Genomic DNA, 52,455 nt, shown 5'->3' with positions numbered 1-52,455 from the left:
TCATAGAATCATAGAATCATAGAGTTGGAAGAGACCACAAGGGCCATCGAGTCCAACCCCCTGCCAAGCAGGAAACACCATCAGAGCACTCCTGACATATGGTTGTCAAGCCTCTGCTTAAAGACCTCCAAAGTAGGAGACTCCACCACACTCCTTGGCAGCAAATTCCACTGTCGAACAGCTCTTACTGTCAGGAAGTTCTTCCTAATGTTTAGGTGGAATCTTCTTTCTTGTAGTTTGGATCCATTGCTCCGTGTCCGCTTCTCCGGAGCAGCAGAAAACAACCTTTCTCCCTCCTCCATGTGACATCCTTTTATATATTTGAACATGGCTATCATATCACCCCTTAACCTCCTCTTCTCCAGGCTAAACATGCCCAGCTCCCTTAGCCGTTCCTCATAAGGCATCGTTTCCAGGCCTTTGACCATTTTAGTTGCCCTCCTCTGGACACGTTCCAGTTTGTCAGTGTCCTTCTTGAACTGTGGTGCCCAGAACTGGACACAGTACTCCAGGTGAGGTCTGACCAGAGCAGAATACAGTGGCACTATTACTTCCCTTGATCTAGATGCTATACTCCTATTGATGCAGCCCAGAATTGCATTGGCTTTTTTAGCTGCCGCGTCACACTGTTGGCTCATGTCAAGTTTGTGGTCAACCAAGACTCCTAGATCCTTTTCACATGTACTGCTCTCAAGCCAGGTGTCACCCATCTTGTATTTGTGCCTGTATGACATCAGGATTAGGGTGGCTGGCTGTGGCTTGCCCAAAATAACCTCGTGGGCCAAATGGGGAAGTCTGGCATGCCAAGACTGGCCCATAGGCAAGAGGTTCCCCACACCTGATCTAGAGATAAAAAAATTAACCTCAGGAGCTGAAGCTCTCTTGCCTTGCCTCAGGGGACAGTAAAAAGGTAAAGGTAAAGGACCCCTGACAGTTAAGTCCAGTTGTGAACAACTGTAAATGGTTAAAGGCAGTATTTAACACAAAGCGTAAATGAATTTTAACATAATATAAAATAAACACCACAAATGGGGGGAACGATGACCCTATGGGAAGTGTGAATATCCTGAAAGAAAATGCAGAAAGAAAGAAGCAGAAACAGCTACTGAAGTACTGTTGTCAGTTGGCAACTTTGTTGAGTTTGAAAACAAAATTTATTGACCATGTGATGCAACATAATATTCATCCTCTTTGTAAAAAGAGGGATTTCTGTGACATTTGTCTTCCTCACAAATTGTATATGTTCAATTTGGAACAAGGAACAAATTATTAGGGTGTTGCCACAGCTAAGTGCAAATTCCCATGGGCATTACAGCATCACACATGGGCTTGATGCTGACCTACAACTGGTGAATTCATAGTTAACCTCATATGCACACTTGCTTTTGGTCTTGCTTTGCATTTATTTGAGGAAGTCTATCAATGAATTGTCTCAGTTAGATTGTTCATGTAACACTGGCCACAGGTCATTTGCCAGAAAATATTTCTTTCCACAGTCTCCAATGATCATTACAAGAAGTTGGACATTTATTGAAGCATTAGATGTTTATTGGCAAGGATAGGGAAAAAACAATTCATACTTTTAGCAAAAACACTTGTTCGTAAGGTTGCAAAATTGTTACATTGGTCAGAGTTTTTAAAACATAGTAAAAAGTAATCATTTAAATTGGCAGCGGTATACTTACTGATTATTTTGAATTAGGAGGATCAAGTCAGCTAATGAACAAATGGTTTAATGTTAATTGGAGTTCAAATAATATTAGCTAATACACAAAATGTCATATGAAGAAATCTTACATTCCATACAGTACATTCCATACAGTATGGAATTACCCTAAAGAGTTGCTATCTTTTACCCCCAAAGGCTTAAGTTACAGAAGGATAAATTATGTGGGTTCCTCTTATGTGCTGCTGCCCTTTTTGAAACCTTGCAGTGTTTTACACCAGTGATGTAAGTTGTATAGTGTATAATTATGTTTTGGATCTTTATTGTTAAATGCATACCCACCCCCATATAGAAAAAACTGTACCTTAAAGAAGCAGCCTTCTCTTTCCTGCTGATTTCTATTGTGTCAAATGAGCAGGATGAACATCTGCTTAGTGTTCTTTTGTTGCCAGATGAATCTCATGCTTGGTGAGGATAAAATTACCAGATGCCATTTTTCATAGAGGTGTCTCATTGTAATGGAAATAATATAGATTAATTTCACAGTTGGGTGTGCATTCCTCTGTCAGTGGATGACGATGTTCAAACTCCTTTCCTCATATCTGATATACCAGCACGAGATTCAAATGTCACTGTCACTGACCCTTGTATGCCACACTTTTCCAATATCCTATTGTGGTAAATAACAGATTACCCGACGGCTCCAGCCCTTTGCTGGGATTGCAAAGTCCAGGACATTTAAGCATATGAATACATTTCAAAAGCAAACACGTCGCACTTAATCCGTTCTCCTAGCGTTTTGATACATGAAAATGACGTTTCCACTGCTGTGCGGAGTGGGGCAACTAGCTGTGTGTGTCGAGTGCTTCATTCATGCTTAACGTCATTTCACCTCAGAGCGGAAAAACAAAATTATGTGGAAGCCTGACATCAGCCATGCGATCATTTGCTGGTTTGTCTTCTTCATCTAACAGTATTATACTAGGGAAACGGCCTTCCATATGTGTCACCCTATGTGAATATTGGATCCGCTCACTTTCGCCCAGGCAGGTGACGTTACCTCAAAGCACAAACCCCTCCCCCCCCCTCTGCCGCCCAGTCACCGAGGAAGGCGCTTGTCGCTCCTTACCTTATATAGTGGCCTTTAACACCCGCCTCCGAAAGACTGGTTGGCCGACCCTCGAAGAATGTCGGCGTGGATTGGCCGCGGCGGCTGCCTGTCATTGCGCTCGGGGCCTGGTGCGGCCTGTGAGGGACCGAGGGAGGCCATTGCGGCTGGAGCGTCTCCGAGAGCTCGGTCAGGAATCGAAGCGGCAGAGTGGCTCCCCCGAGGGCTTCCGAGGAGGTGAGGCGGGCGCCGGAGCGGGCATGCTTGGGGCCGGGCGAGCTGTGGGTGCGGCCGAGGGATACCAGCGGGGCTGGCGCCGGGAGGAGGCGCCGGGGGTTGTGGGTGGGTGCGGGGAGCGTGGCGGCGGCGACCCCCGCAGACGGCTGCGTGATGACTTCAGCCCCCCTCCCCCACCCGGAGCTGCGGCTGGAAAGTTTCCCCGCCACCTTGGCAGCCCCCCTTCCTCCTCCTCCTGCCCCTGGCGAGGGGGCGGCGGAGGCTCCCGCTTTAGGCCCCGGCCGGGTTCAGCCCCCCCCCTGTTCCCACCCCGCCAGCGCCCCCCGTTCCCACGGCTCGTTTTCGTCTCCTGAGCAGCCGCCCGGGGAAAAGCGGTCTGGTGCCGCCCGGGGAGGGCGTCTCTCAGGGGTGGCGAAACACGCAGGAGGTCCTTCCCGCCCCGCTCCCGTGGCATCTCCTCGCCTGACAGCATTGGGCTGACCCGGCTTGGCTGGTACCTGCGCCTTCCTCGCCTCCCTCCTGCTGCTCACCCCCTTCTGCTGCCGCAGTGATTCTCGTCCTTTGCGGTTTGTGAGCAGGAGATGCCAGGGATGGACCAGCTTCTTCGTGCTCTGACGCAGGGGTCGGACTGGAGGGTCCCGGTGGTGGTGGTGGTTTGTTATGAGCTGCCACCCTCTCCAAACACTGGCCTGGGAGCAAATCCCATTGATTACTTTTACTAAGCAGGCCCGCATAGGATTGCGTTGATGGAAAACCAAGCCCCCCAAGAGCACATTGGTCCTGCCCTTGCTAAGCTTTCAGATGGGCGTTTTGCAACAGTCCTGGTACACATTTTCAATGCCAGAACAGAGCTATCTAATCTGTGCTATGGAAGGTGGAGGTTAACAACCCAGCTCTGCACGTTTACTTGGAAGCAGAAGCCATTGATTTCTGTAGGATGTACTTTCAAGGAAATGTGTTTTGGATTTCTGCCCAAGCTTTCTTTGAATATCCCCTGTCCCATCTCGAAGGCGCAGTAAACTGTTCTATTCTTAAATTATTGCCAAAGGAGAGAGGGGGATCAACAATTCAAGCAGCAGTTATTGTTTAATGTAATTGAATAGCACATATAGGTTGCCACTAGTGCTCCTCTTGATGTCATACTTCTCTGGATAAGAATGACTGTGCTTTAAAATTAGTATGGTGTACTGTCCGCTTGTCAAATTGTTGAGTTTGAGTTGTGTTGGATTGTGTAATTATACCCCTCACATAGAGAAATTACCTTTTAAGAGAAGTCTGCTTGTTAGATCACTTTTCCATTTCATGTGCCAACACATAACTGAAATTATTAAGAATACGAGGCACTACACTTCTGTAAAACAAGAAAATCCTTAATAAATAAATAAAAAAATAAAAAGAATGCTAGCTAAAAGTTGCCTTCTAACTTACATGATACTTGTTGGTAGCTTATTTTGTTAAGAGCATTTTTTTGGTCACATATAGGGAACATGTTTTTCTTCTGCTTCTTTTTTTACTATTGCCCTTTATACATCCCTTCTTACATTTGAAAGTGCATTATTACCGACCTTGTATTCATGTTCTTGTGAGAAGGGTCTCTGTTTAGTCTTTTTTTAATAGAAAGGGAAGGTGATTCTGGGGTATTTTTTACTTGTTCAGAATCAGGGATATTCAAATCCAATACATTTTCTGTTAGATATATATTGGAGATAGTTTTAATGTGAAATATTGTTTTGGTACTGTGATATGTTAAACATATACTGAGTTCCTCTGAAAGTAGGTAGGATGTAAGTTTTAAAAATAAATGTCCATAGTACAGTCTAAGCAGCTGATATACACGGTAGAACTGCTCCTCTAACCTAAGAACATAAGATCAAACTAGAGGCCTGTCTCGTTCAGCATTTTATTCTCCCAGAAGTCAACCAGATGCCTATGAGAAGCTTACAAGAAGGATATGAGCACATTAGCACTCTCTTACTTGTGACCCCAAACAAAAGATATTCAGAGGCATACTGCCTCTGATACTGGAGGTAATGTCATGATCATATCTAGGAGCCGTTGCTCACCTCCCTGAATTTGTCTAAATACTTCTTAAAGCCATCCAAATTGATGGCCATCACTACATCTTGTGATAACATTTCTCACAGTTTAACTATGTGCTATCCTGTTTGTACATCACACTAAGCAAAATCATTGCTTAGCCCAAATGTGTGAGTGTGCAGACTTTTAAAGAGGAGGTTGAAGCTGCTGTATTCCTCACTGGTCATTCAACTGCTGTGCTAAGCTAAGCCTTGGTCATCCTCCAGACTCATGGTTTATTTCTCCCAATCAAATCTTGAGCTGTTAATCGCAGGACAAACATTGGTTACTGCTCATGGTTAGTGTGCAGAGAACTAAAGCATGAGCCTAGGTTCACATGACACACTAAGCCAAGCCATACTTTAACTCAACATAGCAGCAGATTGACTAGAGAGGGGCAAAGTGGCTGTAATGTCTTGAGAGTCCACACACTCGTGCAATCATGCTAAGCCATAGATTAGCATAGTGTGGCATTTGTACCAGATCAATTAATTGCTTTTCTCTTTTGACTTTCCCAACATTTAGCTTCATTTGATGAAATTTTTCTAAGAACTATGAGATGTGCAACTCTGTCTTATGCAAATTCACTCAGAAGTCCCACTGAGTTCACTGAGAATTACACTGAAGTGTGCATAGGATTGAAGCCATTTTGTTTGTTAATGTTTAGTTTAGAGCCACTTCGTAAGTTATGTTTATACACAAGCACAGTGGTACCTCTGGTTACGAACTTAATTTGTTCTGGAGGTCCGTTCTTAACCTGGAACCATTCTTAACCCGAGGTACCACTTTAGCTAATGGAACCTCCCACTGCCGCCGCGTGATTTCTGTTCTCATCCTGAGGTAAAGTTCTTAACCCGAGGTACTACTTCCCGGTTAGCAGAGTCTGTAACCCGAAGTGTTTGTAAGCCAAGGTTTTTGTAACCCGAGATACCACTGTACTGAACATGGATAATAATATTTTGTGTTGTTGCTTTCCAGTATATTAATCACGGCAAAATTACAAATGATAATTTATAAATGGGTTGCATGTTATTCCTATAGACAGAAGTCGATTTCATCTAAGCGAAACATAATTAATAAGGTAGCCCTTACTTTAGAGTGCCTGTAAAACCACAGCCTATGGAACTGCTAATATATCTGTGGCAAATAACCACACTCTTTTTCTGTACATGCAGTTATGAAGACAAAATGTACATCATGTTTCAGGGAGTAGTAGAATTAAACTGATGAATTCTAAACTGGAGCATATATACAGTAAATCAGATTTATTCAGGCATTTAAATATTTTTTGGAAAGTGTTGCTATCCAATTTCCTAGCCACACTGACAATGTGCATTAAATAAATCTGAATTGGGTAATATTGGAAGCCCCTATGTGCAGATTTTCATCATGTGCAAAACATTTTACAGTGACTAAAGTTAATTTTTTAAACTATCTAAAATCTAATTCACTTCAGAAAATTTCAGTTGCATTATGAGTTTTTATTTCCCCCGCAATATAAGCCCTTTTAGTGTTATTGCAGGGATGCATCAAGGTGCCCAATACCCTAGTATTTCCTCAGCCATCAAATGAAAGACTCTTTGTACCTACAGCTATATGTGTGAAAGCTGTGTTGATATAGATAGTTGTTCTGTTTGCAAAGATGGTAGCAGGTGAAGCTACTTGATGCACCCCCATTCCTGTAATGCGCAATGCAGGAGCAATAATGCCTGAATAGGGCAATGGTAAGATATATATTTGTTGCATTTAATTATTCTAGATGACAGAAAAGGCTTTCAAATATGTACAGGAAGTTACAACAGAGTAAATGGCGGGAGAGGGGAGAATGAGGAAGGAAAACAAAAGAAAAAATAAGAGTATTGTGCCACCTTTAAGACTAATATTTGTATGATACAAACTTTTGTTCACTAGAACCTACATCAGCATACAGAAAATGCCTATATAAGACCAGAAAAGCAGCTAGCCAGAAATCGTGTTTTACTAAGAGGCTAATAGAAAAAGAAAAAGGCTTCTATCAGGTGGATTGGCAGAGGAGAAGGAGGACTCTCAACACTTCCTTTGCCAGGTCTCTGTGCTGGGCAAGGTGAAAGGACTTGCATTCCTTGGTAGCCAGAAGAAAACAAGGTGAGCTGGAGAAGGAGGAAGGATGGAGTGACCCTTCTCTCTTTTGCTTACCTCCCTGTATGAAATTCCCTGCCCATGCCTGCATGAAAATTCTGCTTGCCTGTGGTAGCCAGACAAGACAGAATGATAAGTTTCACTTTTTAAAGATCTGTTTTTTCACTCTTATAATCTCCCCATATGCTATCAGATTCTTTCTCAGTACTTCTACAGCTGCCTATGTCAGTTTTAGACACTAGGGCCAAATTCAACTAACGTGATGTCCTACTGGCACACTAACCGCAAATTTGTTCTGTAGGGTCAGGAACAGCCCCCCCCCTTGAACTGTGGGTGGGTGGAGGAGAGGGGGGTTGTTGTTCTGGCAAGCAGAAATGCTTGTGCTGACGGAAGGATCGGAAGAGGAAGGCATTGAATTCCTCCCGCAGAAATTACTTTGACATGCATGAGACATTTTGGGCCCACCTATTAACAGATGGAGGAAAGGAAAAGATAAGGTGGCAAGCATGGTCTTGGGCAGTATTCTGTCTCAGTCAGCTGGTGGATGAATGATTCTCCATGTCAAAATGTTACCATCACATAGAAAACTAGATTTGGTGAGAAGTGTTCAACTCTAGTCTTCTCCTTGATATGCTAGTTTTCTTTGTGCAGAATGAAGAGCTTTTAGTCATTTATGTCTGCTTCTGCAGCTTGGAATGATCAGAGATGAGTGTCCTTGCCACCTCTGACTGATGTGACAAACTCTTCCTCCTGAGCTTGGAGCTGGGGGGGGCAACTCTCCCTACAGTTGCAGCATGCTTTGGAGACATAATGTGAATATTATCTCTCCTGTATCCAGCTCCAAGTTTGAGGGGACTGTTGAGCCTCATTTGTATTGTTCTGTGTTTTGGGGCTCTCCAAACACCTTGGAAGCACAACATGGTGAGTTCCAGCCCCCTCCTGAACTTGGATCTGGGGGCTGGGGTTTGTTCCTTGTCATGGGCTGTATTTTGTAGGTGTTCTGGGCACCTCAGAAGTTCAGTGCTACATCAGAGCAAGACTTGTTAACCACTGCAAATGGAACAGCCCAGAAAACTTAATATCAGACACACTGCTTATGATAACTATGCCACCATTTTGTAAATATTCCGTGTTTAATAAAGTACAATGCATCTGTTGGCCTTTTGGCCAAATCTTCATCAGAGAAGGGTTGAACAACAGTTGCGGAGACTGAATGACCACCCCAGCAAAGGGGAAGTACTTTGTAATGTGCATAAATGTGATTCCTCTTTCTCTTTCCTTCACCAGTTTGTTTAACTTGGTGGTCTTCTACAGTGGAATCTATGCTTAAAACAGTGGTGTTCCATCCTGCTTGCAGATACCTAGCCCTTGAAGATAATAAAGAAGTCTGGATAAATCCCTAGACTCAGAAGTAAGCCCCAATGGGATTTATTAATGGGCAAAATAGGATTTCAGCTTTAAGTATACAGTTAATATGAAGACTGGTGCAGCTTTGTAAAAGCTTGAGATTATCCCCAGGTTACTACCAAAGCATAGCCTTTGGTAACTGCCAGTGTGTGCTGTAACTTCCAGTCAAGTAGGCAGTAAATGATGTGTGGGTAAGATGCTGGCACTGGGTTGAAAGTGTTATGAGTGTTTATTGCTGCTGGTTGTACTGGTGTGTGTGTGTGCAGGGTACACCACTAAGATCTGACTGTTTAAATTATAATGCCCAGTTTTTGCACTGGCTCTGTATTTAGTGAGCTTTTTTGTCTGTCTTTTCTATTCTATATTGCATGTATTCTGCAATGAAATTCTAACAAGAACCTTTGGTAGCAGTTGTCATTTTATATTCCACTGTGCCTTATTAGTTGTACTTTTTATTGACACTCTTTTTTTGCATTAGCAGTTTGTGTGACTCTTTTGGTGATCCAGAGCAGATAAGGAATGTTAGATATGTGCCTGGCTGACTGTATTGCGGAAAGAAGGGATCAACAGAATCCCAGGCAGGGTAATATTGACTCCCTGGAATACACTGGGGGAGGGATGATGTTAGGGAAAGTAGGCAGCAGGCACTTGACCACACACACGTACCTGTCAATAGAACCTAGGTAGTCATGCCAACCCTCCTAGCTTGAAGTGCTATTGCTGAATGCCAGGTAGGTGTATAATAAAACATCTTAAGGTGCTAACCAGGTATGCATTACATAGAGCTGGGTGAGCCTGACTGTCCTAGCCTGACCGTCCCAGTAATCCAGTGTCCTTGGGTACCAGGGTCAAGGGAATGCACCTAGTGTTGGGTCATGGATACAGAACAGGGATCCTCACCCCACTGCCCAACAGCTTCCTTGGCAGAGCTAGCTGAAACCATCTTAGTGGTGATGCTGGGCACCCAGCTCTGTATGTCCATACCATCAGAACCACATGTAGCTGGATCAGTGCTGAACTGGTGCCTAGAAGTGATAATAGGCTGGATGAGGATCAACAAGCTGAAGCTGAATTTTGGCAAGACAGAGGTACTGCTAGTGAGTTGTTCTCTGGTCTGGGAAATGTTTTGGGTTTTGTTTTTTTTTAAGAAGAAAGAAAAAGGCGATCATTGGACTACTTTGAAAATACAAATTTCCTTCCCCCTGAAAAAGGTGGATTTTCAAAGGATATAAAATCCACACATCACCACGATGAGACTGACCCTTTTTTTATATGCATTAAACCTGCAGAGGAAATAGATTGATATGTCTGTCCCTACAAATGGCTACCTCTTTGGTGTTTCTGTTCACTTAGACTTATGCTTGATTTGATTAACATGATCTAAGTCAGAGGTTTGTGTTGTTGCTGTGGTGTTTATTGTGCCTATTTATTAAACCTTCATTTTTACATTTGCAGTTTTTTTTAATTATGATAATTATTTTGGCTGATGGATTGTTTTTATTTATTTCTGTATAAACTGCTTTGTGAGTTTGTATGGTGAAAAATGGTCTACAAATGTTGGAAACAAGTAACGTAAATAAAATGGGGACTTCAAAGTTTTTATACTTCCTGAGACCTCAGTGTAACAATATGTTGACAGCTAATTTAAGCAAATTCTGTTATATCTATTGTACAGTGCTTTACAAGTCCGTGTATAAAAATCAGTGATTTTTATGGGAGTTTTATTAATCCCAGATTTAAGGACACTCCCTCAGTTCCGAGGAAAGGTTCTGTTACACAAAGTGAACACTCTTCCCCAATTCCTGGAATATAGCGAGTAGCCAGGAGAGCCAGCTGTCCTCAATATTGTGATGCTTCTCCACAGTGTGGTGTTAGTGGCAGCTGTTCTCTTTCTTTTCCCTCAACTTGGAGCTAGAATTTAAGACTAGGTGTGGCAGGTAGCCTCCATATCATTACTGCAGAGACTGAGCACGGACTAGTACTCTTTCTTTCCTACCAGAGAGGGAATAGTCAGTCATTATGTGGGACGCCGGTGGCGCTGCGGGTTAAACCACAGAGCCTAGGACTTGCCGATCAGAAGGTCAGTGGTTCAAATCCGCGCAACGGGGTGAGCTCCCGTTGTTCGGTCCCAGCTCCTGCCAACCTAGCAGTTCAAAAGCACGTCAAAGTGCAAGTAGATAAATACGGTATGTACCGCTCCAGCGGGAAGGTAAACGGCGTTTCCGTGTGCTGCTCTAGTTCGCCAGAAGTGGCTTAGTCATGCTGGCCACATGACCCAGAAGCTCCCTCGACCAACAAAGCGAGATGAGAGCCACAACCCCAGAATCGACCACACCACAACTGGACCTAATGGTCAGGGGTCTCTTTACCTTTACCTTTATGTGGGTGAGGTTTTTAATGAATGGGGTTGGATTAATTGATCCTCTTTTTGTTTCTCTTGAATTATTTGTTGTTGTTGTTGTTGTTCTCCATCCTCATCCCACCTGACTCTGGAGAAGGACCAAAAAAAAAGAAAAAAAAGAAATCAGCATCCAGGTCTAGTATATTTGCCTGGCTTGGCAAATAGCACAGCTAGGCTATGTAAACACCACAGTTTAAAGTGGATTAGATGCTCCCCATGTGTGCAAGTTCTTTGCATCTTCACATGGTATTGTCCTTATCCAAGTGGGAACCTCCACTTCCCCACTTTAATAAAAAAAAACATTTATTCAGAAGTTACAATACAGTACAGTTACAGTACAGTAATTTCAAGCCTGCATTCATGCTACAATTGCTACCTAGTGTATGTAGTGATTTTAAAGCAACTTTGCAATGGTTTGAAGGGGAAAATATCTATAGCATGCTGAAGCCTGGGCCACACAGGTATTCTGCAAGATTGATTAACTGATTTAATGTAATTCATAAAATTTATGCACAACTTGAGTGTTTAAAAAAAACCCTCAAAGCAGTTTATGAAGAGAATAAAGCAATATAATTATCAATAAAAGCAATAAAAAACAACTTTAAAACTTTCAAAAAATAAAATCGGTAATAAACTAAAAACAGATTAAAGCATATATGTCTGAGTAGGCTTATATATACAAAAATGTTTTGGTTCTTAGGGTACTTAATGGTTTTTTTTAAAAGACATATGGGCTGCAATTTCAAAAGCAGTGTGAGCCTTGTCACCCCACCTTTTTGAAGCTGATGCCCTGCCTCCAATATATTCAGCTGCTTCTAGTAAGCATCTATCGTCTGAAGGAGAGCTGAAATACACTTGTTTGGCTTTGAGCACCTTTTTCTTTGAACTTGGTGTGCTTTGTGTGGCTCACAGACCATATGTTGCCCACCTGAAGATTGGAGGTTATGTTTTACTTTTTACACCTAGACATGAAAGGACTTGCTTTTACTGAATGTGCCCAGTTCTGAGCAGAGAAACATCTATGTTGGCTAGGGTATATATATGTGTGTATTATGCACACAGATGTAAACACTCAGAAACTGACTTATTGGTATCTATGCCTGGCAATGGAAACTAAGTGTATATCACTGTCAAAAATACATTTTTCCAGTTCTGTAGTGGAATGTAATAAAACGATTTTGAACATTTCAACAGAGAGGTTTTACTTGTTTAAATTGTATTTTGAATAAATAGTGAAATGTAATCTAACCTCTTTAGTGAGGCTGTTTTTTTTAATTAAACTTGTAAATATTTTCCATTTTGGTTCCTTTCTATAGTATAAGCCAACTAGATTAAATGTAATATTTAATAAACACTAATCAAATTTACCAAAAAAATTGGTCATATGTATTAATGATTTATAAGAGAGGCTGATTTGACATCAGATTAAAGTTTTGAAGTTTCAATCTCCTATTCCTTTCTTACTTTCTTTTTCAGGCAAACCACAGTTTACCTGCAGATCCAACTATGCTAACTGTGGTTTGTCTTTCCTTCCACACCAGAACTTTAAACCCACCAATTCTGCATTGGAGGGCAAGCACAATCCATAACCTGCCAATTTGGATGTTGCAGCAAACTATAGCTGGCTTTGACCTGATAACCATACCATGGTTTGCTATGTGTGAACCAGCTGCAAACGCATAATCAATTGGAAATGTGAGTTACCGATACTTCGTTGCATGTTCTTTTTTTCTCCGTACCCTATAACGTTTCTTGAATAGTGCGTTGAATCCAGTTCATATTAATGATACTTCACATAATATCAACATATTGGTGGAGGAAGGGGAAGAAGTGATGATGATGATGATGATGGGACCAGAAAGGCTAAAGAAGGAAAGTTTAACACAAATATTTCCATGAAATTCAGATATGACAGGAGTATTTTGAGGTGGTATACAGTTGGGCAGGTTTCTTGAAGTCATCTAGGCCAGTGTTTCCCAACCTTGGGCCTCCAGCTGTTTTTGGACTACAACTCCTATCATCCCTAGCTAGCAAGACCAGTGGTCAGGGATGATGGGAATTGTAGTTCAAAAACAGCTGGAGGCCCAAGGTTGGGAAACACTGATCTAGGCCTTATTGCCAACTTAAAACATTGTTTTGACATAGTATAGTCTGGTGGTGTTCACCAGCTTCTGCAATTAATTTTATTTTCCAGTCCTTCTGTATTATGCATGTTGTGGATATATAATTAACTTGAAACACTGTCAAGTTTCTTGAGATGTTTGTTCACATAAATGCAGTCTCTCGTGTAATTCACATTAACATTAGATATAGCTTGTCATCTTATTTTTAAAAGCCGTTTAAAGCTCCTGCTGCCTGGATTTGTTTTGAAATTTTGCTGCACATTCCCCTAGCAGGCAGTGAAATTTCTGTAGTTGGCAGAGTGGTCCAAACAAAACAGTCTGTTTGGCTGAGGATAACTTCTTTTTTGTTTTCTTCTAGTGCTGTAACCTAATTCTCTCCTCCCCACACAGATACTTATTAGTATTTTACAATATTTGTCATATTCCAGCAAGCACAATCTAGGAGTTCAAACATTTTCTGCTCACCAAACGTCCCACCAAGGACTACAAAACAACTGCTGTGGAAGCAAAAATCTCTCTACCTCCTGCATCTGAACCAGGGTGTGGGAAGGAAGATGTGTGTTCACACATCTCTTACAACATGAAAGCACTGGCAAACAGATCAGTCCTGCCTGAACTGACTGTGCTGATCATCTTCTTAGTCTTCTGCACAAAAATGTATCTGGATTTGGGACCGTTGGTAATAATAATGTAGGAGTGCAAACAAACATCATACATGACATTGTTTGACTTAACATATTTACTGAAAAGTAAGTCCCATTAAATTAAATGGGCCTTATACTCCCAGATACGTGCGTTCAAAACTGAAGAATTGTGGGTTAAGAATTTCATTCAAAAAATGTACAATTTGATAGCAGAGGTGGCTGACATTGGTTTGCGGCTCTTTTGAGGGCTATATGCCAACCTGAGCCAATTTAACTCATGCACACAAGCTTGCACATGCATGCAAACTCACGCAGGACACACAAACTCAGAAGGAGGAGGAATAGACTTAGTTCAGGGAGTTGGACTTGATGACCCTTGGGATTCCTTCAAACTTTACAATTCTCTGAAATAAGTACAGTGGTACCTCAGGTTACATACACTTCAGGTTACAGACTCCGCTAACCCAGAAATAGTACCTCGGGTTAAGAACTTTGCTTTAGGATGAGAACAGAAATCGTGTTCCGGCGGCATGGCGGCAGCAGAAGGCCCCATTAGCTAAAGTGGTGCTTCAGGTTAAGAACAGTTTCACGTTAAGAACGGACCTCCAGAACGAATTAAGTACTTAACCCAAGGTACCACTGTACTGAACATAAGTGAAGTGGGGACAGGCAACACACACATAAACAAAGAAAGAGAGGACAGACAGTGACATAAACTTAGCAGTGTATTTGCTGTCTTGGACAGCTTTGGTGTATGAGGGTCATCGGTTGCTCCAGTTCTTCCTTGGGGGGGGGGGGCAAAATGTTAAGGATTAATGTTAATGGGTTAATTCTCTATGAATCAGCAGAGATAACTCATTCCCCATCATGCACCTGCAGGCATCTTGTGACTCTTATCTGTGCTAGTGGGCAGATTTGGCAAGTGACTTTGTGTATAAAAGGGCTCAAGGTTACAGCATACTGTGTGGGTCATGGTAGGAGAATTGCTGAAGGCTATCTGTTGGAACTATGGATTCAAGTGAACACTTTTTGAAAAGATCGTCTGAGGAAGAAGTTGGAAAATTGGTGGACTTCAGAAGTTAGAGAACTCTTATCACAGGCATCCCCAAACTCCGCCCTCCAGCTGTTTTGGGACTACAACTCCCATTATCCCTGACCACTGGTTCTGTTAGCTAGGGATGATGGGAGTTGTAGTCCCAAAACAGCTGGAGGGCTGAGTTTGGGGATGCCTGTCTAATCAGCTGCAGGACTTTGAAAGCAACTGACCTTAGGACTTGGCTGTGGACTTTTAACACAACAAGTACTTTGAAGCAAAGAACCCTCTCTGGGCTGAGAGAGAGAATGCTACTTGTAATGTTTGTAAATAGTGTGTGTTCGTATAGTGGTGTATGTCAGTATTAGCCTAGTAAAAACAACTCTCCTAAATGGCTGTTTTCTGCAGTGAGCTTAAACAGCTTAACTGGAGCTTTTTCGGCGCCAATACACAACACCCTGTTGTCTCCTCCTACTTAATAATTGCCATGGGAAGGAGTAAGAAAGCCTCCTATGTTTGAAAAGGCACCCTTCTCTATCTGGTGTGGCACCACTGCTAGAAGATTTTAGATAAGAAATGGAACAGAATGCTTCTTCCTCTGTTCCAAGGCACTTGAAGACATTCTGCCCATGGAACTGACTGGAAAAGAATGATGCTGTGCCAAAAGGAGAAGAGGTAGACTTCTGGGCTCCATGGGGCAGCCACTTGCCTATTGTTGCCTGTTACTTGGGACAGGGCAGGAAACCCACACAGAATACGACATGTGTGCACAGGAAATGCTATCTCCGCTAAGATAGCATTGCACTGATCAGTCATTCTGCTAAAACCACTTTTGGTTCATCCATTATGCTAGTCAAGTCTCTTAAGTTAGTCATCTAAATGCACGTCGTGTGCTTTGTTCTCTTAGTGATTGTCTAAAGAGAAATGCTGTTGGCAGCTTTGGGTACATATTTATAAAAAGTTTCACTTTTTTTGGTTCTCTTTCTACAGATCTTGAAAACTGCCAAATCCTGGGAGGAAAACTACATGACACTACATCATGAGCGAGAGTAAATGTGACAGTCAGTTTTACAGTGTTCAAGTCTCAGACTCGACATTCACTGTACTAAAACGTTACCAACAATTGAAACCTATTGGCTCTGGGGCTCAAGGCATTGTATGGTGAGTAGCTACTTATTGGACAAAACTAGTATAAGCATCAAACTAATTTCACCAAAAGTTTGATCAAGAACTCAAAACAAAGTATTATTATTATTATTAGCCACGCATCTGACTGGTTTGTTCCAGCCACTCTGGGTGGCTTCCAGCAAATGAAAATACAAAACACAGTAAAACATTAAACATTAAAATCTTCCTTATATAGGCGTGCCTTCAGATGTCTTCTGAAAGTGAGGTAGTTTTTTATTTGTTTGACATCTCATGGCACATACCTTAATTCCACACATACATAGAAACAACAGAATCCAAACATTATTTTGAAGTACAGTGCTATTCCGTGATGAAGTTGAAAATGAACAGAACCTTTAAAAAGTCCTGTGTCAGAATAAGAGCTCAAATAAAACAACAAGTTGATTAAATAAATTATGTAGTCTTAACACCTGTTCTAGAGAAGAATTGTCTCTTAGTTTTTCACTGAGATATAAATGCATCTGACTTTTAAGAAATTTCTAACTATACTTTGACTAATGGAACAGGATGAAATGCTTCACGCATGGAGGTGTTAAAATAGGTCTAGTAATGAGATCTGATTTATTTTTGGTTGAATAAAGTAGAACTCGAGAGGGTTTTCATTTGTGCACTTTGCCCTTCACCTAAAACAAGAAGCAGTTTCCTTGGGGTAACTGAGCTTGTCTGTCATATACCCTGACACCCATGGCTCTGATTTTAAAAAGATGCAATTAAGATGTTTCTGTTTTAACTTTTCAGTGCTGCATTTGATACAGTTCTTGGAATAAATGTTGCTGTAAAGAAATTGAGTCGCCCTTTTCAGAACCAAACACATGCAAAACGAGCTTACAGGGAACTTGTGCTTCTAAAATGTGTCAATCACAAAAATGTGAGTAATGTTAATTTATATTAGAAACAAGTAAATGTAAAATAATAATTGGATGAATGTCAGATGAATCAACTGGAACTAAAGCCATTATTCTGTGATTCAAATAATTAAATAATTGAGAGAGAGATCAATTTTTGCTCTGTCCTGTACCTCCTGTAATGAAACACTTAGTTGTTTTAGGACTATTTCCTAATTGCAATATTGAACACTAGTTATTCATAGTTTGTCATTTTTCTTTGAAAAGCTAACTAAATTTGGGTTTTTTCATGCAGGTCTCTTTGTGGTCTTTTTGTTGTCTGTGGTTGGCTTTAGGTAACAGTTCCTCGAATAGGAATGATCTATGGCTTACACCACAGATTGGCAACCAATATTTCTAGAAATGTATTAAAAAACTGTCCAGTATGTTTCTCTTTATGACCATTAAAATGACCCTCGTCCCTTCCAATTCTACGTTTCTATTATTATTAGCAGGCTTATAATGTATATTTAGTAGCATGTATACTTCTGAGTAACCATTATGTTTTTCTTCAAAAAGCAGTAAAAAAACCCCTTATCAATAGGGTATTGATCTCTTTCCACTGAATATTTGAACAGGCAATGTGGAAATGTATTTTCTAGGCCTTCTAGCAAAATAATATATCACTGAGATCCAACTGTGCTACTCCCATAATCTAAGAATTGTCATACTTCAAAACTCTGGTTATTAATTTATCCATGGATTTATTATAAATAAAGCTATTCAATCCATTAAAAAAATATACTTGATTTATCTCATTTATGTTGAAATATTGACTGTCCCTTATGGAACTTGACAAAAAAAAATAGCATTAAGCAAACTGAGGATAGTGAGTTAGTTCTAAAATATTTGTGAATCACTATGTTAATCTCATTTTTCTTGCTACAAAGCTTCAGGTAAAAAGTTATTAAATAATCTGACCTGTATGCTGACATTGCCATGTACTGTTTGATTTTTTTTGCAAATCATTGTGATGGTGATTATAATTCTTTTATTTTGGTTTTACAGATAATTAGTCTATTAAATGTATTCACACCACAGAAGTCACTAGAAGAATTTCAAGATGTGTGAGTTTACTTTATTGTGTTTTCTTGATAAATATCCATTTAAGACCTGGAAGCAGTTGGCCTATAAATGATTTTTAAAATATTTTGTGCTTTTTGGAGAAAAATGCTGAAGCCTTCTTGTAAGCATTGAGACTTATGAACAAAACATGACACTCCCCCCAAGTGTTCATTTCATCATTAGGAGATGGGTTATTGTTTTGTTTTTGTTTTATTATGTGTTCTCATTTTGTATTTTTATGTTGTGAACTGCCCTGTGATCTTTGGATAAAGGAAGGTATCCAAATAAAATAAATAAAATAAAAAATAAATAAATTTTACTGGCCACATAACTGACATTGGGGAGAGGGAGTTGCTTTGTTTATTTTCCTTTGCCGGAAGAGCAGTCAAACCAGTATCCTGACTGAGATGTGAACTAATGTCAGTTGAAGTTTTGCCAGTTAACTTCAGTGGGAGATTTGTACCCAAAGTAATAAAATAATAGATTATTTGAGTCTGGATTGCTAAAAAATATTTCTGCTAAGAAAACAAAATTGTATAATTGCGTCGACTTACTGGGACCGTGCAAACTTGTGGGCTCCTAGACCACCCATGTCTTTTTTATGCTCTCACCCATGTTGAGCTAAGTTAAGGTCTGGCTTAGTTTGTTGTCTGTACCTGAGCTTGTGGTTCGATCTCTCATTGCTAACCACAAGCTGTAGTCAACATTGCTCCTGTAAAAAATACTTTTTTAAATGTTTCAGGTATTTAGTTATGGAACTAATGGATGCTAACTTGTGCCAAGTAATTCATATGGAGTTGGATCATGAAAGAATGTCCTACCTTTTGTACCAGATGCTGTGTGGTATCAAACATCTCCATTCAGCTGGTATCATCCATAGAGTACGTAGTGCTATTACAATTGTATCAATAACTGACTTTCATTAATTAACCTCATTAAGAATATTCAGCTATATTTGAAAGGTTTTTTTTATAATGACATGACAATTAGGACTTGCCATGTTCGATCAGTCCCTTTTATATTCTCATACAAGAGGGAAACAAACGATATCCTGTGGTCGTGAATTCTGAAGCTTAACCGGATTTGTCGTTCAGTGCCCAGAACTGTTGGGTTTCCACTCCTCCCTTTCTACTCTAGCTCATTGCCCTTGCTGAAAAGCCTAGGTTGTCATCCTATGCCCACCTAGCTAGGAGTAAGGCTCATTAAACACAGAGAAACCCAGCTCTGAGTAGCCATGTAAATAGTTGTACTATAACTATATGGTGAATTCTTAATGAGTGGCTGGACATCAGCTTCTGCACAGCAGGAGCCTACACCCATTAGCAAAGCTTCCACACTTGCCTTTTGGGGGCAAGGAGGGATTCTTTAATATTTACTCATATATATTGTGTAGTATTGCTTGCATTAAAACAACTTCTAGGGACTGCTAATCTCAGATGACCCCACCACAGGAAAGATGCATCCTGGTTCCTAGTGAAAAAGGAAGGACAAACTATGGACATTCCAAAGACTAGAAAACAAGACAAAAGCAGGAGAGGGGAAAGCAACAGCTCCTTATGGTTGACTGAAACACTGACTGACGGGAGTAACTAGGCTGGCTCATTTCACAGAAATCACTTAGATGGTACCTGCTTATTTTGCTTCGTAACTTTCTAGGAGTGTGAAAGGCTTACTTTTTATTTTATTCTGAGGAAACTCAAAAGTTTGGGCCCACTGCTTGTGGATGCCAGGTTGGCCACCCCTGTCATATGTTTCTCTCTCTGTGTGTAATTGGCAGAAATTGGTGACCTCTCCTGTCCTATAAAACAGCAGCCAACTGTTGGGTGGGGCAAGAGCTAAGGATAGAGCTCCCACAAACTTAGTTATTCCCTCCTTCCAATAGTAGATGAATTTCACTCTGGAGTCTTTTCCAGCCCCAATGTGTTAACTGGGGGGAGGGGAAAGGTACCAAGACCCCCCATCCCAGAAACTCTTAATCATGCAGATTCTCCCCCACCCCAAACACAGCACCACCCTATATATTTTTAAACATTTAATTGAATGTATTTTCTCTTAGGATTTAAAACCCAGCAATATAGTAGTAAAATCAGATTGTACTCTCAAAATCCTTGACTTTGGACTTGCAAGGACGGCATGTACTAATTTCATGATGACCCCATATGTAGTAACACGATATTACAGAGCACCAGAGGTTATTCTTGGCATGGGATACAAAGAGAATGGTAAGTTGCAGAACAGAATTACGTCTTGTTGGGTACTTGACCAGTTGTTAGATTTTTCTGTTTCTTGAATATATTCTTATCATTTGAGAACTGTGTAGGCTTTCCACCATCAAGCATCATGGGGTAATTGCCTGAGGCAGGGCTGCCAAGTTTTCACAGCCTAAAGAACTAGTTTTACCTTCTTATCTTTTAAAATCTCCCTATGCAAAGAGAGATGCAGTTAGTGAGGTAGTGAGGCACCACTCAGCCACCACCAGCATTAAGCATCTTCTGAGGGAGAGGGTCTCTGAAGCAGGAGGCGCTGCTAGCTAGTCAGCCTCCTTCATCCAACACCACCTCTCAGTATACAGTATGTTGATAAGGCTGTGGAGATTACCTCATCTCCTAACTCACTGGCTACAGTAGCAGAGTTAACTAAACTGATTCTCCAGGTTGCCAATACAGCAATAAAAGGCAATGGTGCATGGTGCTGAGTTCTTCTCTTGGCAGAGCAGAAATGTGTAATGTGTAAGCTCCCTTTTAATGTTGCCTCCCACTATAAAAATTAAACTCCAAAGGCTTATGGAGGTTATACTAAAAAATACGCAGTCAGGAAGGAGACTATGCATATGTAAGGACCTCAATCTAGGAAACACTAGTTCTGTTTAACATTCTTTCAAACCAGGGACTAGCTGGCTATTATTTCAGTTTAAAGAATATGTATAAAATAGTGAATTTTTTGTTTGGGTTATTCTGAATAGCTGCCATGAATGTTTAGTGTGTACTGAAAATGTGTTTGTAGATTTGTAACTTTTGTCCCTATTACACCTAACATTTAATAGTGGATATCTGGTCTGTTGGGTGCATAATGGCAGAAATGGTCCTCCATAAGGTCCTGTTTCCAGGAAGAGATTGTATCCTTTATAAGACTTTCATGGACCACAAATGTGAACAGTTGAAAATAAGACTGAAGCGATTTTTGAGGAATTGCTAGACCTGCCATAATATGGTGGCGTTATATTTTTTAATGCAAAATGTTTCTTCGTCAAAAGTTAAAATTTGCATTTAGATTAAATGTTCTTGTCCATGTTGTTCAACAACACGTTAGCAGTTTCATTTTTTTTTGCATTGTTGTGTTTTTAATGTAAAAATGTTTTTGTTTTCCACTTTAGTTCACGACACTTCATAATTTTGTCATTTCACTTTTACTTTCAGTTGATATCTGGTCAGTTGGTTGCATCATGGGAGAATTGGTGAAAGGTTGTGTGATATTCCAAGGCACTGATCGTATCCTTCCCTAATAATTTTGAATCTTAATCCACATATACCAAAGAGTTATTTCACTCACTTATGGATGAAAAATATGCTAATCCCCTGCCCTCATCTTTTTACTGAATGGATCTGCCACGCATGTTCAGAATTTGTGATATTAACCAAGCACTTAAACTTTTATTCTCTTCTTTTAACTTTGGTGTTTTAACATTAATCATTCTTGTTTGGAATTTCATTTTTTGCAGTTTTAACGGTGCTGCAAATTTCCCTGATGTTATTGGCACTGTTTAAACTGAAAATTCCACAAAATTATTGCTCAAAATTTATTGTTTTCTCTTTTTTTTGCATTTCTCTGCACAATGGAAATAGCCTCACAACAGTGGTTTTGTCTTGTCAGTTCTTATCTTATCCTGTTCTCTTCAAAAGGATAGTGAAGGCATGCAGGTTAGAAAAATATAATTCCGAATGCTTAATTTCATGAGATTTTAACGGTTGATCATGTGTTAACCTAATAACACAATTAAATAGAAGAAGCTTGAATTTTCATTTTCTCAATTTTCTCCCATATATTATTTTATTCTCTAAAGCCTTATGACCAACCTAACACAATTCTTCATGTATGCTGTGTCTCTTTTAAGTTGCATGTTAACACTAGTTTTCATATTTGCTGTCTTCATATATCTGTGTTTCATGCTTAACAAATTTCTGTGCAGAAAATGCATCTTACTTGTTGGAGCTCCACCAATCTAGTATCTGTTTCTCTTATCATTACTTTGTATTATTGGTTAAAAGTGTTGACTCGAAAGTCAATCTCAGGTGCAATCTCAGTCTCTTCAGAAAACACATAATTTAATATATTTCAACAGATACTGGTGCTTTTCATGACTGAGCAGAGACTTGAGAAGGGTCTTAGTGTTGACATCCTAATGCTTTCTTTCCCTCTTTATACCCATATTGTTTTCCATCTTTGTGATTTACATGGAAGCCATGTAAATGGCTATTGTCCCTATTGAAATAAGCATTTGGTTGTTAGTTTATAATTTGGGTTTGCAGTCGGGTGACCTAGAAGAAAGTGGGGGAGAACCTTACTACTTGAATCTTGCTTAAAAATAACCAGCCAGTTGTTTTGTCACAGTTGTTAGCAAGTGAATGTACTCTCTCTCTCTCTCTCTCTCTCTCTCTCTCTCTCTCACACACACACAAAAAATGTATTGTCAAACACTTTTCTTCCAGAAGTACGTACAGTATGTGCAAGTTTCCCCTTAGTGCTTTGGGATATTAAAAAGACTACGGTGTTCTCTGTTTGCAATATACAGTATAGATCTTAGGCACACCAAGCTATCTGTAGTACCTTATGCACATCCTTTTTAATAATTATTAGGACCATGCAGCTCCAATTTGGGATTCTGAAGGAGTGTGAGGGATGAGAATGGTTTCTTCCATTTTAAATTTCATTTGCTGCAGTTTAACAACTCGAGGGACCTTATAGAAGGCCACATTTAAAGGGACTTCCTCATTAATTTCTACTAGCAAGCACTATCTAATCATTATATTTGCATGTGGCCTCTTCGTTCCTAGATGAGAGGCACATTTTAGTAATTTGGATTGTGATTATTGATACTTCTGGTGTGTGCTGTTGAAGATTTATGGTGATGCCCCAAAAACCTCACTTGATATCTATTTTTGATTAAGCACTTGTCAGCCATGTGGAACTTGATTGTTTTCACCTACGGAGTTAATCCAAAAATATTTATTTCATGTAGACTAGACTTCTGAATGCACCAGAGAGCATAAACTGCACAAAATTGTTGTTTTAAAATATTCTGGAATGCAGTAATGAAATACATGGTTTGTACACAGTTTTCTAAGGCTGCAGTTTTATGTCCCTGAAAGTACATCCTATTTAATTAAGTAGTAGTAACCTCTGAGTAGACATGTTTTAGGACTGCATAGTGAATTAAGGTTCTTTTTACTCTAGATTGGTGGAGTTCTTTAGTAAAATCCATTTATCTATGCAGATCAAGAAGCTGTCTTTATTTGTGCTATTTAGCATGTGATGTTTTAACCTTTTATAGTACTTGGTATCAAAATTCCATCTAAATGCATTTGATCAAGCAAGGAAAAACTGAGCAATTAGCATGTTCATCTGTACAGAACATACAGGTTCTTTAAAAGGATACCTTAATGGCAGCAGTGATGTGGCTTTTTTATTTGGAAAACTACGGAAATATGCACTGTACTGTAATATATGTCTTCAAGCTAGAAGTATTTTTTTCTGACGCTTTAGAGAGCTAGCTAATTTAGCATATTTTGCTTGCATTTAGTAAACAAGGCTTAACACTTTGAAATTGCCAAGCTTGTAGTTGCAATTGACATCCATTGATTGTTACTAAGAATTTATGAAATTGATTTTTTTTGGCCAGCATACTAAATTTAAGCTATTGTAGTAACTAACATAGAGAATCTTATAATGAGATTTTAAATATGCTTTTCACTGTGTCTTCGGTTTAAACGTACATCTGGATTTGCCTTTATGAAGCCTGCAGAAGTATGATAAGACATGATGTTCCCAAAAAGAGAAGTATAGCTAGTCTTATATAGCCCCATAGATTGGTACTGTCATTCCAGTGCTGTGCTCGCTCAGGTTAAACAGAAAATATTGTGGGTAATGTCCTGTACCATATTGGAAGAACTCATCTATTCCATTGAATTCTGGTGAGTTCTTTAAACAAGGGGCAGGGAATTGAGAGGGTGAAATTCTGCCAAACACTTCCATTCTATAAAAGTCGGTGGAGAAAAAGTTATTGAGGATTAAAAATACTATTAAAAGCATGATCTTGCTAGTTAAAATGTACAGCTCCCCAGAAATAAATATTTGTTGGGGAGGAAGCTGCCCCAGTAGGACATGTTATTTTAGGGGTTGAAATTTAATTTTTGGAGATTTCTTCAGTGAAGGGTCTTTAAAGTATGTTTTTGGGTGTGAGGAATTCAAATCTGCTATTATTTTTCTGACTGGACAACATTTAGTTTGGTAAGTCTATATCTGAGGAAGAAGCAAATAAACTGCTTTCGGAAAACCAAAGAATTATAATTTTACCTTCTGAATATGTCAGCTAATGCTAAGCAACAGCAACATAACTGCAAGTTCTTGGCAATCGTTTTTAATGATTTCAGTGCAGTTCTACACACATCTTACTTACCAAGCACAGCTAAGTTATATTAATTTAATTTAACCAAAATATCTTTTGAAATTCCTAATGAGCACTCCTCATTTTTGTAAGTTGAAAAATCCAAAACACCCTGTGGAACTGAGCCATTTTGATTCGGTTTTGTGCAGGGAAGAGGGGCATAACTGAAGCAGATACTACTTTCAAGTTGATTCTGAAATTTTGTCTCCATGTGCCTTTTAAATGCTTAACTTCAGGATCCTGTGACTACCTGCTAGGCAGTTATCCACTTAGGTGACAAGCAGAAGCGTTTCGAAATTCCACCAGCCCTGAGTAGAAACATGCCAACAAAGTTTGGATCTAACTTGTCTCTCAAGCCATTCCCAACATGCTTCACAAGCTTTTGTGAAGAGCCAGTGTGCGATTGTGCTTAGAGTGTTGGACTAGGACCTGGGAGGCCAGGGTTCCAATCCCTGCTCAGCTGTGAAGCTCACTGGGTGACCTTGGGCTAGTTACAGTCTCTCAGCCTAACCTACCTCACAGAGTTGTCATGGGGATTAAATGAAGAAGGGAAGAGTATAGCACTTTGAGCTCTTTGGAGAAAAAGGTAGGATATAGATGCAATAAATTAAATACATAGCTAATTCTTGTACCATACATGCTTTTTGAGGGGGAAGGGGGAATACTTTTATTTTCCTAAATGAAACTTTTGCAGATATTGACCAGTGGAATAAAGTTATTGAACAACTAGGTACACCATCCGCAGATTTTATGAAAAAACTGCAGCCTACTGTGCGGAACTATGTAGAAAATAGGCCAAAATATCCAGGTATCAAATTTGAAGAGTTGTTCCCAGACTGGATATTTCCATCGGAATCTGATCGGGACAAACTAAAAAGTAAGATTTCATGTGTGCATTATTCTTGTATTTTCATTTTCATTCGTACTATAATGTACGGTAATTGTTTGGGGTGGGGGTGGATACTTTTTTCTAGTTGATAAAACAGCACATTCCTGTTGTCTGTCACTTAGCAAAATGCAGATTATCGATTTTTAATCCACTGTTTACATTAAGCATGTTGCTTGTATTGATTGAATTCCAACATCCTTACTGTCTCTTGTCAAAATATCCAAGACTCAAAAATATCTTATGGTATGTCCCAATGAAAAAGAAATGCAAGAAAGCAAAGTGGCTGTCCAACGAGGCCTTACAAATAGCGGGGGAGAGAAGGCAAGCAAAATGCGAGGGAGATAGTGAAAGATACAGGAAATTGAATGCAGATTTCCAAAGAATAGCAAGGAGAGACAAGAAGGCCTTCTTAAACGAGCAATGCAAAGAAATAGAGGAAAGCAACAGAATGGGAAGAACCAGAGATCTGTTCAAGAAAATCGGAAATATGAAAGGAACATTTCGTACAAAGATTACCATAATAAAGGACAAAAGTGGTAAAGATCTAACTGAAGCAGAAGACATCAAGAAGAGGTGGCAAGAATACACAGAGGAATTATACCAGAAAGATATGGATGTCTCGTACACCCCAGATAGTGTGGTTGCTGACCTTGAGCCAGACATCCTGGAGAGTGAAGTCAAATGGGCCTTAGAAAGCACTGCAAATAACAAGGCCAGTGGAAGTGATGGTATTCCAGCTGAACTGTTTAAAATTTTAAAAGATGATGCTGTTAAGGTGCTACACTCAATATGCCAGCAAGTTTGGAAAACTCAGCAGTGGCCAGAGGATTGGAGAAGATCAGTCTACATCCCAATCCCAAAGAAAGGCAGTGCCAAAGAATGCTCCAACTACCGCACAATTTCACTCATTTCACATGCTAGCAAGGTTATGCTTAAAATTCTACAAGGAAGGCTCAAGCAGTATGTGGACCGAGAACTCCCAGAAGTGCAAGCTGGATTTAGAAGAGGCAGAGGAACCAGAGACCAAATCGCAAACATGCGCTGGATTATGGAGAAAGCTAGAGAGTTCCAGAAAGACATCTACTTCTGCTTCATTGACTATGCAAAAGCCTTTGACTGTGTTGACCACAGCAAACTATGGCAAGTTCTTAAAGAAATGGGAGTGCCTGATCACCTCATCTGTCTCCTGCGAAATCTCTATTTGGGACAAGAAGCTACAGTTAGAACTGGATATGGAACAACTGATTGGTTCCAAATTGGGAAAGGAGTACGGCAAGGCTGTATATTGTCTCCCTGCTTATTTAACTTATATGCAGAATTCATCATGCGAAAGGCTGGGCTGGATGAATCCCAAGCCGGAATTAAGATTGCCGGAAGAAATATCAACAACCTCAGATATGCAGATGACACAACCTTGATGGCAGAAAGTGAAGAGGAACTAAAGAACCTTTTAATGAGGGTGAAAGAGGAGAGCGCAAAATATGGTCTGAAGCTCAACATCAAAAAAACGAAGATCATGGCCACTGGGCCCATCACCTCCTGGCAAATAGATGGGGAAGAAATGGAGGCAGTGAGAGATTTTACTTTCTTGGGCTCCATGATCAGTGCAGATGGTGACAGCAGTCACGAAATTAAAAGACGCCTGCTCCTTGGGAGAAAGGCGATGGCAAACCTAGACAACATCTTAAAAAGCAGAGACATCACCTTGCCAACAAAGGTCCGTATAGTAAAAGCCATGGTTTTCCCAGTAGTGATGTATGGAAGTGAGAGCTGGACCATAAAGAAGGCTGATCGCCGAAGAATTGATGCTTTTGAATTATGGTGCTGGAGGAGACTCTTGAGAGTCCCATGGACTGCAAGAAGATCAAACCTCTCCATTCTGAAGGAAATCAGCCCTGAGCGCTCACTGGAAGGACAGATCGTGAAGCTGAGGCTCCAATACTTTGGCCACCTCATGAGAAGAGAAGACTCCCTGGAAAAGACCCTGATGTTGGGAAAGATGGAGGGCACAAGGAGAAGGGGACGACAGAGAATGAGATGGTTGGATGGTGTCCTTGAAGCTACTAGCATGAGTTTGATCAAACTGCGGGAGGCAGTGGAGGACAGAAGTGCCTGGCGTGCTCTGGTCCATGGGGTCACGAAGAGTCGGACACGACTAAACGACTAAACAACAACAACAACAACATGTCCTTGTTATGAATATGCATTTTGTACCTTACTTTTATGCTTCAGATCTTCAGCTAACGGTCACCCCCTTTCCATTTTCTAGCCGGTCAAGCTAGAGATTTACTATCAAAAATGCTAGTAGTAGATCCAGACAAACGAATTTCGGTAGATGAAGCTTTGCGTCATCCATATATCACTGTTTGGTATGACCCAGCTGAAGCTGAAGCGGTAAGTTTACCTTTAAAGTTTATTCAAAAGAAATTTTATGGTTGATGTCACTATGGCAGTGCTACTTACCTTGGTGAAAATCTGAGGGCATATTTAGATTTCTCCTTACACTAGAAAAAGTGTTATATATGCTATGTATGTTATATGCCACAGTAATTGCAGTGCAGTTCCATAATCCCACCAAGTCCCATTTCCCAATCTTTAAGCCATCCTGTATTTTGCAGCTCTGTGGCAAGACAGAAGTCAGTATGAGAGAATGAAGAATTTGTATTTATTTGATTCTTAAGAACTGGATAAAAGAAGAAAGGTAGAGGAGGCAGGGGGGAGAATGAACTTGTAATTCAAAAGGTTGCAGTCTCCTTTAGACCTTTTTTCCCTCCTGGGGTGAGCATGAGAGCTGCCCATAAAAAAAGGAGGAAATCCTGCATTTTAGGATAACTGTGACTGGGCAGCAGCGTGTCTAGCAAAGAAACAAAAGGTAGCAGGAAATATGGAAGTCCCTGCGTCCTCTAACTAGGTGGGGGTTTTTGGATATGAAAAACCATATGGTATATGGTATATTTGAAGTGGGGGTGGGGCTTAATATTTAGAACTGCAGAATGTTTTCATGTAAAGTTAATGGAGTACAAGGATTCTGCATGCAGCTAAGCAGTGAGCTTGAGTTGGGAGGATGTTCAGGAAGAATGATTCCAAATAAGACCTGAGTTGGAGTATGAGCGTATAGATTGGCATACTGCTGCTAATCTCATATATGCTAAAATTGTGGGCTTCTCTGTTGTTTCCTATGGGCAGCTCCAAATTTTACCTAGGGGAGGAAAACAGTCTAAAGGGATTTAGAAGTTCTGTGGTAGTAGTGTCCATGGGAGGGAGAGAACCAGCTCCGTGACTAAAAATTCAGCAGCCTATTAAGATCATATTAGGGATGAGGTAGGGCCACTGAAATATTGCTGAGACTAAATAAGCCTGCTAACTCATGCTAGGTAGCTATAATGCCTTTTCATTAAATGAAATAAAAAGCACAGACCTCCTTTGTGGGGGTTTTTACTGGAAAATTTGACTAAATTGAGTAAAAGTTTAAAAATTGCTTATTCTGTTGAAAACTTGATCATATTCCTGTGCAAATTTTATTGCTAGATCAATTGATTTGTCAACTACATACAGTGATTGATTGACTAAAACTCCTTTATTTGGCTGCTACCCTATTAATTGTAGCATTTACTAATCCTTGTATTCAAAAAAGCAAATCATGTGATAACAGTAGAAACTAGCTTTGATGAAAAGTTTATAAAGAGCCTTTTAAACAGAAACATTCTCTTATGCAGCTTATGTTTGTTTCAATGGAAATAACACGTGAGAACTTCCCAGCTCAATAAACAATCGTTTCTTTTTTATTTCGTCTTGTATTTCGTCTTGGGAATTAATCTAAGTTTTATTGAATTCAAAGACTTTTATTTTTAACCTTTTTTTGTAGCCTCCTCCTCAAATCTACGATGCACAGTTGGAAGAAAGAGAACATGCCATTGAAGAATGGAAAGGTAACCATGATTTATTATATGCTATGATGCTTGAGAACCTTTTGTCATAGGGCAACCTATAGATGCTTTATAAACAAAAGTAAACATAAGTATGCTCTTACAGTGAAATATGACTGGGTGGTTATTTGAGATGGAGGGGTTTGCATGAGTATGTTCTGTTAGAACATAGTAGCTGTTTCAAGATTTTAAAAAGTACTCTTGTAATTTTTCTTCTCTTTCTCTCCTCCTTCCTCTGTCATTTCTTTTAAATGTAGAACTAATATATAAAGAAGTAATGGATTGGGAAGAAAGGAATAAGAATGGTTTGGTAAAAGAACAACCTTCAGGTTAGTCATTGATGTAATAGTCTGTTTTTGTCTTCAGGAGTTCTTTGTGCTGTGTTATAAATCTGTTGTCATTAACAACAGAAGTTTCCAAGTAAGTTATGTTGTTCAAATTCTTGTTCCAGTGCAACCAGTTTCAGAATGTGCACAAAAACCTGGTAATAAAATAATTGAGCTACATGGAATTATAATATTAATTTCTAGCTTGTGGGGAAAGATGATAGAAGAGGTTGAGAGCTGTGGATGGGATGCCTTTTCCCCCTGAAGCACAAGTGAGGAGCCTCTGACCCTCCAGGTGACGATGGACTACATCACACACTATCCCTCACCACTGAGGAGTGAAAGTTGTGTTCTCTGTGGCTTTAAGGTTTCAGGAGAGAATAGTCTTTCCTCATTGCTCTGAGTGACATTTGTGTTGACAAGCGTTGAGTTCAAAGCAGGTCACAATAATCCCAAAAGGATGGGGGGGGGGACCATTGTAAACACTATACTATCAAACATAGAAACACATAAATAAAGCAAACCACAATAAATTCACCAGAACAATGAATACAGTTCCGTAAAATCTATGGTTCCAGCCATGTCTTGCCTCAGATTTTCTTATGCTTGGTTTACTTAGCACAGATGCAGCAGTGAATAGCAACACCAGCCCTTCCCAGTCATCATCTATCAATGACATTTCATCCATGTCGACAGAACAAACATTGGCTTCAGACACAGACAGCAGCCTTGATGCTTTGACAGGAACACTTGAAGGATGCCGGTGATCAGCTTTGCAGATTTAACATTGGCAAAGAACTTTTGCTTCTGTTGGGCCTGAAATGCTTGTAAGTTTATGGAACCAAGTCAAGAAACTCCATGTTCTGCATGTTTTTTTTCTAAAGTAATGCCTGTGATTTTACTCAGTTGAAATAAGACTATCTGCTTAATAGTGTAAAATGAAAGCAACTTCATATCTCGGGTCGAAACAAATATTACTATACCTATTCTGTTTTAACCTACATCAGGTGAGCAGTTAGAGTAACTCAAAACTCTAAATGAGTTCATGGGCATTCTGTCAGACATCTGAAATGTAATCAATATAAATTTCAAAGAAAAAGAAGAAAGCCATTGTAAGTGGCGTTGAATGTATATCTTTACAATTACATACATTTGCTATATTAGTGTATTTTGCTGGTATTTTCAGTACTGTAAAATATAGAGGCAGTTGTTTACCTACATAGCATTCTTTTCTCGGGGCCTTTTCCTCTCCACCTCCTAATTTCTGTACTTTTCTATAGAAGAAGCAAACTTGTGAGTTCTTGCTTCAACTTTACATCTGAATGTAACTCTGCTTCTCTGAATGTGCTCTTTCAGTGCTTTCATTTCAAGGGATAAGGTGGAATAAGCAAAACGTGCCATGTGGGAATTTTTCTTAATTCTTGCATGCATTTATTCATTAGTGTGTCTTTTAAAAATAAGATTTTGGGGGTCTTTAAAGCAGTTCATAAAACACTCTTAGAAATCCTGACCCCTTTTCTCATACTCTGGCATTTCCATGGAAAACTTGATTAAAAATGGGGGCATTCAAAGGGGTTGGAGGCCTACCTTGACCCTTTAAATAGGCATTAAAATATCTGCTTTTATGGTCTGTATATTAAAAGGGATCTTTACTCCCTATGTATAAATAACTACATCTACATCCAGAATAAATAGAAACTTCTAAAAGAAAGTGAAAGGGGCTATTTTAAACACCAAACCTTATGAAAAGGACTACATTTATTATACATAATTGTGTGTCCCCCGCCCTCTTTTTCTGGCATATTCCAAAGGCAAACACCAGTTTGATATGATTCAGTTTCTTTCTAGCTCTAAAAAATTGTAATTCGTCACACCTTGAGCTTCAGTTGAAACTATTCACCTAGGGTTTAAAATAAAATGTTTATGTGAATGTGTAGGTGGGTTGCCAGACTAACACTTTGTATTAGATATGGTGGGAGGAACAAAGTTATGAGACAATCCCAGGTGGTGCAACAGGCTTAACTGGCAAGCTCTAAACAATGCAGATTTCTGGCTTGGATGATGGACATCTGTTTGTTCCACTGAAAACCAAAGTCGGACTATATATGCCATCGTTCTGCTTTGGCACCAGCACTTTATTAACATCAAAATCTGATGCAAGATTACTTGGAAATATGTCCTAAGGAATTCAGTGAGGTCTACTCCCAGGTGAGTGAGTATAGGATTGCAGCCTAAATAGATGTTTGTAGGATAAGCAGTCTCAGGCAATGGTCCACAAATACATTTTAGAGTAGCTCTATCATGTTGCTGCATTTGCTGCTACAGACTTCTCTTTGAATTTGCTCTTAGGGTTTTCCAGCTGGGCATGTAAATTTATTGCTATCTTTTCACTTGATACTTGTGGCTGAACATGGGAACTTCCTCCCTTAAATATTGTGCTTGAGATGCGAGATGGTATGAAATATGTTTGTGGTAGCTATTTATTATGTGCACCTGCCAGCAGCTGATGAATTGCTAAGTGATACATTTGTGTATGAGTTGATTCTTGGATGAATGGATTGCCCCGATCCAGAGTGCTTATTCACGTATGTCATTCATTTCAGTAGAACTTAATTTCAGGAATGTTATTAAAAATAAAACTTACATCTTTAAATAGCCCCTGTAAAACTGTTGGCCAGGATCCTAAGAACCACATGCACATTATGCCCCCACCCCTTGCAATGCATTGGTCGTCAGGGTACCTGACTTTCAGGAGTGATTTTTCTAAGGTTCAGTCCCAGTGCACAATTAAAACTATGTGTGTACAATTAGAACTAGCTACTTCCCTTTGTGGCCTTCAGCCTCCAACCAGCCCCCGAGCTTTAACTCTAGTTGAAGAGAGAGTCGTGTGGAGAGTGGGAGAGAGAAGGGGGAAATAGGCATTCAGAGTCTTTTCAGAGGGTGCTTCCCACTTTATGTGATTTCACTTATGCATGTGGGTGCCCAGAATAAGCCCTGTGTAAGTGGGGGCATGCCTGTACTTGTATAGCAGGGTCCATATGGATGGCACTTAGGACAGGTTGGTGTCCCAAATTAACACTCAGCAGTGAGGAAGACAGCAGAGGAACATGAGGGAAGAAAGAGATAATTAGCAGGGAACAAGTGAAGGAATAAGTTCTAGACTAAGAGTTCAAGTTGTTTGACACCTTGGCCGCCCAATCTTGATTCATAATGTTGTCTGACATTCTACTGGCTGTGAATGTTGAAATTACTTCCTACTAAATCTCTATACCTAAAGATGTAAAGTACACAAAGAATCCTCCACAGACAAGAAAGAAAATGACTCCTTTTAAAAAAGTATCAATGCATAACTGTGGCATTATTATCTGCAGGGTGAGAGATGTCGCCTTCCTCCCATTGGGTTTGATACAACTCAATGTATTTAACAAAAAGTTGAATAAGGAGGTGTTGCAGAGCAACTCTGACTTGCTTAAAGTAGCATTTTTATTAAGCTATTCTTTGAAGAGAGTCTAAATTATCGATTATACTTACAAACAGAAAAATAGAAATCTATGTTTTAACTAAGAATGTATTCTTCAATGTGTGCTTAATAAAAAAGAGGTTTCCCATTCATATGCAGATTTATCCCAGTATAACTTAATTAAGTGATGACAAACTAGTCCTAAAAATTTACGTCACTGTAAATAGTATTAATGTATGTTAGTTTTATAGGATTTAAATCTTTCAAAATGTACATTGTACTTCCAGAACCACTATGAAAATATTTTCATAAATGTTTGTAAATGTGCGGCATTCAAGGATTGTGTATGTATACTTTGTATAAAGTATCTAGTAATTGGACAATTCTTTTCTGAATGTGCTGTACTGCAACAGAGACTGGACTCTGTTTCATGCTTCAGCGTTACTTTAGGATTATCACACGAAGTTTTCGCAGGTGGGGAAGGGGTGGGTGGGGCAGAAATACACAAGGACTCTAGTGAGTTGTGTGAAGGGAGACTGGAGCTATTAGAGCAACCAGAGGCTTGTGCTTCAACAGTGTGAGGCGCAACTAGTTCAGATCACAGGAATTCAGTTGTCCTGATTTGGTTGGGACAGCTTGTTTTCTGGAGTTTGCCCTGCCAAAATATCTAGCCATCAACCTTGCAGTTTTTAAAGAAGCAGTCCTGGGTTGAGCTGCTCTTGAATGCTAAGTGTGTGGAGGAGGGAGACTGTCGTTGTTCAGTGGTGACAGAAAGGCACTCTGCGCATGCTAAGAAATACTTTTAATATTGTATTCTAAGACTCATCTCTAATATTGAAAAAAGGAATAATGAGCTGAGCTCTAGTGACTCTTTGCATCAGTTTGGTGACAAGGGAGAGCTTGCCTATAACAAGAAATGGAGTGGGGGGGGGAGAGACACACACACAGTTGTGGGGAAAAACGTTTGTGAAGAACTTGTTGCTGAAAGGAAAGTGAAGAGGAAAATTACTGGATTGAAGTGTGGAGGAGAATGGAATGTAAATGTGTTCTGGTTATAGCTTACTGGCAGCAAAAGTGAAGTTTGTGCTTAATTTTTATATAGTGTTGGGTGAGATATGTCCTGTTCATTATAAAGCAGCCTTGCATCACTGTCTAAACACATACTCTTAAGTTTGGGAATAAAAAAGATGGCCACTTTTAAAAGCTCTTGTAACCCTTTTCTTCAGTATAATGCTTTTATAGGGCTTAGTTCTCTCAAGTGGCAAACCTGGGCTGTACCAATTCAGACCAGAGCTGGGAGCTTGCGTGATTGGGTGCTCCTTCATAATTTCTAATAAGCCTTCACATAGAATGTCAAAGAAATATAGTTAACACGCACACACACGTCTCTGCTCAGGTAATATTTTCACCAACTTAGAAGTACTGTCACCTTGTCACCTAGCATCTCCACTCTTTCCAGTTCTTATTTTAAAATACGTTAATTGTAATATTTCATTCTCTTGTAAACTGCCTATGTCAAAGGGGCGAGATGCAGTAAATCAGTGGTGGAGAAACCCACCACCAGGTCCCAGACGCAGTCCCTCCTGCCTCACCGCCTGCCCCGTGCAATTCTTCCTGGGTCAGGCCCCATCATTGGCCCTGCTCAGTCCTGCCTTGAGCGCTTTTGCTTGGCTAGAATGTTTCCTTGAACCGTGACAGTGCCTCTTGCTTGCCTGGACGGAGCAATGTGTGGGTTCAAATGCCTCTGACTTTTGCAGGGTCGGAATGTAACTTACTGTAGAAAGATAAGAATTGCTCCTATTGTGCCACCCACTTTTGCCCATCCACCACTGTCTTATAGCCTCTGGAAGGTTATGCATGAAGGAATGCATCTCTGCAGTAAATGAGTGTGATACGTATTTGCAAACTGTTTTCTTCTAGTATGGGTAATGTTATTCCAGTAAATCAAGTGATAAGGTTTTTTTTTTGACCAGTTTCATTACTGAAAGGTAGAGCTAACATAAGTATGGGGCAGACAGTGGGAAAATATGACCCAGTGGGCCACTTCCATAACTTTACTAGTTAGCGCTGTGGGTTAAACCACAGCGCCTAGGGCTTGCTGATCAGAAGCTCGCTGGTTAGAATCCCCACGACGGGGTGAGCTTCTGTTGCTCGGTCCCTGCTCTTGCCAACCTAGCAGTTCGAAAGCACGTCAAAGTGCAAGTAGATAAATAGGTACCACTCCGGCGGGAAGGTAAACGGCATTTCCGTGCGCTGCTCTGGTTCGCCAGAAGCAGCTTAGTCATGCTGGCCACATGACCTGGAAGCTGTACGCCAGCTCTCTCAGCCAATAAAGCAAGATGAGTGCCGCAACTCCAGAGTCGGCCACAACTGGACCTAATGGTCAGGGGTCCCTTTACCTTTATCATTATCTTGTATCTACAGCAGCTTCAAAATAGGTAATTCTAGCACTTACTCATTTAAGAATCCAGAATCTATATCTATTAATTATTTATTAGGACTAAACCTGAAACCTAAATTTGCACATTGGTCTTGTTGCCACAAAAGAATGTAAGTATTATATAACATAGATTCAAACTTATCCATGCTATTTTTAAAGTTCTAGCAGTGGAGGCTAATTCAGTTAGGTCATTTCTTCCTACAATTTTTGATCAAGTTTATTCCTTTAAATATTTTCTGTCTTCTGTAGTTTGGTGTGTTTGAGCCACTTAAATGTTCACCTTTTTAAAAGCTCTTTATGTGTATATGTAATCAAGTATGGCTGTCTTTCAATAACAAAATCCCATCATGAGACTACTATAGCATGCTCTGGCAATACTGTGAAATATTTAAACCGCCATTCTTTGTCAATAGTTCTACTTAACTGCTCACCTGAAAGGGAGAATGAAGAAAATTGGCTATTAAATGTTGAGATTTTATATTCCACATATTTCTTTAAACATAATACTGAGTAGCTGAATGGCATTGCAGAGATGGAGTAGATGTAAAAACTGTTTTTGCATGTACCCTTGTCATTTGTTCAGAACATTACGGAAATTGGAAGCAACCCATTCTCAGTCTGAATTGTTTGTAGAAAGTGTTTTGAAGAAATGATTTTGTGTGAACATGCATATTTATGATTAATTATATAAAGAGAGGCACGTATCTGCACAGATCATACCAAATAAATAACAGCTGCTTTGGTACGTTTGGGGAAGTGGCAAAAAAGGAAATTAACAGAGGGTTCTGCATACCTTAAATGTCCATAATATTACAATGTAAGTATGAAAAGAGAGTCAAGTCACTAGTGCTTTTTGCTGATTCCTGTAATGTGTGGAAGAGTGCTTCCTGCGTGCTTAGGTTTATACACAGCCTCTGAAATAGTGTCATTTTCTATTCAGTAAAACTAAATTTATCAAATAGTTCATGCTGGTTAAACAAGGGTTTATTTATGTACCCAAATGTTTCTTTTGGGCTAACCTAGGCATCTGCATGTGTTCTATTTGGTGTTGGGTTTAAAAACAAAACAGCTGTACCCTTACGGATCCATCCTTTCAAGTCCTGTGTTTCAGCATGAGCTGCTTAATTTTAAACTCATTTTGTTACTGTTACAGGTTTACATGATTTTCTGTGGAATGTATGAACTTCCGAGTAGATATGGGGAGCCCACGGCTCTCCATGTGCTGTTGGATTGCAAGTCCCATCATCCCTGCCCATTGGCCATACTGTCTGAGATGGTGGGAGTCCAACAACATCTGAGGGCCACCAGTTCCTCATTCTTTGCTTTTGAAGGAGGGTCTAGGATCCAGGTTTCTAAGTTAGGTGAGCCCAGTAGACCTTTTTACTCTTATTTTCCTTTGAACACCACACCATGGGCCATATCACAAACTGGTTTTGAAACTCTCTTCAGTTTCAAGAGAGACTTGCCATGTGCTGTGGGAGGAGGCTGCTCTGAAGCTCCTTGGGGCATGTGGAACTAGGTGTATGGTTCTTTGAATTTAGGCTCAAGGTGATTAAGATGTAGGAAGAACGGATCTGTAGTTTTAGGCTACAACTTAACACCCCAGGAGTTAAGCGGGAAGATAAGTATGCAGTTTGCAAATTTGTGCTAGGTTGCACTAAAAGCTGCAGTATCTAAATTGAGATCGGTTTTTCGAAACAGAATTGGTGGCCATAATAATGTGCAAGATGCATGCTGGATAGCATTCCTTATAAATATCTGGAATTTATTCCTCAAGTGCAGAGGCATCCTTCTTGACTATGCCTCAGAGAATACTGGTCCAGTCTTGGCAGCAATACCTTGGGTTGCGAACGCTGCGGGTTGTGCATTTTCGGGTTATGGACCACACCAAACCTGGAAGTACCAGAATGGGTTACTTCCAGGTTTTGGTGGTCGCGCATGCGCAGAACCACTAAATTGTGCTTTGCACATGCGCAGAAGTACCGAATCGTATCATGCACGTGCACAGACGCAGCGCTGCAGGTTGCGAACACTGCGGGTTGCGAACATGCCTCCTGCACGGATCACGTTCGCAACCCAAGGTTCCACTGTACAGCTTATGTAGGGAACTGGATTGTTAAACTGAGGTGCAGAACTGCAAGCTTAAGAAAGGCTGATCAACATTTTGTAAATTCAGTATGAACGTTGTCTGTAAAATTCTGCACACAGATGAAGTCAGTGTATGTAGTATGGAATTGATCAGGGCTTGATGCTACATTTAGTGATACTGTTGGAGCTAAATGTTTTCCTGGGCATGTGTGTACTTGGATAACATACTTGAAGTTAATGTGATGTGCACATCTGCTTCCAGAGACAGAACTTGGAGTCAGGTTAAATTCCCTCAGCTGACTTGCCTGATCTTTAATTTCATAACTTCACCATCAATGTTGCTGAGATCACTTTTTATATGTTGCGGTATGAAAAACAGTGAACCAAATTATAAGATAATTTGTTTAGATTCTACTTTTAATACCTTTATGTAATTTTTTATTTTATTTTATGCTTGGTATACATGTTGAGAATCTCTTGTGCTAAAGAATTACAAGCCATCTTCTCATATGAACAAAGCAAAAGGAAAACACGTGTTCTCATTTTTAAACTATAAAACAATTGTATTTTATTTTTATAATTGTAATTCTGATTGTGGATTTCACTGCCATTAACTCATTGTGCATATTGTAGATAAGTCTGGGTCCTATATTTCAATACGTATATGAATTTGTAAAAATAAAGTAGAAATATACTACTTGGAAGTAGTAAATTAATTGGTTCCTTAATTCATTTGGTTCTAATGGTTCCAAAATTGAAAAGAAAATGTACTTAAGGTTCAAATTGTGTATTTAAGATTTTAATTTTTACTTTGTCATGCTGCTGCTTAATTTTTCTGAAAGAGTGCCTGCATTTTTGCACAGCAATCTGTTTTGTTAATTGTTTTTTTTTAAAGCACTTTAGGGCTCTTCTAAACACAACCATGCCTCCTCTCTCATCACACAATCTTTCCTTATTAAAAGTGTTTGGAGTTGATGCAGTCCAGCACGAACGCAGTAGCTGCTTACGTAGGGCTCTCCATAATGCGTATGAGGGAAATTTTCCTCCTCTCTCCTCTGGTGCTCATCTATGGGTGCATATATAGGCCCTGCACTAGCGTGTAATGGGAGATTGGTGCTTTTAACGTTCATCCCTTATGATCATCTAATGTATTCCCTCTGCTCAGTCAAAAAATGAAAGCTTGGAGCCAGATACTTTTGCCCAAGTAAAGCAGGAGGGCTAGATGGGATGTGGAAGGTGTGTGTTTCTGTGCACCCATGTACCCCAGTTTCCTGTAACAGCCTTGCCTACCGACTGTCCATAATCTTTTACACGTGCTGTGGAAAGGTTGGGAGAAACAGGCTCATATGTCAACAGGGATCATGCTGTGTGCTGCTGCGCCTGTTGTGGACTGAATTAATATCATTGTAGTTAGGGCTTCTGGGGAGGAGACTAGTTTAAACCAAGATATTGATTTTTTAAAAAAATAAAACTATTTTTAAACATTTTGGATGTGCATTTTTATTTATTTTTTTGGCTTAAAAGTTAGTGTACTTTAATGTCAGGTGGAAATAACCCTGAAATAGAAAGCTGAGTTTCAAAATCCATAGCTAAGTGCTTTTTCAAACTGTCCAAGATCTGTGTACACTTGGCTGTGAGCTTGGTAAATTAATGGGACTTAAGTGCATTATGTCTTTCTGGATTAGAAATTACTGCTAGCAATCAGGTTCTTCATTAGATTTTTTTAAAAAATAATTTTTGGCTATGCATCATAAATTAGCTTTCCAGTATTTATACTATGAAAGTACCCAGATAAGCTTGCAGGAATCAACCCTTGTGCATGCTAGACAGGCAATTTATATAAAATGTATACAAAGATGGGATCCCATCTCAGTGAGAAGCCCTGGTTCTGTCCATAGTATTTCTCTCACAAGTAAGCATATTATTATTTTTTTTTTGCAGATATAGGGCTTTAGTTCTGCACTATGTGCCTTAGACTGAAACACAGAGGACAGCTTAATCATCTTTCTCCCATTCATAATGAAGGTGAATTATGTATGTTAATGATGGCCATATTTGATTGCTGTAGAAGTGCACATGAGAAATGAAGCTGTACCCTTCCCACTTTTTCATAGCAGATGCTACTGTAAGGTGCTATCATCTTTTAGGGGAAACAGTGGAGACTGAAACAAAAAAGAAATGTGCACAATTTTGTAATGAATTTTTGATGCCTACATGAATTTTTTCAACAAGAATTGGCATAGCAATATGGTTGACATTTTTATATGCATATATTTTTAAATGGTTGTTGGTTTATGTTTAGCTATTGTCCTTTTCCAGAGTGTTTGGGTTTTCTTTACAAAAAGTTATTGTGGAATACTGAAGGAAATGTAGATTTCTACCCAAAAAAAAAAAAAAAATGCTGTTTCCTCTTCCGGGTCTTTTACTGGGTAATGCATGAAACATATTTTCAAGGGCCAAATGTAACTGTTAAATTCAAAAGTCAATGAAGTATTTAATTAAAGGCAATACACAAAGCATATCAGTCTAGCCAAACTTTTGAATAAAAACCTTAGGTGAACTTTTGAGCATTTTTCAAGTATCCCTCCTCTTAAAACTTAAATATTATACTGTGGTAGATCCTCATTAATTTTTCTAGAATGACTCCAGTTATTTCCAGAGGTTTATTCACACAACCTTAAGATTGTTTGTGCTGATTACATTTTTCAAGTGTTTGCAGTGCTATGCTAAACCAGGAGTTGCTTCACTATGGGTGTGTTATCACACTGTAGTAACTCGGCCACATCACTTTGGTTTGAAAGCCCCAAAAGCTGATGTGTGAATCAGCCTGAAGACTTGTGTTGCCACTGAAGTTAAACTGTAGCCACACTGGTTGAATTTGGCAGTCTTGTGCTAACAGATGTTATAGTTAGCTGTTCCCCTAGTTTCCAGTAACTTTAAACAATCCAGCTAGATTTTGGCTTAGGGCAGAATGTTTTGGAACTTCCATTGTACAAGCCCAGTCAAAATGAGTAAGCTGTCGGTGGCCTTCAATGATTTAAATGGCGCTTACATCGAAGGTCCCAGTACATTATGCCTGTAACATGCGTAGGTGAACTATTGGAGAGCTCTCCATTAAAATATTGTTTTTAACAAACAGCCTTAAATTGTTTCCTCATATCTACATTTTTATCTTTCAGATTTCCCCCATAAGCCTTTGTTTTTACAATATTGTTTATTCCCTGTAAAACATGTGCTGCGATGTATGTGCCTGTATTCAAGTGATTTACATATACAAATTATCACAGAAAAATGGCATCAAGCCCTAATATTCTCACCATGTTTGGAGTCTCGGGTCATTTATTGTGTCAGTTTGAAATGTGCTTTCAGACTAAACCTTTGAAATCTCAGTGTATTGATACATCAAATGACCTGTTCTGTGTACTAAATGAGGCTCTTGACACATTTCATTCTTGATGCTTGTGCAATGTTCTGTGGAAAATGGAAGTGAATTATTTTATACCATGGCTACTTCAACAAGATTAGATGCCTCCCCCCTCAGAACTCGACTTTTGAAAATAATGTTATTAATAGTGAATTATTAAGTGTTAGCTTTTAGTCTTATTTTAATTTGGGTTTCCATTTCTCCCCAATAGTCTTGTCTTTCAACATCTATATTAAAGCCACTGTAAAAATGAAATAAATGTGGACAAAATGTATATAAGAATTCTGGCTTTCTGGTTTTTTGTGTCTCAACATGAGTATTTCTATACTTCTTTGGAATGGTGGAGGGAAATATGGATAATCTTGGAAGAGCAATTTTAAGTTGAATAAAAAGAGCAAAATATTTTTTTAAACTACTAGTTGGGTGGAGGGGAGACCTCAGAGGTGGTGTAGATGATTATTAGAATACTCCAGGATCATGTGAAACAGGAAAACGACAAATGCCATAATAATGCCATTGTGGATATTTAGAGACATGGCCAGTATCATCTACATGTGATGTTCTTTCAGGCCCTTGTTGCTTATTTTGCATTTAAAGCAAGCAAAATTATTGACCATCTACAACAGGGGGAGCTAATCTGTGCTATCCAGATAATCTGTGAACTCCCAACGTCAGCCAGCATGGCCAATAGTCAGGTTTTATGGGAGTCATAGTCCAGCAACATCTCGAGGACACACGGGTTAGCTGCTCTACCTACAAAAATTAAAAACCACTTCTAGAAACCTTTTCCTTGACTATCCTTGCTTGAAATATAAAACAGGAAAGCAACGTTTTGTTTCTGGGGCAAGGTTTCCTGTTACACACAGGTTTTTAAAGTTAATAGAATTGGTTACAAATAGATATTATTAATGTATTCTGTAGCATAGGCCACTACACTTAAAAACTCAGTAGGGAATTGTAGATCTTTGAAATGACAATAGGTTTTAATTTATTGAACCTCTACATTCCCCAATAATTTTTTATGATACAAAGTTTGTACCCAGTTGGATTTCATAGTTGCATTTTGTATAATTTTTGGAGGGGGTAGGGGGGACAACCCTCTTCTGTATTATAACTAAAAGTACTTTTTGCTATACGAGTTCTGTTGTGGAAAATATTTTTTTCGTTCCAGTGTGGTTCTCTGCATATATTTCCCCATCCCCAATCTTTGTAATAAAGAAGGCCGGGTACCTCCTTTGTTGTGTTAGTGGCTAATGCTGGGGACCGGGAATGCCACATGGAACATTCAGTTTTATTTTACTTTGTTAAATTTATCCCACTTTTTCCCATCCTTGAACCCAAAGTATACATGTGGTTCCCACTTAGCCAGTCGCTGAAGGAACCTAGAACTTCTTAGCTTCAGCAAGGTGGTGGCCTCGTGTGCCTTCAAACTATGCCTTGTGCTTACATTTAGGTCCCTGAATATATCCCCTCCACCACTGTTCTACCTGACTTGGCAATGGCAGCTAGTAACCACTGGAGCTGGTAGGACAGTCAAGTGGGTCAATGGAGGCATGGCTAATTTATTCCGGTTTTCTCCCCATCCTCCTTTGCAAAGCTACTGTGAACAGGTAAGCAACTTTCCTCCTGAGTTTGCCTGCCTGCTTGCCTCCTCCTCTTTTTGTCTTGATTTCCATATTATAATTATTCTAAGGAATGGGAAGTGGTGAGATAAGAGGATCTGTCTTCTCTTTCAGTATACACCTCTAAATGATTGCCACACAGTTTGGTGAATGGGTCTTCATTCTCTTTATCCATGTTGCCCATCATTGCAGTAATACAGATAGCAGACTATACCCCATGATATGGGATTGTCCCCTGGAAGAAAAAAAAAAGACCTCCAAAATTTAAAATCTCAAGAATTTAAACTCTCAAAGGATTGTTTTGTAATTAAAAGTAGAAAGTTATATTGAGAAGCATTCAGGGTTCAAAAACTTTCATGCATCTGAAACTCAGGGCTGATGCCTGTCTTAACTTCCTGGGGGAAGGAAGGCCATAGAGTTGGACTCTTGAAAGCATAACTCCTCTTTGACACGAGTCATGCTTCTGGCCCATAGTCATGCTCTCCTGGATGACCTCAGTGGTTAACTTGGGATGCATAGGGTAGGGAGATCCCTAAGGTATCGTGGGCCTCAGTTATTCAGGGCTTTGTACACGAGTACAAGAACTGTGAACCTGAAAATGGAAAGTCAGTGCAGGTCTCTTAGTAATCAGGGCTTAAGATTGTTACCAAAGCATGAACTACAGTGTTCATATTACCCCTATCCAGGAATGGCTGTAGCTGACATATCAGCTGAAGCTGATAAAAGGCACTAATAGCCACAAAGGCCATCTGAGATTTAAGTGCCAATGGTGGTTCAAGCAGCATACTCAAACTATGTACAGTACCTGCTCCTTCAGAGGGAGTGCAACCCCATCCAGGGCAGGTAATTGGGCCTGCATCCCAGATCAAAGACCTACCCATAAGTCCTCATTCTTCCCATAGTTCAGACTCAGCCCATCACTGCATCCAGGCACTAGTCCCAGTCTTTCCCTGCTGCTCCTAAATCACATGCAATGGAAAAACGGAGCTGAGTATCATCAGCATATGAACGGCACCTTGTTCCAAAACGCCAAATGACTGCTCTCATCAGCTTCATTTAGTGTTGAATAGCATTGGGGATAAGAGTGCCTTGTGGGATCCCATAACGTAACTGCCGTGGGCCCAAGGAACATTTTCTCAGCGCTACTTTCTGGGCACAACGTTGCAATGCCGCCCCCCCACCCCAAATTCATGCCACAAAGCCAGTCCAGCAGCCTGCCATGGTCAATGGTATCATAGCGTGTAACCCTGAATTCTGCATTAACTGTTTGAATTAAGCATTGCACAACATACTTTACAACATATAGAAATATTTTAAAATATAAGCAAGAAGAATCCTATATAATCATAGTATGTTATATTGCTCTGAAAAGTCCAGGATTTCCACCTTTTACATTTGGATGTAGTAAGAAAATGGGAGTGGCAGCAGCAGGGGAGCCAGAATCAAGGCCAGTCACTCCCTATAAGCTCTGGCCAATTTGCTCTGTTATCTTTCCTTCATGTGTTAATTCTCCAAAAGTATCAAAAAACTCTTCCATTTCCCTCTGAAGTGCTTCATTCCTTCTCTCCGCATCTTTGTGTGCCCTCTCTGTGTTGCGCATTTTAATTTCCACCAAGCAATGCCACTTCCGTTGCTGACCCAGTTTCGAATGCAGATCTTTAATCTCTAACTGCAGTTCTTTGTTCCGTTGCTCCAGGCTGTTGGCATAAACACAGACACTGTAGTTTAGCATTTTGCAGCCCACCTTTCTACTGGCTGTCTTTTGACATAGGCATTTTTAAAGCATAGCACTTTTCAAGCGCTGCATCCTTGGCCCTATAAATAAGACACAATTCAAAGAAGGATACTGTTGCTCTTCTCACATGCCCTGATACAAAATTATTAAAACCATCACATCTATGACCAGATCAATCTCTCTATCTATTATGCCTGTTGCTGTTTGGAATTACAATCTTCACACATTCATCACTTACAGAACCACACTGACTACAGGGGGCCGGTGGAGGGCAGGGGGAAGGGATATTATCCCCTGGAGCTCAAGTCTCATTGCAAAATGCAGTAAGATTGTGGTAAATAAAGAAGGAGTACACAGTCCTATCTTTTTGCTATTGAACACCACCACCACCCAACAAACGTGCATTCAGACAGCCACCCACAGGCAGCCACCCAATACATGCCAGTCATACAGTCATATTTTTATGTTGGCCTTTCTGGAAGAAAATACTGTTCTGGCAAAGCACAGTTATGTTCATTACTCCTTTAAAGGTCATAGCTAAAACTACAGCACCAGTTCAAAGTTTGAGGCATGTGATTATTCTTTCTTTTTAGTGCATTCTATATGTAAATTATTTCAACTTATTCTGGCAAAAACCAATAGGTGTTGCCAGTATCTAGAAACCAACACAACTCCCTGTCTTTTCGTTGTAGGAGCCCCTGAGAAACCCAAAGGAAAATGCATTAGAAATTTCAGGGACGGAGCTCTTACCTTGAAATCTTAGTCTCGTACTCTGCCTTCTGCCTGGCCATCTGCTGCTTTAGACTGACAAAGTGGTCCTGCCAGGAACTCTGACTTGTTGAGCTGTCATTGCTCGAGTGGGGATATTCGCTACAGTTGCTCATTTGGACTTGTTCCAAGTTGTCTCGAAGCCCCGAAATATTTGATGTGCCCTCGTTAGTTTCTGCAAAATCTTCTGTGCACTTGGGTCTGCTAAAAAGCCTCGAAACTAGGTTTTCTTCAAGCATCATGTCATCTGGGCAGTTCTTCCAAGAGACCTCGGCAATATTGTTTATATCCTTTAGGCTCATCGGAAAAGGGCATTCAGCTCAGTTCTAGGTAAGAAGCAGTTTTGATTTTGTCCCTGTTCTTCTTTCACCCTGGACTGTGAGACTTCCCATCCTAGCTGCAGCTGTCCGAAGCTTCTCAAATGCTTGGAAATAATCCACTTTATTGGAGCCTGGGTCTTGTTTCAGCTCCAGAGCCTGTTCTTGATTTGGAATGGGAAACGCCTCAAGTTGCCGTGCTTCACATGTCCTCTTGCAGTGAGGGCTTGTTTCTGTCTGGCAGAGACAGTGCCCTTTTATTGCCCTCCTTTCTTTTGCCCTATGCAGTTTGATTGACGTGGGTGCATGGAACATTGACTGGCCCACGCATTGCTACTTGCTCCCTTCTGTTAAAATTTCTCCAGAACTGGCAGCAGAGAGGAAACAAAACTTGGATTGCCTTCATGCAAGTACAAGGTCCTCTATGTCTTTTGTGAAGACAATAGAAGAAGTGTTTTAAATCTGATTTTGGATTTACTGGTGTCACAAGGGAGCTGAAGGAACGAAAAACAGTTTCTGCTTGGCTGGGTGGTGGTGCACCTCACTGTACTTCTACAGTGGTAAATTCTGTGTCTCATTAAATCGGTTAAGTTTTTGTCAAGACCAAACAATACATTTATACAAAGCAATCATAACATCTTAAGTTAAAAGCCAGGAAACAGTGTACATGTACAGATTAAATACTTCAATGTGCACTTGCTGGTGCATAAGAACGAACCTTTCTGTAACAGTCCTGTACCTGCCTCCTAGGAAACATTATAGATTTTGCTGACCTTCTCAAAGGAGGGGATCTGTGTATTTCCTTGCCAATGAAGAATGAAATGAACAATGCTGCAAATTCTCTACAACTCCTTCCTCTTCATAGAAGAGGAGTTATCCAAGTTTGTGAATGCATCTGGTGACCAGAAAAAGTGCCAAACCTCCCTTTAATATTTCAAGAGGCCTTTATATGTACAGTAACCTTCAAGTGATGGGTAAAGCATACTGGCTTCCCTCCACCAAACAGGGATGAATATTTGTTCATATATTGCAGACCTGTCCGGTCTGCAACTCAGAGGCTTAGAGCAGCCTTCATGTGCCAAGATGAGATTATACCTATACACTGTTCAGTTTGCTTTGGTGTTATACTCTAGCTGTCGCTGGTGGCAAACCTCTGCTAAAATAAAAGGGAAATCATACATCTGAAAAAGATGTTCCGTCTTTTGAAGCCAACAATACTCATTCAAGATACTTTTCACTTTTGGGCTTTTTCCTAGCTGTGTGATAGAATGCCCTTTTATTATTATCCTCCTCTTTTTTTCAATGCAGCTTGAATGCCTGGTGGTTCTAATCTTGGTAACTTTCATCAACTGAATTTTGAAGCCAGTCATTTAAAATGAAGAGATGAAGGTTCCTGCTCCAACCCAATACACATCAAGATATGCTGTAAGCTGTCATTTCCCTCCCCTGCTCCCAGCCAGTTATGGATGTGTGTCTTGATAAAACTGCCCTCCCCCCAAAAGGCAGTGTTTGATGAAACTGTACATACAGTGTATCAAGAGCATCTTTCTTTGGCCTTTTCCCAAAATGCAGGAGCACCACCTACAAAAAGAACCATGACGATGGCAATCATATGTACAATCCCTGCATTTTTTGGCAGTGTTTTATCAATGCAGTTGTATGAATTGGGATATAAGCAGTGGGTGGGTGGAGAGGTAAATGACCCAAGAGAGACTGAAAGTGCATGCCTCCAGGACTGGAAGTCATTTTAGTTAAAACCAGAATTTGTTAAGAGTGGAAAGTAGGAAAGCACAAGCCCATGGAAAGGAGCATGACACAGAGGGGAGGGGAGCAAACATCTTCATGCCTACTTTTATATTCTTGCTTCGTAAGCAGTCTTGGGAGGTGTGTGAAGGCAGAGTGAAATTAGATTCTGTCCTAACAAATCAGTTCCCAAGTGCTATGTAGGCACCACTGCAAAGATCACCAGCAAGAGCTTGCACGTAGGAGAGATTCTTTTCTCACTCTGGTGCGCCGCTTCCTGCCAGACATTCTTTTCCAGAAGCCTTGGCAAAAACAGCCTTTTTCTAACATGGAGTCTGCTACTGGGTCCAGAATAGCTTGCTGCTTGGAATGATATAAATATCACTTCAGTTTCCTGATGTGCCAAACAAATTTAAGCTGGATTGAGAGTTAAAAGGGTGGGTTGGGGTGACTGTTTTTTTGTTTTTTGCCCACTTTGAAAGAGAGATGATGTACTTTGAAAGATGCAGTTCTTGTGACTTTCCCAAAGGTACCTTTGCTGAGAAATGGTAGCTTATGCATTAAGGAGCATGACAGGGTGAAGGAGAAGGTGTAATAACCTCCTAAGTAAGGCACTGGCAAACAGTCTCTATATTTGGGTAGGATTCAGTCACATATTGGCAAATTCAGGCCAAGTTGATTTAGAGCTCTTGTGCAACAAACCTGCTTTCCAAAAAGCAGGTTCAGACATTTCGAGATAAGGGAATGATAACACAACATTTTCTAACCTCCCCACAAACTAATCAGGATGAATGCTCACAAAATAGCAGAGCAGACATTGTCTAACCTCCTTGCAAAGAAATCAGGATGGATGCTCAACAAACAGGTTGTTTGGAAGTAGGTACCCTGAGTTACTAAAGTGAAAATGTGCCTAGGTTTGTGCTGGGTGTGCAGTGTTCCAGACACCTCCCTTGATACAAATGGATCATCAGCAAGATGGATCATCAGTCAAAGGCTGCAACACCTGGCTTAATAGAGGGTAAGCCTGCACCCCTCAGCTCCCATCGCTTGCTTGGAGGATATCTCTCATTCTCTGACAACGTGTGTACAGTAGCCTGCTGCCACATCAGATCAGGACCCTTTTCACGACATGTACCGGTAGTTAAATCTGAGCCAACAGATTCAAAAGGCAACTTTAAAATAAATTGCAAAAGTTAGATGAATTTGAAGAGGAAGTGCCACAACCACCTGCAATTCAGCTTTTTCATGCAGAACATGAAATCTGCCCGATACAAACTTAGCTGCTGGTAAAAGCTTTGTCGCACATGGCAATAGGTCATCAGAAAGGCAGAAGAGCGGAGAAGGCAGGAAACACACACTAACAAAAATGAAAGTTACATTTCACTGGAAAGTGAACTAGCAAGCCACTTGTGTAAAACCACCTTGTGTAAAACCCTTAAAATCCAAATGTCTCTATTGCATTATTAAGATGTGATCACTAGATGTCACTATTGCATTTTATTTTCTCTCAATACAGGTGGAGAAATGAGAAGCTTTCACTGTTCAGTACTTAGCAGCCCTAATAAGAATGGTGTGAAGCCGTTTGCTCCATTGCTTCCTAAATGAGGACATTTAGGAATGATTGTGTTGATTACCCACATGATCCTCTCATCCCAACTAACAGAGACCAGGGCCTCAACAAGATCCCTCATAGGAAACTCTTCGCGCCTCCAGCCCATAAGAAATCCATCTGGACCAGGGAGGTGGACCTCCAAAGCTTTTGAGCAGCCCTGAAAGGAAACCTGACCAGATAGCAACTGGAGTCGTATCTGGCTCCCCCAGCTTCTGAATATGTTCCCTCATAACTGTGCAGAAAATCAGATCTAAAATCTGTCCTGCGACATGTGTTGGGCCCTGATATTCTTGAAATGGACTCATGGTTAACTTGGTGACCATGACGACTCCTCAGACACTTTAGACAAGATAGTCCCAGCATGGTTGCTGAAGCCCCCCAATGCCAATCTCAATGCCATACTCAAGACCACCTCCATCAGCTTGAGTTAGAGGACTGTTTGGGTGGTTGATGCACTAGCAAAAATCCCTATCCTGACTCTGGAGCCCAAGACCATGTATAGACCCTCAAAGATGTACTGGATATCTGGCCATGAAGATGCTATCCGTAGGTCTACCCCACCTTCCCACCTCTCCAGCTGAGCCTGGTGCTGCACATAAAAACATGATGGGCACATCCATAAGAAATTTACCCCTGCATCCTTGCCCAGTAAGGTTTTTGAAATACATGCTAGGTGAGCATGTTGTTCTAGCAGCAATTCTGATCTTAAGCACACTTTGCCACTTGCTAACTTCAAATTAAGGAGCAGGAGAGAAGCCCCTTAAGGTATTCACCTTCTGCCAGCAGCTCTCCTTTCTACAGATGGAAGCCAATGGAGAGTAAGGATGGGGGAGAGATTTGATTCAGTCCATATTTAATGCGTACAAAAAGTGCATATATTGGGGTAAAATGTGCATTAAAACTGTATGCATTGGTGAAAAGAGCATATAAACATGCATTATCTTAGGTTGTGTTATGCTTAAAATTCTGCAAGGAAGGCTCAAGCAGTATGTGGACCGAGAACTCCCAGAAGTGCAAGCTGGATTTAGAAGAGGCAGAGGAACCAGAGACCAAATTGCAAACATGCGCTGGATTATGGAGAAAGCTAGAGAGTTCCAGAAAGACATCTACTTCTGCTTCATTGACTATGCAAAAGCCTTTGACTGTGTTGACCACAGCAAACTATGGCAAGTTCTTAAAGAAATGGGAGTGCCTGATCACCTCATCTGTCTCCTGAGAAATCTCTATGTGGGACAAGAAGCTACAGTTAGAACTGGATATGGAACAACTGATTGGTTCCAAATTGGGAAAGGAGTACGGCAAGGCTGTATATTGTCTCCCTGCTTATTTAACTTATATGCAGAATTCATCATGCGAAAGGCTGGGCTGGATGAATCCCAAACCGGAATTAAGATTGCCGGAAGAAATATCAACAACCTCAGATATGCAGATGACACAACCTTGATGGCAGAAAGTGAAGAGGAATTAAAGAACCTTTTAATGAGGGTGAAAGAGGAGAGCGCAAAATATGGTCTGAAGCTCAACATCAAAAAAACGAAGATCATGGCCACTGGGCCCATCACCTCTTGGCAAATAGATGGGGAAGAAATGGAGGCAGTGAGAGATTTTACTTTCTTGGGCTCCATGATCACTGCAGATGGTGACAGCAGTCACGAAATTAAAAGACGCCTGCTCCTTGGGAGAAAGGCGATGGCAAACCTAGACAATCTCTTAAAAAGCAGAGACATCACCTTGCCAACAAAGGTCCGTATAGTAAAAGCCATGGTTTTCCCAGTAGTGATGTATGGAAGTGAGAGCTGGACCATAAAGAAGGCTGATCGCCGAAGAATTGATGCTTTTGAATTATGGTGCTGGAGGAGACTCTTGAGAGTCCCATGGACTGCAAGAAGATCAAACCTCTCCATTCTGAAGGAAATCAGCCCTGAGTGCTCACTGGAAGGACAGATCGTGAAGCTGAGGCTCCAATACTTTGGCCACCTCATGAGAAGAGAAGACTCCCTGGAAAAGACCCTGATGTTGGGAAAGATGGAGGGCAGAAGGAGAAGGGGACGACAGAGAATGAGATGGTTGGATGGTGTTCTTGAAGCTACTAGCATGAGTTTGATCAAACTGCGGGAGGCAGTGGAGGACAGAAGTGCCTGGCGTGCTCTGGTCCATGGGGTCACGAAGAGTCGGACACGACTAAACGACTAAACAACAACAATCTTAGGTTGTTGGTTCTCAAAGGGCGTGGTCTGCCACACGGGTGTGGCAAGTGGCAGGAAGATTAAATGTTTCTTTGATTGTGCTTTAAACATTTCAGTACAGTATAGTATCAACGTAATTTTTTTCATATTTGCAGAATATCAATAGATGTATTTTCAAAATGAGAGCAAGAACATCAAGCGATACTGAGGACATGTCTCTCTTCTAGAACTTTGGTTATTCTTCTGCAGTTCCCCACGACATATTGTTGTGAACAGGGATTTTCAAACTGACCAATATGAAAGATCAGAAATGTTGATGAGGAGATGAGAGTTTGCTTGTCTTAAATTAGACCTAACATAAATTACCTAGCATAAACAAGCTCGCACCCTGAAGATTGTACAACTGGCTTCACATATGAAAAAGAACTCCATGCCTAAGAAAGAGCGAGGCAACAAGCTACATGGCGACATGAAACGGCAGTTGTCTCACGGCCTCAGCAATTAACTTCCAGTCATTCTGTCTGCTTTCAAATCCAGCTTTCTCCAAACCTATTCGTTCTCTTCCATTGCAGCTTCTGAGAAAATCTACCATAATGACATCAGGATGCTATTTCTCAGGCTTATTTCCACTCCCAGCAAAGTCTGATTGCAAAATTCAAAAGGGGGGGGGCACAGCCCTAGATTTCACATCCATATTTCGTACTTCTGAGTTGTTGGTTTTTCTGAACAAATGGTCAACATCCCCAGGCTCTACAGACCTGCCCCCCCCAGGTCTGTTTGCCTGTTTTTTGCTTTTTTCCAATAAGGTGCTTATGTTAGCATCTCTCTTTCTTCACACTAAGTAGGCTATGCATTAACATTACGGCTCATGCTTATTCTTCCTGTGCAACAGTATTGGCAATTGCCGTGGTGCCAGACTCCTTGCAGCTGTTGTGTGAGACAGTGACTTTATGTCCAGACAATGGCTCATTGTAACAATCCAATTTCATTTCTGAATGTGAAAGAAAGCAGAGTATGTCGTTGCAATTGCTGTCTTGAACAATCAATGGATGATTCATAAAATTAGACGATATATATCTATATATATACAGTATCTGTTGCATGCATGCCAGCAAATGGAAAACCATCCTGGTTATATTCATTTGTTCTGAAACAGAATATGCAAAGCATGCTAGGTGTCACCCTAGTCATTTGTTAAATGGATTTAATTTCATGCAATCATTCTAATGTTAATTTTTTGGGCATTGATTCATACTTTTACATGGGGAGAGATTTGAGAAATGAAATGTAAGCATGACTGAATACATA

At 40.2% G+C, this 52,455-nt stretch overlaps 2 protein-coding genes across 7 annotated transcripts; one reads left to right on the top strand and one right to left on the bottom strand.

Moving 5' to 3' along the window:
• The first annotated feature begins 2,866 nt into the window (after positions 1-2,866).
• MAPK9 (mitogen-activated protein kinase 9) lies at positions 2,867-41,446 on the top strand. 6 transcript variants are annotated; one of them, XM_082211652.1, is made up of 14 exons: positions 2,916-3,011; positions 6,999-7,211; positions 12,555-12,708; positions 15,804-15,974; positions 16,740-16,869; positions 17,894-17,952; positions 18,693-18,831; positions 20,007-20,172; positions 21,367-21,438; positions 25,306-25,488; positions 27,770-27,894; positions 29,366-29,429; positions 29,684-29,755; positions 30,377-41,446. In XM_082211652.1, the coding sequence occupies exons 4-14, from the start codon at positions 15,853-15,855 to the stop codon at positions 30,517-30,519; spliced, it is 1,275 nt and encodes a 424-aa protein (XP_082067778.1). In that variant the 5' UTR covers positions 2,916-3,011; positions 6,999-7,211; positions 12,555-12,708; positions 15,804-15,852; the 3' UTR covers positions 30,520-41,446. The 6 variants fall into 6 exon arrangements, with proteins under 6 accessions (XP_082067779.1, XP_082067777.1, XP_082067782.1 ...); XM_082211655.1 differs by lacking the exon at positions 6,999-7,211 and having other exon boundaries at positions 2,908-3,011; XM_082211654.1 differs by lacking the exon at positions 12,555-12,708.
• A 1,482-nt stretch (positions 41,447-42,928) lies between these two features.
• Positions 42,929-46,198, bottom strand: LOC309525918 (rho GTPase-activating protein 24-like). The gene is made up of 2 exons (XM_082211711.1): positions 45,272-46,198; positions 42,929-44,483 (listed from the first exon to the last, which is right to left on the bottom strand). The coding sequence occupies exons 1-2, from the start codon at positions 45,589-45,591 to the stop codon at positions 44,246-44,248; spliced, it is 558 nt and encodes a 185-aa protein (XP_082067837.1). The 5' UTR covers positions 45,592-46,198; the 3' UTR covers positions 42,929-44,245.
• Between the last annotated feature and the right edge of the window lie 6,257 nt (positions 46,199-52,455).

This window comes from Podarcis vaucheri (genome assembly GCF_965113315.1).
Source record: "Podarcis vaucheri genome assembly, chromosome: 2".
Classification (NCBI taxonomy): domain Eukaryota; kingdom Metazoa; phylum Chordata; class Lepidosauria; order Squamata; family Lacertidae; genus Podarcis; species Podarcis vaucheri.
This window is presented reverse-complemented; position numbering and strand designations above follow the sequence as displayed.

Excerpts from the sequence above, each read along its gene's own strand:
- MAPK9 (XM_082211653.1), top strand. The coding sequence starts at position 15,853 with ATGAGCGAGAGTAAATGTGACAGTCAGTTTTACAGTGTTCAAGTCTCA. Across the intron at positions 16,870-17,893 it reads AATGTGTCAATCACAAAAAT|ATAATTAGTCTATTAAATGT; the intron begins GTGAGTAATGTT and ends TTGGTTTTACAG. Across the intron at positions 21,066-25,305 it reads CCTGTTTCCAGGAAGAGATT|ATATTGACCAGTGGAATAAA; the intron begins GTATCCTTTATA and ends AAACTTTTGCAG.
- LOC309525918 (XM_082211711.1), bottom strand. The coding sequence starts at position 45,591 with ATGAGCCTAAAGGATATAAACAATATTGCCGAGGTCTCTTGGAAGAAC. Across the intron at positions 44,484-45,271 it reads TACGAGACTAAGATTTCAAG|CCTGGAGCAACGGAACAAAG; the intron begins GTAAGAGCTCCG and ends TTATGCCAACAG.